Below are 72,089 nucleotides of genomic sequence, written 5' to 3' on the forward strand. Positions count from 1 at the left end.
AATAAAGAGCTTTGAGCCAGAGAGAGGGAAAAGAGTTTGCAGTCAAGGAAAATTATAAAGTATAGCATGAAGTCCCTGTACTGTGCTTCTATACCCTGGAATACATCCTGGGGGAAGAGCGACCAGATGCCCCATGAAACATGAAGAGATCCAAGGCAGAGAGAACTCATGTCGTGTTCTTCATCTGGATATTTGATGTCTGTTTGGAGAAGGCCAACAGGAAAATGGTATGGAAGATCTAACCACCAGAGGGCCAATAGCTGACCCCATGTTTCTAGTGGCTTCCAAGTGCCCCAGAAGATTTTGCAGGTAACTGAGAGAGAAAGAGAGGAGCAGTTCTGCTCCAGGATTGCTCGGGTCAAAGTGAAGGTCCAAGAAGTAGGAGACCTGGGTTACGAGACTTGTGTCAGTGATGGGAGAAATTTGCGGCTGCAGTCTTGGAGGCATCCTCAGCTCTGTGGTGCTAAGTGAGAGCAGAATGGACACTCATATGAAGATGGGCTCTCACCATCTGTAGGAGCAAGCACCATGGGCTGTGCGTACCAAGAACAAGGCTGGCCCAGGTGACGTGGGATGGGGTGGGGGCTGTGATAGGAGACCAGAGTGGACCCATTTTCCTCCTCTGGTGGCTTCAGTGGGATTTTCCATAAGCCTCCAGGAGTTTAGGATAGACACCACAAAGAGGGGGCGGAAGAAAACCCTGAGGAAGGGGGAATATAACTGAATTTCCAATTAGAAGATACTGGAAAGTTACTGGATGGGGCTGAGAAGACCCAGAAAGTAGCATTTGGAATATGATGATGAGAGCTGGCACAGCTCTGGGAACTAATACCACTCAGGGTCCCTAGGGAAAGTGGAGGAAGTACTTAAGTAAGAGAAAAGACAAATTAACTTGTCAGAGCCATCTGTTAGGTAGCTCTCATGCAATAGATTCTTGCATAATGAAGTATCATTTAGTAGTAGTGGTGAGTGCCCACTTTCTTGCTTCTTTTCAGATTCCATTTGGTGGATGCAAAAGTATTCACAGATTAGCACAGTATTTGCAACAGTGGCACATGAGGACAAAGGTCATGTTGCAGTATTAAACAATTTATATTGTTCTTAAATGTGTAGCATGTGGTTCTAGGTTGGTGGTTCTAGGGACTCCTCAAGTCCCCAGAGCCTTTTAGGGTCTGTGAGATCGAACTGTTTTTTCTTAGGACACTATTTGCCTTTTTTTTCTCATGCTTTCATAGGTGTACAGTGGAGTTTTCGAGAGGCTGTAAGACACATTATGCCATTATTGCTCTGATAGCTAATGGTGTCTATATTAATGTATTCTTGTGTTTTAAGAACTTCCCAGTATTAATTCTAAGATACAAATATCGATAAAGTATTCCATATAAACAAAGGCTATTTGGAGTTCTCAATAATTTTTGTAGTTTAAAGGAATCATGAAACCAAAAGTTTTTAGAACGTCTGCTCAAAGTACGATACCAATTCTCTGTATTGGCAGCTTGATAGACATTAAGCACTAGAACTGCAAATTATATCCTTTTTTTTTTTTGAGACGGAGTCTTGCTCTGTCACCCAGGGTGGAGTGCAGTGGCGTGATCTCAGCTCACTGCAACCTCCACCTCCCGGGTTCAAGCAATTCTCCTGCCTCAGCCTCCTGAGTAGCTGGGATTACAGGTGCCCACCACCACGCCTGGCTAATTTTTGTATTTTTAGTAGAGATAGGGTTTCACCATGTTGTCCAGGCTGGTCTCAAACTCCTGACCTCAGGTGATCTGCCCACCTCGGCCTCCCAAAGTGCTGGGATTACAGGCGTGAGCCACCATGCCTGGCAATGATGTCATTTTTAATAAAAGTATTTAATATGATTTGATTACATGTATTAAAAAATTGAAAATCTAGACATATTTAAATAAATTTGATTTTTAAAAATGTTAGTCATTTTATGAACAGATACTTCTCAAAAGAAGACATACAAGCAGCCAACAAACATAAAAAAGTGCTCAGCATCACTAATCATCAGAGAAATGCAAATCAAAACCACGGTGAGACACCATCTCACACCAGTCAGAATGGCTATTATTAAAAAGCCAAAAAACACCAGATGCTGGCGAGGCTTTGGAGAAAAACACTTAAACACTGTTAGTAGGAATGTGAATTACTTCAGCCACTGTGGAAAGCAGTTTGGAGATTTCTCAAAGAACCTGGAGCTACCATTCAACCCAGTAATCCCATTACCCTAAAGAAAGTAAATCGTTCTACCAAAAATACACATACAGTTGTATGTTCATCATCGTACTGCAAACAATGGCAAAGACGTGGAATCAACCCAGGTGCCTATCAATGGTGGATTGGATAAAGAAAATGTGGTATGTATATACTGTGAAATACTACTCAGCCATAAAGAAGAACAAAATCATGTCCTTTGCAGCAATACTGATGCAGCTGGAGGCTATTATCCTAAGCAAATTCACTCAGGAACAGAAAACCAAATATTACATGTTCTCACTTATAAATGAGAGATAAACACTGGGTACTCAAGGACATAAAGATGGCAACAATAGACAGTGGTAACTACTAGAAGTGGGAGGGAAGGGAGGAGAGCAAGGGTTGAAAAACTACTGGGTACCATGCTCACTTCCTGGGTGATGGAACTACCTCAAACCTTCACGTTACACAATATACCCACATAACAAACCTGCACATGTACCCCAAATCTAAAATAAAAGTTGAAATTATTTTTTAAAAATTGTTAGTCATTTGTTATAATTTGTATTTGCCTTTTAATTTAATATATACTTTAAAATATCTTAGGAGAAAAATAAGTTTTTAAGATACAAATAAAAACAATTCAAAATTTTAATATTTCCACTTGTACTTTTAAAATGAAAAGTACATGCAAATTATGTATACTTTGAATAAAATTACATTTTAATCCTTCAGATATTTACTCTCAATAGAACATAAATCAGGTAAAATTCTTCATTATAGCAACAAGATGAGGTAGTAACCACCTGCAGAAATAAGCATGAAGACATGAAAACTAAATTTTAGACAATAAATGTCTAATTACTTACTAATTACATGTATTTTTCTTTTTCTGGTCATATGAACATGACCAACTCATCATCAGAACATCTACACATGTGCAGTAATAATTTAATTCAGTAGCTGTTGATATTTTGCCACCTTTCAAGTACATAAAAAACATAGCTTTACCCAAAATTTTCAATTTTGTCACTATGAAGATTACTTAATATATGAAGGTATACCTATGAAGAGTAATAGTATATTCCATTTAACATATGAGATGAGGACTATCATTTATATACTCCCCTGGGCCTCACAGAAGTTAGGGGCAGCCCATATGTTTTCAGCACCTTATTGCCTCCTCTAATAAACTTCTGAAATAGTTTTCATATCCCTAAACCACAGAGAAGTAAATTGAACATTAGAGAAATTCAGCCTTAACCAAAGTCATCCATCTCACGAGTTGGGGCTTGGATTCTGTCTGAATAGAACCTATAATGCTTCACAGTTAAATACATGTACAGCAAACAGGGTAGAATCTGGGATGCCCCAGAGGGTGTGATGTGCTTATGAGATGGTGGGGTTTTTTTTAGCACTATTTTTTTTTCTGAGTATAAACTAATGTATGCTTACTAAAAACTTTTTGATCAAATAAAGGAATTATAAAGAAAACCCACTCGAAGATCATCTGTATACCATCCAGAAAAGCTCCCTTAAAAATTGAGTGGGGCAGGAGAAAGACATTCCTTTCCAGAGTTTTTTCTCTGCTTTTGTATACACACACACATATACACACACATACACGCAGACACGTGCACACACATACTTTTAAAATGTGATTGTTATAAATTCTGTTTTATAACCAGTATTTCCCACTCTTCTGTGGACATATTTCCAGTTGCATAAATATAATTCTAAATAATTATTTAAGGGCTGTACAGTAGTCTATTTCTATAGTGGTGTCACTGTTTACTTAAACTCTCCCGTATTTTTTATTTTATTTTTATATTTCAGAGACAGGGTCTTGCTCTATCACCCAGGCTAGAGTGCAGTGGTGCAATCACAGTTTGCTACAGCCTCAAACTCCCAGGCTCAAGTGGTCCTCCTGCCTCAGCTTCCCTAGTAGCTGGGACTTCAGGCACACACCAGCATGCTTGGCTAATTTATTTATTTATTTTTGCATAGACAGGGTTTCACTTTCTTGCACAGGCTGGACTCGAACTCCTGACCTCAAGTGATCTTCCCACCTTGACCTCCCAAAGTGCTGAGATTACAGGTGTAAGCCACCTTACCCAGGCTAACCTCTCCCTTATTGATGAACATTTAGTCATTTTCCAGTTTTCACTATTACAAATAACACTTTGATAGTCTTTGTGTTCTTGTTTGATATTTTTTTTTAGGAAAAATTGTTAAAGACAAAATTTTGGAGTCAAAAGATAGCACATTTTAAGATGTAATATATTTGTCAAACTGCCTTATTGTAGCAATTTGTATTCCCACTAGCACTACTTAGCGGTTTCCGCAAACCTCTACCAGCTCTGAATATTATTTCTCTTTCTATTTAATCTTAGCCAGTTTCAGAGACCACTGTGATATCTCATGATTATTTTAATTTGTATTGCTTTGATTACTCGTGAAATATATTTTGTTATGCCCATAGGTCATTTTTACTTCTTTTATGAACTGCTTTCTCATAGTCATGTCCTTTGCTTATTTTTCATTTGGGATGATTGTCCTTTTAAAATTAATTTTTAAAAGTGTTTCTTTCTTACAGTTACATAAGCCTTTAGCTTACTGTAAGGCCTTAAAGGTACTTTTAAAAGCATGCAGTTTTTGCCTGATAAACAAAGTAGCACATGTTTATTATTCAAAAAATTAAAATCTGGAAAATACAGGAGGAAAAGGGTAAAAATTGCCAATAATCTTACCACATTTTCTTGTTTTTTAAAAAATGTGCAAAGTAAGAAGTGAATGTTTTTCCTTCCTCTCTCTACATGACTATTTTTTCAGCTGTTCAGTATGTGTCCTTTCAGGCATAAGACTTATCTGCATATTAAAGATAAAGATTGTAATTTTTCTTTTAACTGTATTTCTCATCACCACCATCATCATCATCATCATCATGACCAATAAGAACCTTTGTAATTATTTCTATTAACTTTTTTCTATTATATTCTCTGGTTTTTCTTAGGAAGGCCATATGCCCTCTTAAGGATATATAAATATCAAAATCCAAATTCTTTTGATAATTTTAGATTTCTTTTTTTTTTTTCTTGAGATGGAGTCTTGCTCTGTCACCCAGGCTGGAGTGCAGTGGTGCGATCTTGGCTCACTGCATGCTGCATCTCCTGGGTTCATGCCATTCTCCTGCCTCAGCCTCCCAAGTAGCTGGGACTACAGGCGCCCGCCAGCACGCCCAGCTAATTTTGTTTTTGTATTTTTAGTAGAGAGGGGGTTTCACCATGTTGGCCAGGATGATCTCAATCTCCCGACCCAGTCATCTGCCTGCCTTGGCCTCCCAAAGTGGTGGGATTACAGGCGTGAACCACCGTGCCCGGCCTTTAGATTTCATTTTTAAAATTAATCCCTTAATTTATATGGAATCTATTCTGGCATACTCTGTAAAGTAGTGATCTAACTTTACATTGGTTAGATAATTATTCACAACATATATTGTCCATCCCTTTGAAACTGATTTTTAAAGTCATATTCATCATTTAATAATTTCTTGTATGTGCTTTTGAACTTTGTGTTTTGGTCCGATTTTGCACATTAAAAAAATCTAGCAAAGCTGTTATAATTTATTACTCTTGGTTTTATTTTATTTATTTATTTACTTTTGTAGAGATGGGGTCTTTCTATGTTGCTTAGGCCAGTATTGAACTCCTGGGCTCAAGCAATCTTCCCACCTTGGCCCTCGAAAGGTTGAGATTATTGGTGGGAGCCATTGCGCCTGGCCTACTCATGTTTTTAGAAGTTTTCTGACTATTCAGTTTATTCTTTGGATAAATTTTGAATTATTTTGCCAAGATGCTTTAGAATTCTTATTGGCAATTATCTTAGGCATTTTATTAATTTTGGAAAATTGACATCTTTTCAATAATGACTGTTCTCATCCAGGACCACAGCATTTCTCTACCATAATTAAAATCTTTTATGTTCCTCAATAGAGCTCATCTGGACATTTCTTTCTAAATCTATTCCTGGGAGTTTTGTAATTTTTATTATTGGAATAATTTTTTTTCTATCAAAACATCTAACTGGTTGTTATTGGGAAAAGATGGAAAGGTTTTTAGAGTGGTAGATTCAGGGATATTAGTCAAGGGAAGTTAAACAGAGCAGGGGCACTGTCGGGAGAGGACATAACACACCATGGCCCTATGGTACATCCTGCCATTGAGAAAAAGGAAATACAAGTTCATGAAAAAAATGAAATTTATGCCCTCATTATCTAGTCCATATGCCTTCAAAGAAACAATTTTTTTTAATGTTCTCTAGAACATGAAATAATTTGAAGACAGTTTCAGGTTTTCTCCTATGCCTGAGTGTACATTTTTGGACAATTTCTTTTCCTGCCGGTAACAAAGAACTTGAGATCTCCTTTGCTTTAGCTGCAGGAGGTCCCTTCCCCAGGCTGCTGTGTGTGAGATATTCCTGAAGCCTGGCTCATTTCTTTTGCCACCCATCCTAATGAGTTCTCCCAAACTTTAGCCTATTCTAAAACAAATAATGAAATAACAAAAGTAGGATTGTGTTTATCTAACAAAAAGTGGAATATAGGCATCATTTTGGTGAGTTTAGTCTTATATCAGATTTCAGGTTGGTACATTTAAAACTTCTATAGGGCAAAGACACCACCAATATTTTTTCAAAGTCTCAGAGAGAAGTACATATTTAAAACTCATGTAATCCAAAACTAGATAATAAGAAGACCATATATGGCACTCAGACATATAAGGGAAAAATCAAATAACCAGATGTAAAAAATGGGTAAAGGATTTGTTCATGCATTTCCCAGAAGAGCATACCTGATGCTCAATAAATGTTTGAAAAGACAAAATTCTTCATCAATGGTCCTCGAAATCAAAACATTGAGCTACCAATTCACACATTATTTTTATTTAAAAAAAAAGTATGGCAACTTTTTTTTAACAAAAGAAGGCTTTTACTTTAAAACAGGAGCTAGAATAAAACAAGATCTCTAATATTCTGCTGGCGGTAGTATACATTAGTTCAACCAGTTCAGAGAGCAGTTAGATAATATCTAATAGAATTTTAAATATTCATACCTCAAGATTCTGCAATTTCATTTCTGAATATATTCCTAAGAGAATCTCTTGCACACGTGCTCAAGGAGATGCATATAAGGATGCTCCTTATACATAATAATAGTGCAGCATTATTTGTAGTAATGAACAATTGGAAGCAACTCATATATACATTAACAGGAGAACAGAAATATATATATATTTTTCATAATAGAATAGTGAATGAACTACATCTATATGTAGATATTGATGAATAAATCTCAAATACATAATAGTGGATGAAAATGTTGCAGAATAGTTCCTATAGTTTGACACCATTTATGTGAAGTTCTAATTCATACAAATTAATATCATATATTGTTTAGGTATACATACCTCTGCAGTAAAACAAGAAAGACATCTAGTGAAAAAGGAGACAGCTGGCATCAGATGAAGTGAAAAAGAGGCTTCCACTCTCTCTCAAGCTTTTCTTGAAAAAAAAAACACATTCAAATATGAAAATACGGGAATATGAATTATTGATAGTGGAAACATGGATGTTCATTATTACTTTCTGTGCTTTTCTATATGTTAAAATATGTCATATTTAAAAGTAGGTTGAAATCACCTACTTTTCTAATAAAAAGTTAGCTAGACTATTTCTGTGGTAAGAATACCTCCTGGACTTCATCCTCTGTGACAAACAAAACATAGCCTTCTCATTGCTACTATGCCTTTGATCTATGTGTTTAGGACAAAACACCCATGGTTATTCTATTTTTTTTTTTTTTTTTTTTTTTGGTGACAGACTCTTAACTCTGTCACCCAGGCTGGAGTGCAGTGGCCTGATCTCGGCTACTGCAACCTCCACCTCCTGGGTTCAAGCAACTCTCCTCCCTCAGCCTCTAAAGTAGCTGGGATTACATGCGTGTGCCACTACGCCCAGCTAATTGTTTTGTATTTTTAGTAGAGACAGGGTTACACCATGTTGGCCAGGCCGGTGTTGAACTACTGGCCTCAAATGATCTGCCTGCCTCAGCCTCCCATAGTGCTGGGATTACAGGCCTGAGCCACCACACCCAGCCATCCATGGTTATTCTTTACAAGACTTTGGTTTTGTAGATTCAGAAAATCTCCTCTACCAATTCAAAGAAATTTTTGGGCTCTGAGGGACTGCTCATGACAGCTAGTCGTTAGAAATGACTATATGGGCTTGGCATGGTGGCTCATGCCTATAATCCCAACACCTTGGGAGGCCGAGGCAGGAGGATTACTTGTGCCCAGGAGTTCAAGACCAGCCTGGGGAACATGGCAAAAACCTGTCTCTACCAAAAAAGAAAAAGGAAAATACAAAAATACAAAATTTAGCAGGGCATGGTGGCATGCGTCTGTAATCCCAGCTACTTGGGAGGCTGAGATGAGAGGATCAATTGAGCCCAGGAAATCAAGGCTGCAGTGAGCTGTGATCATGCTTCTGCAATCCAATCTGGGGAACAGAGTGAGACCCTATCTCAAAAAACTTTTAAAAAATAAAGAAAAAAGAAATGACTATATGAAGATTGATTTTTCATTGTCTAAAAAACTGAACATCACTAGAAAATATATGCTAATTTTCTATTTGACTCCAGAAAGAAAAAACTGATGTTGTCTTTAAAAATACATTTTCTTTTATTTGTCAATAAGAACCGCACAATTCAGATTTCCTTTATGCCTGGACTTTCAGGATGCTAGAGCTAATGATGATCAGTTGGATTTATCATTTTATTCTAGATCTTTATCCTAGATAATTACCTTTTCATTTCTTCCATATCATTTTTAATTTTCATTTATTATTTATTTAACTGCTATATTTGCATATGTTTAAAAGTCTTACATCCAGGTAGAAGGAGGTGCATTTTAAGGTAATAAGCAACTCAATCAATGGATGGATGGATGGATGGATGGATGGATGGATGGATGAGTGGATAGACTGATTTATAAACCATGAGATTATATTATTTATCCTGAGAAATATGACTGCAAAATAAACTAGAATATTTTATCAGCTGCTCAACACATTTCCTTGCCAGTATAAGAGCTTACTTAAGAAAAAATTTCCATCAAGAAGGTTACTCAGTGAGTATAGAGTCAGTCTTTCCCACTATAATTCACACTATATGGCTGCCAGTTGTAGTTCCCAAAATAAAACCCTAGTCTTATCATATACCTGCTCAAAACCTTCAAAAGTTCCATATTATCTTTGGAATTAAGAAGACATCCCTTAGCTGGGCATCCCACTACCTCGGCCAAACTGGAAAATCAGTTATTTTCTGAGCACCCCTCACTTTCCCATTCCTATCCTTTTTAAGATATTGCTTCCTCCACTCCTATACCTCCCCTGCCACAGAATCCTACCCATGCTTATATGCCCATCTCAAAAGTCATCTGGTAATAATCACAGCAGGTATACCTGTGCTAAATCACTTAATACTCATACAACCCTCATACAACAATTGCATACTTATATGATAAGTATTATTAGCCCATTTTACAGATAAGAAAAACTGAGGCTCAAAGAGGTAACTTTCCCAAACACACACAACTAATGAGCAATTAAACTGGGATTCAGACCTGGCCACCCTGGCTCTGGAGTCCTCGCTGTATCCAGTGCACTATGCTGCACTTTTTTTTCTTTTCAATAAACAACAGCAATTTATTTCTCAGAGTTCTGGAAGCTGAGAAGTCCAAGATTAAGGCAGATTCAGTGTCTGGTGAGGGCCTACTTCCCAGTTCATAGATGGTGGCTTCTGGTTGTTTCCTCAGATGGTGGTAGAGGTGAGGCAGCCCTCCCTTTCTGGGTCCTCTTTTAAAGGTCACTAATTCTACCCATTGGGGCACTGCATGCCTGATCTTGGTTCTCAGTCATTCTTTTTTTTTGAGATAGGGTCTTGCTCTATTGCCCGGGCTGAAGTGTGGCTCACTGCAGCCTCGGACTCCTGGGCTCAAGTAATCCTCCCACCTCAGCCTCCCGAGTAGCTGGGACTACAGGTACGCACCACCGTGCCCAGCTAATTTTTGTAATTTTTGTAGAGACAGGGTTTTACCATGTTGCCCAGACTGGTCTAAAACTCCTGAGCTCAGGCCATCCCCCTGCCTCGGCCTCCCAAAATGCTGGGATTAAAGGCATGCACCACCATGCCTGGCCAGTTCTCAGCCCTTCTGATTAATTGTAAGCACCCTGTACAATGCCATTTGTGTCTCTTATTCTGCTTAACAAAAGTTGATATGTTTGTATCTACTTACATTCGTAGTAGGTAAGAGCTCAGGTGCTGGAGTCAAAGACCTAGATTCAAATGCCAGCCCAGCTGCTTGCCAGCTGTATGTCTTTAGGCAAACTACAGCCTCTCTGAGCCACAGGTTCCTCCAATATAATAATACCCACCCGTGGTAGACACAGCTAATTGCTTACCAATATTTGCCTTCTCTTTTTTGGCACCCCAATAGGCTCCATTTCTGAACTGCCCTTGTTGGAGCTGGGCAGAGAGGGGGAGCAGAAAGTCACTGAATTCTGGCCAATAGTATATGGGCAGAAATGATCTAGGCTACTTCCAGGCTTGGTCCCTAAAACATCTCAAGACCCTCTGCATGATTTCTCCTCCATCATCTGGCTGGATCTAGGGGAGACGCTACAGCTCCAGAAGAGGGCAGAGCCCCTGGATGGAAAAAGCCTGGGCGGGCCCATGAATGGCTGTCAGGAGCAGAGCGTCCTTGCCCTACTCCACATCCACTCACATTAGACTGAGATTTGAGGAAGAAATAAAATGTATTGCATTAAGCCACTAGGACTTGGGGGCTGCTTTTTATAACAGCCTAACAGGCTTACTTAATATTGCTGGAGAAAATCACATAATACCACGGCTTGTTACACTAAGCAGTTATTTTTATCATCCTCCACTAGGCCTTCAATATTTTCAGAATCCATATTCTACTTTTCTAATTAACTTATGGTTCCACTCATTATGATGACGATTTCAAACCTTCTCCATGGTCCTTTAGCCATTGACCCTGCCACTCACTCTCAGCAAGTCACTCTGTCTCCTACACATCAAGAAAATAGGAGTTGTGAGAAAAGAATGTTCTCAACTTCCTGCTACCTGGGAGACATGACCTAAATCTGTACCCACACTCTGTCCTTTTCATCCTTTAAGATAGAAGAGCTTCCTTCTTCCCATACTCTGAAGTCTATTTTGTTTTCTCAGAGCCATAAGCAATGTGTTCTCCTTTTTCATATCTTCAATCCCCTATATAGTTTCTTTCTCTTTTTTTCTTTTTCTTTTTCTTTTTTTTTTTTTTTTTTTTTTTTGGAGACAGACTTTCGCTTCACTCTTGTTGCCCAGGCTGGAGTGCGATGGCACGATCTCCACACACTGCAACTTCCGCCTCCCGGGTTCAAGCGATTCTCCTGCCTCAGCCTCCTGAGTAACTGGGATTACAGGTGCCCGCCACCATGCCCAGTTAATTTTTTGTATTTTTAGTAGAGACAAGGTTTCACTATGTTGGCCAGACTGGTCTCGAACTTCTGACCTCAGGCGATCCACCCACCTCGGCCTCCCAAAGTGCTGGGATTACAGGCGTGAGCCACCGTACCCGGCCCTCTATATTGTTTCTATCAACATATAAACACGATCTAACCTCTCCCAACTTAGACACAAACCAAATACGACCACCCCATCCCCCAACCTGGACCTCCAGCCCGCACATTGTGCCTCTTCCCCCTCCATAGCCAGCCCTTTCAAGAGCAGTCCACAGGCTCTCAGCCACTTCCTTGTCTCCCACTCACTACCCCACCTACACTCACCTGGCTTCGACTTTATCCCCCCTACCCAACAGCTCCCCTAAAGTCATTCAGAAGCTGCTTTCAATCTTCATCTCACTGACCTTAGTTGCATATTACACAACTGACTGCTCCTTCCTTCTGGAAACAGCCCCCTTCTTGGCTTATGTCCCACTGCATTCTCCTGCTTCTTTGGCTTCTCCTTCTCAGTGTCCGTGGTGGGCTCATCCCTCTCATAAATGTCCAGGTCTCAGGCATCTCTTCTTACCCAATGCTCCCTTCTTAAATGACCTCACCTAGTTTGATGGCCTCAATGATCACCTGAACCCTCATTACTGTCAACTTTACACCCCTAGTGCTCCACATCTCTCCTCTAAATTCCAGATTAATAAATCAAACTGCCTCCTTAAATGTCTCAAAGAAATCTCAAGCTAAAGATGTTGGAAATAAACTCACCATCTGTTATGAGTTGAATTGTATCTTCCGAAGAAAGCTAGGTTGAAATTCTAACACCTAGTGTCTCACATCAGAATATGACCTTATTTGGAGATAGGGTCTTTACAGAGGCAGTTAAGTTAAAATAAGGTTATTAGCATGGGCCCTACAGTATGATAGGTGTCCTTACAAAAGGGGGAAATTTGGACACAGAGACACACACAGATAAGTTTAATATATCTAAATAGTATAAATAATAATGAAATGAATGCCTGTGTCACCCAACTTAAGAAACAGAACAAAACCAATGGCTTCAGCTCCTAGCGTATCCCTACATGATCAAATTGTCTTCCCTCCTCCAAAAAGTAATGATTATCCTGCTATCCTGAAATTTTCAGTTTCCTTGCCTATCTTTAGTTTTATCACATATATGCATATCTATTAATAATCAATAGCTTCAGTTTGAAAGTTTTTCACCTTTATGGCTAAGCAGTCATGTGACATTCTTCTCTGACATGCTTTTTTATGTTTGTAAAATAAATCCATTTGAGGGTTGAAAAACTACCTCTTGGGTACTACATTAGTCAGTGTTTTCTAGTGGGACAGAACTAATGGCATATATATATGTATGAGTTTATTAAGTATTAACTCACATGATCACAGGGTCCCACAATAGGCCGTCTGCAGGCTGAGGAGCAAGGAGAGCAGTCCGAGTTCCAAAACTGAAGAACTTGGATTCTGGTGTTCGAGGGCAGAAGCATCCAGCATGGGAGAAAGATGTAGGTTGGGAGGCTAGGCCAGTCTCTCTTTTCACATTTTTCTGTCTACTTTATATTCTAGCCATGCTGGCAGCTTATTAGATTGTGCCCACCCAGATTAAGGATAGGTCTTCCTTTCCCAGCCCCCTGACTCAAATGTTAATCTCCTTTGGCAACATCCTCACAGACACAACCAGGATCAATACTTTGTATCTTTCAATCTAATCAAGTTGACACTCAGTATTAACCATCACAGGTACTATGCTAACTAGCTGGGTGATGGGATCATTCATACACCAAACCTCAGCATCATGCAATATACTCATGTAGCAAACCTGCACATGTACCCTCTGAATCTAAAAGTTGAAATTTGAAAATAAATAAGTAAATAAGGATAAATCCATGTTGGAATTTGTACCTATTGTTCAATTGTCTTTACTACTGTATAATCTTCTATTGTGTGAATAGATAAAAAGTATTTCTTCTCTGCTCCATTCACTGGACATTTTGGTGGTTTGTAGTATTTTACTTTTACAAACAATGCTGTTATAAATATTTTTGTCTCCTGGTACATATAACCAAGATTTTCTTGTGCATATACACCATGGGTGGACATTCACTTGGGACATATACCAAGGGTGGAATCAGCATGTTATATGATATGTTTATCAAGTACTCTCACAGATTACCAAAAGTGTTAAGCTCTGACAATGCCAAGTCTTGGCAGGGATATGAAGCAACTGGAACTCTTTCACGTGCCTGGAGAGCATATAAGATGGTGTGAGTATCTGGCATGACAGATACTCTAATAAATAAATTTTATGTGAATAACATTGTATTGTCACCAATTAAAACGATACATTGTTAATAAGAAAATCCAGAGCACGTGAAGCAGGGCTATTGAGTGAGCATGCTATTAGAGTCCTACTCTCACAAGAGGCGCACTTGGGCTGGCGGAGTGGCCTTCTGCTGTTCCACAGTGAGGTCCCTGAGGCATGAGAGCCTCATGGTTGAGAAAATCTCTTACCAAGCCAAGTCACCTCGATCTAACATCTGGATTCCAGGTACTAAAACATTACCACCTTACCTGGATTACCGTGATTACACCTGTGTAATCACAATGCAATTCAGTGACAGTGACCAGACTGGACAAATACATATATATATATTAGGCCTGAGAAGGATGATGGGGCAATGCACCATCAGATTGAGTATAAATACCAATTACTTTTACTTTCAAAAGCAGTTACACTCATACTACCACAAAGACAGTATACAGAACACATAAAGAGCTCATATTGTACATATCTTCTCCAAGATTGTAGCTTGTCTTTTTACTTTTTTAATTTTTTTCTTTTATTATTATACTTCAAGTTTTAGGGTACATGTGCACATTGTGCAGGTTAATTACATATGTATACATGTGCCATGCTGGTGTGCTGCACCCACTAACTCATCATCTAGCATTAGGTATATCTCCCAATGCTATCCCTCCCCGCTCCCCCCACCCCACAACAGTCCCCAGAGTGTGATGTTCCCCTTCCTGTGTCCATGTGTTCTCATTGTTCAATTCCCACCTATGAGTGAGAATATGCAGTGTTTGGTTTTTTGTTCTTGTGATAGTTTACTGAGAATGATGATTTCCAATTTCATCTATGTCCCTACAAAGGACATGAACTCATCATTTTTTATGGCTGCATAGTATTCCATGGTGTATATGTGCCACATTTTCTTAATCCAGTCTATCATTGTTGGACATTTGGGTTGGTTCCAAGTCTTTGCTATTGTGAATAATGCCACAATAAACATACGTGTGCATGTGTCTTTATAGCAGCATGATTTATAATCTTTGGATATATACCCAGTAATGGGATGGCTGGGTTAAATGGTATTTCTAGTTCGAGATCCCTGAGGAATCGCCACACTGACTTCCACAATGGTTGAACTAGTTTACCCACCAACTAGTCCCACCAACAGTGTAAAAGTGTTCCTATTTCTCCACATCCTCTCCAGCACCTGTTGTTTCCTGACTTTTTAATGATTGCCATTCTAACTGGTGTGAGATGGTATTTCATTGTGGTTTTTATTTGCATTTCTCTGATGGCCAGTGATGATGAGCATTTTTTCATGTGTTTTTTGGCTGCATAAATTTCTTCTTTTGAGAAGTGTCTGTTCACAATAAAGAAAAAAAGAGATAAGAATCAAATAGATGCAATAAAAAATGATAAAGGGGATATCACCACCGATCCCACAGAAATACAAACTACCATCAGCGAATACTACAAACACCTCTACACAAATAAACTAGAAAATCTAGAAGAAATGGATAAATTCCTCGACACATACACTCTCCCAAGACTAAACCAGGAAGAAATTGAATCTCTGAATAGACCAATAACAGGATCTGAAATTGTGGCAATAATCAATAGATTACCAACCAAAAAGAGTCCAGGACCAGATGGATTCACAGCCGAATTCTACCAGAGGTACAAGGAGGAACTGGTACCATTCCTTCTGAAATTATTCCAATCAATAGAAAAAGAGGGAATCCTCCCTAACTCATTTTATGAGGCCAGCATCATTCTGATACCAAAGCCGGGCAGAGACACAACCAAAAAAGAGAATTTTAGACCAATATCCTTGATGAACATTGATGCAAAAATCCTCAATAAAATACTGGCAAACCGAATCTAGCAGCATATCAAAAAGCTTATCCACCATGATCAAGTGGGTTTCATCCCTGGGACGCAAGGCTGGTTCAATATACGCAAATCAATAAATGTAATCCAGCATATAAACAGAACCAAAGATAAAAACCACATGATTATCTCAATAGATGCAGAAAAGGCCTTTGACAAAATTCAACAACGCTTCATGCTAAAAACTCTCAATAAATTAGGTATTGATGGGATGTATTTCAAAATAATAAGAGCTATCTATGACAAACCCACAGCCAATATCATACTGAATGGGCAAAAACTGGAAGCATTCCCTTTGAAAACTGGCACAAGAGAGGGATGCCCTCTCTCACCACTCCTATTCAACATAGTGTTGGAAGTTCTGGCCAGGGCAATTAAGCAGGAGAAGGAAATAAAGGGTATTCAATTAGGAAAAGAGGAAGTCAAATTGTCCCTGTTTGCAGATGACATGATTGTATATCTAGAAAACCCCATCGTCTCAGCCCAAAATCTCCTTAAGCTGATAAGCAACTTCAGCAAAGTCTCAGGATACAAAATCAATGTACAAAAATCACAAGCATTCTTATACACCAACAACAGACAAACAGAGAGCCAAATCATGAGTGAACTCCCATTCACAATTGCTTCAAAGAGAATAAAATACCTAGGAATCCAACTTACAAGGGATGTGAAGGACCTCTTCAAGGAGAACTACAAACCACTGCTCAAGGAAATAAAAGAGGATACAAACAAATGGAAGAACATTCCATGCTCATGGGTAGGAAGAATCAATATCGTGAAAATGGCCATACTGCCCAGGGTAATTTACAGATTCAATGCCATCCCCATCAAGCTACCAATGCCTTTCTTCACAGAATTGGAAAAAACTACTTTCAAGTTCGTATGGAACCAAAAAAGAGCCCGCATCGCCAAGTCAATCCTAAGCCAAAAGAACAAAGCTGGAGGCATCCCACTACCTGACTTCAAACTATACTACAAGGCTACAGTAACCAAAACAGCATGGTACTGGTACCAAAACAGAGATATAGATCAATGGAACAGAACAGAGCCCTCAGAAATAACACCACATATCTACAACTATCTGATCTTTGACAAACGTGACAAAAACAAGAAATGGGGAAAGGATTCCCTATTTAATAAATGGTGCTGGGAAAACTGGCTAGCCATATGTAGAAAGCTGAAACTGGATCCCTTCCTTACACCTTATACAAAAATCAATTCAAGATGGATTAAAGACTTAAATGTTAGATCTAAAACCATAAAAACCCTAGAAGAAAACCTAGGCATTGCCATTCAGGACATAGGCATGGGCAAGGACTTCATGTCTGAAACACCAAAAGCAATGGCAACAAAAGACAAAATTGACAAATGGGATCTCATTAAACTAAAGAGCTTCTGCACAGCAAAAGAAACTACCATCAGAGTGAACAGGCAACCTACAAAATGGGAGAAAATTTTTGCAACCTACTCATCTGACAAAGGGCTAATATCCACAATCTACGATGAACTCAAACAAATTTACAAGAAAAAAACAACCCCATCAAAAAGTGGGCGAAGGACATGAACAGACATGGCTTTTTTACTTTCTTTAAGATGTCTTTCACTAAGCAGAAGATCTTAATTTAGGGCAGTTAGATTTATCAGTGTAGTTAATTTTATTAATCATTTCCTTTACTGTTTGCAATTTGGGGATTTTAATTAAGATATGGTTTCTTACATTGCGGGAGGAAAGTGATCATTTCCTTTTTTTTTTTTTTAATCTTGTCTGTCATATTTTAAAAACAGTTTTATTGAAATATATAAATTCCACCCACCCATCCATTCCATCCATCACAATTTGGTGATTTTAAAAAATATATTCACAGAGTTGTACAACTATCATCACAATCTAATTATAGAACATTTGTATTACCCCAAAAAGAAATCCTGTACTCATTGGCAGTCATTCTCCTTTCCTCCTTACTCCCCACCCCTAGTACAGCTCTAGGCAGCCACTAATCTACTTTCTAACTCTATAGCTTTGCCTATTCTGAATATTTTCTATAAATGGAACCATATAATATGTGATCTTTTGTGATTGTATTCTTTCACTTAGTATATTTTTGAGGTTTACCCATATTGTAGCATGTATCAGCACTTCATTCCTTTTCATGTCTGAATAATATTCCATTGTGTGGATACGTGACATCTTGTTTATCCATTTATCAGTGATGGATACTTAGGTTGTTTCTACCTTTTGCTATTATGTATAATGCCGCTATAAACTTTCATGCACGCTTTTTTTTGAGCACTTATATTTTCATTTTTCCTGGATATATACCTAGAAGTTTATATAAAGAGTTTATGGTAACTCTATGTTTAGCTTTTTGAGGAACTGTCAAACTCTTTTTCACTGTAGTACATCATTTTCATTCCTACCAGCAATGTATGAGGGTTCCAGATTCTTACATCTTCCTTAATGCTTATTGTTTCTACATTTTTTTTTTATTATAGCCATCCTAGTGTGTGGCTGTGGGAGAGTGAGTTGTATCTTATTATGAGTATAATGTATATTTCTCTAATGACTAAATGATGTTGAGCATGTTTTCATGTAGGTTTTTGGCCAGTTGTGTATCTCTTTTGGAAAAATGTCTGTTCAAATCCCACCTATTGGCCGTTTGTATGTCTCTTGGGAAAATATCTGTTTAAATCCCTTGCCCATTTTAAAATTGAGTTATTCTTCTTATTATTGAGTTGTAAGAGTCCTGAGTATATTCTGAATACACAACCTCTATATCTTTTAGTTTGTCTTTTATATTATCTGTTTCTTTTCTTTGCATATATGCTATATCCTATGTAATTTTTTTCAAATCTATCTTCTAGTTCAGTAATTCTCTCTTCAGCTATGTCTAATATGCTGTTTAAGAGATCAAAATATATGCCCAAGTAGGTGTAAATGATCCAAAAGGCATCTTTATGTTAAATTATTATAATTGCAATTTAAAACTTATTTTATAGAACTGTTCTGCTTCTTAATACACTTGTCAAAACCACTTGAACAGTACACTTAAAATCTGTACAAACACTGTAAGTTACACCTCAATTTAGAAAAAATCATTAAAAGCTGAGACTCAGAACCTGGTACAAAAATTTAATTAATGGGGTAAATAGGGTGGGGTGGGGAGGATAAAGGCAGAAGTTGTAGTAAGTTTCAGTAAATAATCATTCAATAAATGTTAATTGAAGGATCACTACATGAATGAATAAACAAACAGATTAATTTAACAAAATTGGTTTTCATGTATTGCTTTGTGAGGCCAGTGTCATTATTTTGTAGCCAAAATACTCCTAGAGTTCTAAGCTTTATAATGTTTCTGATTGCTACTAAAGACTAATATCATTGTTTGATAGAGCATTCTGCATTCTTGCAATGTGGAGAGAGCTTTCAGGCCATAAGGACTGTGAAGCACCACTACTGTAACCAAGGAAACTTGTACAAACATCTTTTCTAGAGCACATTTGAGAACATGATTTTCTCTGTGCTAAAGTGATATTTTGGCATTACACCCAGGAGAATGACTTTCAGTCCTGTAGTTTTAGGAGAAAACTATGCCCTTCTGTTGACCAGAGATCAATATGAAGGCAACAGGTGGACCTACCCTTTGAGGCACTTTTCTAAAAATGTGCTCTCAGAACACTGCTAGCCCCTGGCAGATTTACAAGAAAGAGCAATGAGCCTTTCTTTGGTTCAATGTGCCTCTCACATCTGAAGTGTAAAATCGTGACTTTCATAGAAAGGCTGTTACAGTCTTAACAACCAATTCATTCTTAAAGCTTCTACTGTGCTTTGCCAGAAAAGTCAGCTTATATCTAACATTATTAGTTCTATTATTTCTCCAACTAATAAAAATGGACTACAGACTCAAAATGGCTTTCTGAAGTGAAAAATATTGATACAAAGTATAATAAATACAATAACTCAGAAAAATGTCATAATTGTAAGTGGTGATTAGAAATTCTGTGCAACTATAGAATGTGAATCTATATGCTCTGGTTCAAGGTGATCTGCAGATGGGATAATTTCGTAAATGCAACATAAAAAAGAAAATGCAGAAAGAAAGTATGCCCAGTGATAAAACCATTAAATTGAATATTCCTGAACTAATAATCTATTTATCCCTATTCCTTGATACACTGTTCTGAAATTTTGTCAAACAGTTGTGTGAAGCCAGCCAAACTTCCCAAAATTTACAAATAAAGAAGAGTAACCTCTCTAGTAAACTAACGAAATTTTTCTAGCACAATCCCTGAATAATGTGTTTCAGGAGGGAACCAATGTATTTTGTCACTAAAGGCAGATACCAATATTACTAAGACATCATTCAGTTTTATTTCTTACTGCAAAGTTAGACACAGGCCACACTGTTGATAAGAAGTTTATAAAACTTCTATAGATACTAAAATACAGTGCTTGAGAGGAAACAGAATGAAATATTAGATAATCCCTTATCATATGGAACCACTGGAGTCACATAATGACAACAGCATATAATGTGGACTCACTGTCACACATTCACGTTGTGTGCATGCATGTGTGTATATGTGTGTTCTTTTCAGTTGGATGGAACCTCTGATAGGCTGAGAATATCCACCTTGGCACACGTCCTATTCATCCATGAACAAGAAGCACTTGATGGCATTAGTTCCACTAATCTCATGTTATTAAAGAGCAGGTGTTCATTATTTGAAAGCTCCTTTGTGAGAGGTGATATGAACTTGGGTCACTGTTGACAGATGTGGACATCTAGGAAGAAGGTTTTTATGAGAGTAAAAGAATTTTTTCCTGACTACCTAGCCTCACATTCTTTTATTTACAGAATTCATTGGCATTCAATACTGTCATCCCTGGTCTTGATTTGATGTTGAACCAAATAATGGAAATTATAAATATGATCAAATTATATCCACCAACAATAAAACTATCTAGCATGCTATGTGGGGGAAAAATGGGCAATGACTTAAAAAATTCTACTTCTCACACTGTCATAGGAAAAAATACCCACATGAGACCATATATAGAAATTCAATTTTATTCAAAATACTCATATGAAATCATATATAGAAACACTTCTACATTACATAATACTGTTAATGCCAGGAAGCATTGAGAAGACTGTCTGATTTATTTTCTGATCAAGGACACTTCAGCGAGTAAGAAGGGGCACTTTTAATAATTTTATTGGGATAATAGACATAAACTGGGACTGTCCCAGGGATGTATGCTTACCCTAGTAAAGGGTAGTTCTAACTTCAAGTGACTTGTTCAAGTATTATATGCATGATAGTATCAACATATTGAATAGCATAAAATTATCACTTCAGGGCTGAAGTATAATGATTTTTTAATGTTGAGGATGAGATATCAATATTTCTTTTAAAAGACTGAATTATGACACAGATGATTTGGTTGCTGTGCATTTCAATTTTTTTCAATCCTAGATGATTTTCTTCACTCACAGGAGAAATAAACTGATCCTACATAATGAACATATTTAAAAATTTAACAACATGCCTACAAAAAAACATGAAGTACTTTGTGAAGCTGAACTCACCCAGATTGGATTTAATAATTCATCCACTACTGTCTCTCAAATTGAAACATCCAAACTCAAGTGCCTAGTTTTGTAACGGAATGGAGAAAGACATCTTACTGCAGTCTCACCATAATTTGCTCAGAAGCATTGGAAAGATCCACCTTGTTAACTATCTCCCAAAATTTTCATTGTAAGTTAAAACAGTTGTAATTTAATAGAACAAAGAGAAACCTGGCCAATGGCTCAAAGTATCTGTGGATCCTTCCATGAAAGACAGTAAAAAAAGTATGATCCTTCTTACCAGTATGGAACTGTTAATAATAATAACAATGAAAAATTAACATATTATAATTTAGTTTTGTTTCTTAAATTGTGAGGAATCTTTTGAAAATGTTTGCATTTATTGGTGATTTGTGTGATTTGGACACAGAATAAATGGTCCACAAATGCTGAAAGTTTTAGAAACTTTTAAAAATGATAGTTCCATGAAAAAGTTAAGGCTTGTAGTTTTGAAACTGCCCTTGCAAAAAGTATGACAGTGAGAGAAATCTTACATAGCTGACTCTGTCTTCCTTCTAACCTCACAAGCTAACCATCTATGTTCATTCCTGGATATAAGCCAAGCTAACTATGGGAAAAGTTTAGTTCATAGTTTAAAACAACGATAAGCATCTCTTCCTAAAATGAACCCCCTTCTTGCTCAGGAACTAGAACTGCCTTTGTAAAATTAACAAATTTGCCACAAGGGTAGAGTTATGTTTCCAGAGTCATGTGGCTGGAGGTCATAAGATTTATAACCTCCCCAATTGCGCCTATAGATAGCATCATAATTGTAAAACCAAAGACTGGTGTTTGAGGTATTTTTCAGACCTTGCATTCTGATGGACCAGCTGGAACCTTCCAGACCCAGTAACCCATCCCAAGAAACTGACTTAACTGGTCTTGTGACCTCCACCCAAGAACTGACTCAGCTCAGGTGGACAGTTTTGACCCCCTTTGATGTCATCTCCAACCCAACAAATAAGAATTCTTCATTCCCTAGCCACCTGCCCACCAAACTGTCATTGAAAAACCCTAGCCTTGAATTCTCAGAGAGATGGATTTGAGAATTATCTCCTGTCCTTCTACTAGACTAGCCTGTGATTATTAAACTCTCTTTGCTGCAACACCTGCTGTTCTCAGTGCATTGGTTTTTCTGGACAGCAGGCAAGAAGAACTCATTGGGCTGTAACAGTTTTCACCACTGTGCCTGAGCCTTAATCAATATTGCACAGGGGTGAAAGAATCAGTATTTTTAAGGCCTATGTTGCTCCAACTTATCCTACAAGAATCAACTCAAATATCGTCTTTTACAAACATTTGAATCTTTTCTTTGTGCCAGAATTACAACTATATACAAAAAGCAGCCCTTGTCCTGAGGGAACCTCAGAAAATCTGTGAAACCTCAGCAGCTTAGATGTTATGTTAGAGCAAACCCATGGGGCTCTGAAAACATACAGGCGAGCACTAACCAAAACTTAGAAGAATAAAACCAGGCAGCTAAGACCTGAAGCCTGCAGGGGTGGTGAGGGAAAGCATTTCAGGCATAGGCAACACAATTTGCATCAATCTTGGAAGTGAGAAAGAACAAACTGTAATCATAAACTATAGATAGTTCATTGCGACAGAACATCCAGTATAAGGTGAAAGGGTACCCTAATCAACATGGCTTTGATGAACCATGTTACAGACCTGCATTCTGTGCACTGTAGGTAGCCAATAAAGGATACTAGCAAGAGAGTGACATGATTATATTATTGCTTTAGAAATATCATTCTGACGTGTGGCCTTAGAATTGGAGGGAGGCAAGAAAAGGCAGAGAGACTTGTCAGGAGGCTGTAATAGCAATGGAATGACTTAAAAGTCATGGTAACAATCGTTATGGAGATGCAAATGAAGGGGAAATTAGGGGATGCAGGTGACTTTTGACATTTTATTTGAGTCTTGAAGGATGAGTAGGATTTTATCAGGCAGGCAAGTAGGGAAGGGAATTCAAGATACAGCAAAGACAAAGGAAACTGAAAAGTAACACACATTCCCAGTCATTCACATATAAAATATATGGAATATGAAGAGAAATTGGCTTGGGCACAGGTTGGAATGCTACCTGATTTTTTTGAGCAGGAGAGTGATCTGCTCAGATCTATGTTTTAGAAAAATGAAAAAAGGGTGAAGGATGGATATGGGGGTTAGAGGAGATGCCTCCCTGACAAACTCTTTTAGAACAGCACAACATCTGGTTATCCCACAGCACTTCTGGTGTCTCCAGAGGAATTCCTTCGATCCCAGGAGATTTGACCACAACGAGGGCAGAAAGGCCAAGACTTGTATACCTACTTGCAATACGTCCTTTCAGGAACCAGGCCAGTGTCTGAATTTTGGGGTATTATTATGTTGGCTCTAGCTCTTTGTAGCAGACACTGGAAATTGATAACCAGACAGCTCCCCTTCTCATGCCTCTATGTTGTTCAGGTCTCCCTTTACTCTGTGTGATCTGATGAATCTTAGCTGACCTAAGCCAATTACAGTAGTCATGTCCTCCTGAAGTGATTGTTCGTTGATAAACATGTGACCCAATTCTGGTGAGTGAGGATACTCTGGAAGGATGAAATTCTGGAAAAAATCTTCTTAGCTCTGTAAAAGAGACTCAAGGAAAAGTTGGTCCCTTTTCTGCTTCTCTCAAGATATGACATCTGCTGATCCTGCAGTTTATTGGGATTAAGAGGGAAGCTCATCTTGTTTTTGAGAGTTTTCTACTGCATGATATTTGAAATGCTAAAGATGACTGAGGAGGAGAAAGATTAAATCAATCTGAGGGCCAGGCATGGTGGTTTACACCTGTAATCCCAGCACTTTGGGAGGCTGATGCAGGAGCATCACTTGAACCCAGGAGTCTGAGACCAGCCTAGGCAATATAATGAGACCTCATCTCTACTAAAAATAATAATTTAAAAAATTAGCTGAGCATGATGGTGTGTGCCTGTAGTCCCAGCTATGCCATTGGCTGAGGTGGGAGGAAGACTTGAGCCTGGAGATAGAGACAGCAATGAGCTATGATCACGCCACTGCACTCCAGCCTGGGCGATAGAAAGAGACCCTGTCTCAAACAACAACAAGAAATCTGTGTGCTTGATATCATCGGTGAACCTCCAAATTAGCCAGATACAGAATCCCCCTGTTTCTTGATGGCTTTAACCATTTTGAATTGCATCTTCTTTATTTATTCCAGACAAAATCCTCAAACTATTCAGGCCTGTTTTTGCAGTGGAGGTAATAAATGGAAGGTTTAGGAGTAGGGAGGGAAATATTCATCAACACTGGCTATGTCTCTTCAGTTCTTCCACCGTTTTCTTCTCTGATAGGAATCAATCACCTGTTACAGAGGCTGCTCTGTGGAGGTAAACACAGGGATAGGTAGAAAGTAAATATTAACTGACTGTGCCTCCCACCCTTGAGTATCAGATTGACTGATTGCAGGAGTGGAAATATCACTCCTGGCTGTTCAAAGGAGCCACTGTGAGCTCCTGTTCTTTGCACAAGAAAAGAGTCATGTGCTAAAAACAGTCATCATATTAATGCAGGTCAACTTCTTCACGTGGAGTGGGATGAAAATGTCACAAAGCACCATTGTGAGCAAAGTTTCCCTTAATCAAGTGGCACAGCTAATTTGCAGCATTCTACCAGCAAGCAACCCCACCCCAACACAAAGAACATTGTGAGAGGCTGTGAGCTGCTGGAACAGGCACAGATTTACGATTGGGTGCAGGGAAAAAATGACAAAGATAATGGTCCCTGGTCTCTCTTATAGCAAAGCAGGGACTTCAGCAAAGAAAGCTGTTTCTCAGCTTTTGAGTTCTATGACTCATCTTTCCTCACATTTTAATTTTCTGAAATTGGGATGCATCTCACAACTGACATGTAACGTTTAATGTGATAGTATTTCTCTTCTCATAAGATGTTCTTGAAGAGATGTGTGTCAACTGAAGTGCCAGAAAAGTGTAGCAGAGCCACAGCCCTCAGGGGTGACAAACTTGCTGTTCAGCCAGTAACTCCCATTAACACAAGGCCCTGTGCTTGTGGAAAGCCTCTTGCTGGGGAATGGTGGCCACTGGGGCATATGGGGGCTGGAGGTCTGACCTCTAGATGAGCAGGAGATGTGCAGGAGGCAGCAAGATTGCGGGTCCCTTAAGGGAGAGACCTCCCCTATACATCCCGCTTGGCCTGAAATTCCTGCATTATAAAGTCATTCAATTAGGTCTTAAAAGCTCTTCTTGTCTTTGAGTTGCCTACTGCATGGTTTTCAAATGGAATAGAAATAGCACACTTTTTTCAAGTAAAATCTCATTTCAAATAATAATATATAAATAGATATTCTTAATGGGTTCCTTACTTATTGGTGAATACTTTATTCTTTGCAGAACTTCTGAATCACCTCCTGGAGCCATGTGAAAATTACTACTAAAATCAGCCAGGCATGGTGGCTCATGCCTGTAGTCCCAGCACTTTGGGAGGCTGAGGCGGGCAGATTGCTTGAGCCCAGGAGTTCAAGACCAGCTTGGGCAATATAAGGAGGCCCTGTCTCTACTAAACAAACAAACAAACAAAAATTAGCCAAGCATGGTGGCATGCCTGTCGTCTCAGCAACTCAGGAGGCTGGGGTGGGAGGATCACTTGAGCCCAGGAGGGGGACACGTTGTAGTGAGCCGAGATCTCACAACTGCACTCCAGCCTGGGCAACAAAGCAAAAGCATGTCAAAAAAAGAAAAAAGAAGTAGAGGAAGAAGAAGAAGAAGAAGAAGAAGAAGAAGAAGAAGAAGAAGAAGAAGAAGAAGAAGAAGAAGAAGAAGAGGAAGAGGAAGAGGAAGAGGAAGAGGAAGGAGAAGGAGAAGGAGAAGGAGAAGGAGAAGGAGAAGGAGAAGGAGAAGAAGAAGAAGAAGAAGAAGAAGAAGAAGAAGAAGAAGAAGAAGAAGAAGAAGAAGAAGAAGAATTGCTACTAAAATCAACTGAAAGATATATGAAAATAAAGTCCTGAGGGAAGAATCAGATTACTAGAAACTTTTTAATTTGCCTAGTCTAATATCCTCATTTACTAAGGAGGAAACTGAAGCTCAGAGAAGTGAAATGGCTCACTCAAAGGTGATAATTATCCAGGTGGTGACAGAGCTGGGATCAGAACCTGGGCCAGCTGACTTCTGACCCACAGCTCCTGGTAGAACAGCACGGGCCAGCTGCAAGATGCAGCTAGTCAGAGGACTCACATCCCTGAGTCACAGGGTTGTCTGGCATTGGCCCTGTGCCCTAGGGGAAACACCTGCCCATCACAGCCATGGGAGCTCATGCAGCCATCTCCTGGCCCTCCTGCCTCTCCTCCTCCCTTGTGCTGTCATTAGGAGGATGACCACCTTTGCACAGAGGCAGACAACCTCATCTAAATGGACCAAGCAATCTCTCATGAAGGAAGGTTGAATGACCAAGTTCAGAGATGGCAGAACTTTTCCCTGCTTTTCCCTTACCCGGGGTCCTGGGAATGTCCACCCAGAAATGTCCTGTGGGCTTTTTGGATCATCCATCATTTCTTCTCAAGAATCAGCTGTAAGGAATAGTGGAATCTGCAAGCCTGGTTGGAATCCATGCCCCTTTCTAAGTAATGTGAGCACAATACTTAAAGTGGCATCAGTGGCCTCAGGTATAAAATGGGATAACAGCAGCACTGCGCTGGTGGTGGTGTGGTGAAGATTCACTGGGATGAGATGGGGGTACTTTGCATATAGTGAGAACTCAGTCATATGGTACCTATTATTAATAATAATGCCAATCGCTATCTGGTTTGGCCTGTTGGGTAATTGTTTTGTATGAAGAGTATCCCCCTTAATACCAAAAAGATTTTGAGGAGCTGCATCTTTTATGCTGAGTTGGAGGGTAGGCGGTAATCTGGTTGGACTCTGTTGAAAACCACACATCACCAAACTAAGGAAGATTCAGCTAAGATAATTTCCCTTTAGATGCTTTACTTTAATCCCTGCTGATAGAGTTGGCCCAATTCCTGGACTCTACGGTGCAGAAAGAACAATTCTACTCAGTAAATACATACCCAAACAAAGGACTTGATCAGCACAGGGATCTTTCGGATAATAGAACTACAGGGAAAACCTGCTTTCTGTGAAGTGCCTTAAGATATTAGTCTTCTCGGCCGGGCGCGGTGGCTCACCCTGTAATCCCAGCACTTTGGGAGGTCGAGGCGGGCGTATCACGAGGTCAGGAGATAGAGAGCATCCTGACTAACACGGTGAAACCCCGTCTGCACTAAAAATACAAAAATTAGCCGGGCGTTGTGGCGGGCACCTGTAGTCCCAGCTACTCGGGAGGCTGAGGCAGAAGAATGGCGTGAACCCGGGAGGCGGATCTTGCAGTGAATCGAGATTGCGCCACTGCATTCCAGCCTGGGTGACAGAGGAAGACTCCATCTGAAAAAAAAAAAAAAAAAGATAAAAAAAAAAGATATTAGTCTTCTCTTGTTCTTATTGCAGAGTCCCTCATTTCTCTTGTTTTTGTTTGTTCGTTATGAGATGGAGTTTCACTCTTGTTGCCCAGCTGGAGTGCAGTGGTGCCATCTCAGCTCACCACAACCTCCGCCTCCCAGGTTCAAGCGATTCTCCTGCCTCAGCCTCCCGAGTAGCTTGGATTACAGGCTTGTGCCACCGCACCCAGCTAATTTTTTGTATTTTATTCATAGAGACGGGGTTTCACCATGTTGGCCAGGCTGGTCTCAAACTCCTGACCTCAGGAGATCTGCCGCCTCGGCCTCCCAAAGTGCTGGGATTGCAGGCGTGAGTCACCGCGACTAGCCTCATTTCTCTTATTTTACTCTTCTGTTCTGTTTACCTTGCTTCCTGCCTTCCAAATGTGACAGGACTTCCTTGCCACATAGAGAAAAAGACCAAGGATACCACATACATCTCTGTCTTGATGTGGACAGGTAAGGCCATTCCTGAAACCCCTAGCTAATAAAAAAGCTGTTCAAACTATTTCTAATGGGAAAAGGTATGATGCACAAGTAACTGAGAAAACCTAAGCAAGTTTCACAGATAGAAAAATATTTAAATTAGACAATGAAAACAAGTGTATAAAAGTAATAAGCAACATTTTAAAACTAAGTAGATTGAACTTGTACGTACAATGTAATGTAATGGTAACAGAAGACTTGTTAGTCGCTACTGGGTGATGGAGAAGGGTATAAGAGAATTATTTTTCAGAGGGTGCTAGGGAGCCAGGTGTTCTAATAATTAGACTATAGTTTATTATTAGTTCTAATAATTAGACTATAGAGTTCCTAGGATTTTTCATGTAGACTATCATATAATTTGTGAACTATGGCAGTTCTGCTTCTTCCTTGGCAATCCATATACCTTTCACTTGTTTTCTATTTAATTTTTTAAACTTACTGTACTCAGCCTGGACAACATGGCGAAAACCTACAAAAAATACGAAAATTAGCTGGGCATGGTGGCGCGCATGCCCAGAAAAAAGCTAAACATGAGTGTGCTTTGAAAACATAATTTACAACTACTTCTGTCATCTATCTAATTAACATATGTTAATTAATTTGTTGCTGGGCTTTGTATTCTGTTCAATTGGTCTGTTTATCTATACTCGTATCAATACTACCCAATCTGCATTACTGTAGATTTTCAATAAGCTATATCATAAAGTGAGCTCCTAATCTTTTTTGTTTCTTTGCCAAAATTTTCTTGGCTCTTCTTGGTGCTTTCTGCTTCCATATAGATTTTATAATTAATCTTTCAATAAAGGGAGAAAAGACCTTGTTGAGATTTTGACTGGAATTGTACTGATTTATTCTACGAATTTTGGAACAATTGCTAACTTTAAGATATTGAGTGTCCTGATTCAAAAATATGACACAGTCATCCCTTGGTATCCATGGGGGAATTGGCTCCAGGATTCCCCTCGGATACCAAGATTTGAAGATGCTTAAGTCCCTAATATAAAATGGTGCAGTATTTGCATATAATCTACACACATCCTCTCATATACTTTAAATCATCTCTAGATTATTTCTAATACCTAATACAATGTAAATGCAATGTCAATTGTTGTTATACTGTAGTGTTTTTATTTGTATTATTTCTTGTTGTTATATGGTTATCTTTTTTATTTTTTGACTATTTTCAATCTGTAGTTGGTTGAATTCGCAGATATGGGAGCCAAGGATGCAGAAAGCCCACTGTAAATGTTTCTACTGAGATCCGCTTTAATTTTTACAGTAGCACATTATAATTATCTTCAAAGCAGTCTTGCACATCTTTTTAAAGACTTATTCTTAAGTTCTGTGGTATTTTTGCTCTTTAAAATAGTGTCTTAATTACACTTCTTACATGTTTCTTGCTGGTGTGTAAGGATGCAATTGAATTTTTTGCATTCACATCCAACAATCTTGTCAAACTAATTTGATTAGTTCTAATAATTAGAAAATAGAGTCCCTAAGATTTTCCATGTAGACTATAATGTAATTTGTGAACCATGGCAGTTCTGCTTCTTCCTTGGCAATCCATGTACCTTTCACTTGATTTTTATTTAATTTTTTTAAACTTACTGTACTCAGCCTGGACAACTTGGTGAAAAACCATCTCTACAAAAAATTAGCTGGGCGTGGTGGCACACACCTGAAGTTTCAGCTACTTAAGAGGCTGAGGTGGGAGGATCACTTGAGCCCAGGAGGTGGAGGTTGCAGCAAGGTGAGATCACATCGCTGCACTCCAGCCTGGGTGACAGAGTGAGATCCTGTCTCAAAAAAACAAAAACAAAAACTTATTATACTCATAGGATCTCTCGTATATTATTAAATAGGTACAGTGATATTGGGTATTTTGTCCTTCTGATTTTAATGAAATAATTTTTATTTTTCATGATTATGTATAATGTTTTGGTGAGTTTGGGTAGAAACATTTATCAGGTTAAGATGGTTTCTTCTATTACTACTTTTCTAAATGGTTTTTATTGGAAGGTATGCTCAATTTTATCTACTGCTCTTAAAATTAGATATCGAGATGATCATATGGTTTTTTCTTACAAAATATTAATGTGGAAAAATAAAGTAATAGATTTTATCAGACTTATATACATGAACATGGTTTCAAGTAAAATAGTTCTATTACTGTCTTAGTTCATTTTCTGTTCCTATGACAAAATGCCCAAAACTGGGTAATTTATAAAGGAAAGAGATGATGTATTTAGTTCACTATTCTGGAGGTTGGGACGTCCAAGATGGGCAGCCACATCTAGTGAGGGCCTCGTGCAGCATCAGAACATGGGGGAGAAAAGGAAGGAGACGCGGGGCATGCAAAGACCAAATATGAGGCAGCCTCGCTTCATCACGACCTGCTCTCACAATACCCAATCCAGTCCCACAAGAACGAGAGCTCACTCCCTGGAGAAAGGCTTTAATCTCTCTTAATGATCTAATCACCTCTTAAAGGCACCACTTCTTAACACTGGCTCCACTGGGGTCCAAACCCAAACATGAGTTTTGGTGGGGACAGACCCGACTCAGATGGACCCATACATCATTTTCCATTCTCACCAGGAAGGTATGAGAGTCTAGTTGCTCTACTTTCTCATCCACTCTTGGTGTTTTTATATTTCACTTTACCCATTCTATTAGGTATGAAGTGGCATCTCATTATATACAAAACTGTGAGCTCTACAGTTTCTGCTGGGAGAAAAACTAACAAAATCAACTAGTGTAGGGTGAGTCACACCACGATATTTGTAAACTGGTAGATGAATCAACTTGTGTAACAGCTCAGTCCAAAGTCAACACTAACACAGAGCTTCCAAAGCTGTTGTGACTGTTCCAAGGGCTTTGTGAATCCATTAGCTGGAAACTGTATCTGTAGTAATTTGTGAATCGATTGTCAACTAAATTAATAAAATTATAATTTTATGTGGGTCCTAAGTTTTTTTAAACATTATAAAGGGTTTCTTATGGTGGCTAAGAACACAGGCCAAGGCCTGGGTTTTTCCTGCGGTAATAACTGTTAACAAGGTTTTGTATTAAATCATATTATGTGAGAGGTTTAGGGCTTATTTATTCATTATTCAAAAAGCATTGCTTGCCACCTAAGTGCCACACATTGTGCTAGGGGCTTTCACACGAAAAAAGAGACGGTACTATTACAAACCTTACTGCTGGCAGGGTGGGGGTGCCTGACTTCTGTCTTTGGAGTCAGGGCCCACCCAACAGGAATGAAGAGGCTGATGCTAAGTCCAGATTGGAATGGATGCAGTTGTTACCTGGAGGAGCCAACCAATCACAAGCAACGTGCAAGTACCTGGCTCAGGAAACTAAATCTGTGCTTAGTCCTCAGAGAAAGATACTCAGTAACAGATCCAGGATGAGCGGGCTGGCCATGGACGGAGGGCAAGGTAGGAAGTCCAGCCCTGGGAAGGCCCACAGCAGGACATTGACAGCAAGAATTGCAGAAGAGAAGGGCTTTAGGACCTAGGCTGGGAGCACAGCTGGGGTGTGGAGTTTGTCTGAGTGGACCCAGGCAGAACAACAGGCTTAAAGTCTCAGGGCCTCACACAACAAATATGTGTGCACAAGGGAAATTGGACAGAGACTATAATAAATAATTACAGCTATGTGAGAACTGAGATCAGATTGCCAAGGGAATGTAGAGAAGGAATTAAGAAAGGGAAGTCAGGGAAGGTGTAGGGGAGGAGGGGTTTGAACTTGTTCTTGAAGAAGAGTATCTGCCAGAGAGGGGTTTAGAAGGACATTCTAGGAAAAGGGAGCATATTGCAAAGCCATGATGTCATGAGGGAATAGGATATGTTTCAGAAACAGAGAGCAGTCTGGCGTGGCAGACACATATTGTTTATGGGTACGAGAAGAGGCTGGAAGGTACCCAGTGTCAGGCTGGACAGCCGTGACGGGAAGCGAGTTTGGGCTGTATCCTTAAGAGTCTTGGTCTGGGGAGAGATGTGCTGAGAGCTGGGCTGCAGACATTGATCTAGCTAGTCCTACTCAGACCAGTGAGGCAGACAGGGCTGCATCTGGGAAGAACATGCCAGCATTCAGCAAAGGCATTTTATTGTCAGCTTCTCCCTCCCCTTAGCCATAGCTTGGGGGGGCCTTTCCTTGGTCCCTCCTCCCCTCCATTTGTGCAGCTCCTTTTTCCATGCAGGTCACTGCCTTGACAGAGGTGGGCATGCCTACAGTGCCCAGGCCTCTGAGGAATGCCCTAGTATAGGCCACCCACCAAGAGTAACACTGATGCCTCCAAGATATGGAACAGCTGCAGCCTGGGTTATGGCTGTGAGCCCTGCCAAAGTGCACACGGAGGGAAGCTTGTGCGTCCCTCTGTGCCAGTCCAACAACTCCACTCACAGGCCGTGCATCGAAGAATCTTCCTGGTGAGTATGTGTGTGTGTGTGTGTGTGTGTGTGTGTGTGTTTTCATGATGTCCTTTTTTGGGTTGGAAGAGAGAGGCCTTGCTCTCTCTCAGAAATTCTGTGAATGGTCATTTTACTCAGAATTTCCAGCATGTAAGATAGAAGCTCTCCAGGGTTATCTCTGGTCAGGGATCAAACAGCTGCTCTCCACTGTCTCAGCAGAATAAAATGCTTCTACCAAAGCAAAGCTGACGCAGACGCACAAAACAGATAAGCGTGAGATCTGGGCTGTGGGAGGCATGGTTATCTGGAACACTTTTCCTTACCCAGGAGAGAAGCGTTTGTCTGAGGAGTACTGTAACCATGTACTTTCAGATAACAAAATTTCCTAGGGAATCCCTCATATCAGCAGTGACTGTATCCCTTGGACTTACTCTTAAAATCCAGTACATATTTCTTTGCCTTATATGGCTAAGACGAAGTGTATGAGTGTCGGGGAAGGGGAGGATTTGAGAAGAGCTTCTTCAAATGTATGTCCTAGCCTCTGCCCTTAGCAAAGAAAAAGGAAGAGCTACAAAAATTGTGGAAGGGAATAAATTACCTTGCAGTGGGTAGGCATAGTCGAGGTATAACTTGATGGCCTAAAAGGCCACTTCCCTGCCTTCCTCCAAAAGGAACCCCTTCCTCAGTGGTATCGCCTTTGATTCCCTCATTAATGACTCCTTGAGGCCAACGCAGTAGTTTTCAATCTGGGACACATGGAATTCCAGGGGTCTGGGGCAAGCCAGGGTGGGCATGGAGGGTGTTCTACCCCTTCTCCCCATCCTTTAAATGGGGTGCTCTCACCTTCTCCATGGTACATATCACACTTCCCTTTGAGATTTCTTCTGCAAGTTTTCTTCTTCTTAGTAGGTGTGAAGGTTAATTGTATGTGTAAGGTTGGTGAGGCCACGGTACCCAGATATCTGGTCAAATACTAGTCTTGATGACGCAGCAAAGGTGTTTTTTAGATGAGATTAACATTTAAATCAGTATATTTTGAGTAATGCAGATTATCCTCCATAACATGGGTGGGCCTTATCCAATCAGTTGAAGACCTTGAGAGAAATTGGTCTCCCAGAAAGAAGGAATTCTGTCTCCAGGCTGTCTTCAGACTCGAGTTGTAATGTTAATTCTGCCCTGAGTCTCCAGCTTGATGGCCTGCCCTGCAGATTTTGTACTTGCCAGCCTCCATTATCATGTGAGCCAATACCCTAAAATAAATGACTGTCTCCCTCTCTTACTCTCACTCTCTCTCTCTCCATCCTATTTGTGCTGTTCCTCTAGAGAACCCTGACTAACACAGTAAGTTTATTAAATTTAGTGGTATGAGTGAAGCAATTTGGAAAATATTTTAGATGCAATACAGAATTAAGCAAAAGAAGAATAAATGTATCCAGGTTGCTTGGTTTTCACTATGGAAGAGGGGCCACACCAATACAGAATGAGGCACAGCAAGAAAGAGCTCTATGGGAATGGATGGGAATTGGAGATAGGATGCAAACTCAGGATTTCTAAAATGTGCACATGTATGTGCATGTACATGTTTATGTTCTTCTGTGTGTACGTGTGTGTATAAGTGGATATACATGCTGATGTTTCCTAGATCTCTCTGCTGAAAGCACAAAAAGCAAAGACATCCCAGTGGCAATGAGTCTACCTAATGCCCAGATGTAGTCTCTAATATTCCCCACAAAAAGGGACCAGGACTACTCAGAGTAATGGCAGATTCCAAGGCAGAGGCAGGATAGGTGCCAGATGAGCCTGGAAAATCTTGTTAGACCAGAAAGTAAAGTATGCACAAAAATAACAGAATGTATTACAAGGACTTGGGAGATACCTTGAAGGGGTTCCACTGTCCAAATTGGGTAAATTGAAACACTAGTACAAAACTAAATTTTAAACCATGGAATAATAGAAACACATGGATCCATATTGATAATTTTTAAAAAACATAAATAGGGGAGACAGGAGGGCTGTCGCTTACAGTGGAATGCTGAGGGCTAAACGTTCAGTGTGGAGAGAGTGCTGGAGAGGCAAATCATCATTTTGCAGCCACAGAATAAAGATGAAGTCAGCAAAACACACCAACAGATGCTAAATCCAGGGGGAGATTTTGATGAGGAGCAGCATACTTGCATGGTCTTAAAGCATCTCCCCACAGACTGCTTATTAGTTCAAAGGAGAAAAAACAAACAGTAATTATTCAGTGGATATCAAAATTACCTTTACCAGTGAAGGATGGATGGATGACATGTACCTCCTGGTGTGATGCCCCATGAAGGACACAGCCTTGCCTCTGTAGCATGATGACCAAAAATGCACAGCCTGAGACACCAGGAAACACCAGAGAGACACAAATGAAGACTGTTGTTTTTTTAAAAAGAAGAGTGCATGTGTGGGAGGGGGACACTATGCTGTTCCAAAATGTCAATGTCACTCTGGCGGGGGATGTTAATAATGGGGGCGCTTTGCATGTGTGGGGGAAGGTGGTATATGGGCGATCTCTATACCTTCCTCTCAATTTTGCTGTGAACCTAAAGCTAATCTAAAAAAAAAGTATTTTAAAAAAATAGTCAATGTCATAAAAGACAAGGAAAGGCTGTGAAAATGTTTTGGAATAAAAAAAACTAAAAGAGTATGACAACTAAACGCAATCACTGACCATAGACTGAATCCTATACCAGAAGAGAAAGGAATGCTGTAGAGAACATTATTAGATCAACTGACAGACTGGAATATAGATGCCAGATTAGATGAAAGTATTATATCAATGTAAATTTATGGAGTTGATAACTGCACTGTAGTTATGTAAGAAAATATCCCTATTCTTAGAAATACACATTGAAGTATTTAAAGGTAAAGTGCCATAATGTAACTTATCCAGTTGGTTCAGAAAAAAAGAATTCTGTATTCACACATATATGTGGCTGTACACACATACACAGAGAGATTGAGAGAGAGAAAGAGGCAGAGATGAGGAGAAAGAGAGAGCAATGTTCTTTGGGGAAAGAGTGCTGTAGGGAAAGGAGACATTTGTTCCCTATGCCTGTAGCAACATCCAATCCAGGGCCATCTTCATATCAAGGCTGGAGTAACTAGTCCTCTGTCTTGAAGAAACAATGAAAAATACATGAGGTGTAGTTGGGGCACTGGTTAGAATCAGGTCATTCAGATCAGGTGAATGCACCTAATGTGCAACCTCCCTTCCAGGGTCCATGTGCTGTGGTGCATTCCAGACAATTCTAGCTTAATCACTGTGCCAGTCAGTTTTCCAGCAGGAACTGGAAATGGTACCCTGAAACTAGATAATTGAAGACAATTTAATAAAGAGGCTACTTACAAAGGTGGGTGGGGGCAGGAAGCATTACAGAAACCAAGAGGAAAAGGTGCAGCTCCTCATAGCTAGCAGCACTGGGGAGCCAGCATTGTCAGAAAAAGTGGGAGTGTGGAGGATCAGGGACCTGAACCCAAGCCCAGAGAAGAGCTGTATGGAGACCTGGTATGGCCATCTGAGAGGAGCTGTCATCTTTGGTAGAGTGAGGCATCTGACTCTGCAGCCAACCCACAGCAACCCAGTGGGAGGGAGCCACGAGGGACAAACCTCCTGACCTTACTTTCCTTGCACCCTCTGATCTCCTGACAGGGTCTCCCATTGCCAAAATCCCCCTGAAGCCAGAGGACAGGAAGCCTATTAAGTAGGCAGGTCAGCCTCCCAGGACACACAGCAGCAGAGAGGAGGGTAGAAAGGGAATCTGGAAAGGAAGCTGGATCTAGAAATCAGTGATGTGTGGCTGTGGTGAACATTTAGCTTTATTTGTAGAAGCACAGATTGCTGACACCCAACATCACCAAATAATAAAAGATCTAATTGTATGTTGAAGATTCTTGAAACTGGGGTGGTTAAAAAGTTTAATAGGAAAGTTAAAGGGAAAAAATGCCTCTTTCTTGATTATTAGAAATAGGATTTTTAAAGCCCCTATTTTCTTTAAGTAAGTTGTTTTCCAAATTGTCAACTACAGCCAATACAGTAGAAAGTTAAGCATACGGAAGTTCCTTAACAACATGGCAGTAAAGTTCAGTATAGAAAAAGAAATTCTCTCATTAATTTTGTCCTGGAAATAGAATACCTGTCACATTTGACCAAAAAGTTTTACATTTCTGGAGTGCTCCACCAAATTGTGGCCCAGGGTCTATGGTGACCCAGGGGGAGTGCTCCCTAACTCTGGACCAAAGCAGAGTCTGCAGAGGGCCGGGTGGGCAAGGCTGGATGTTGACTGAGGACAGCTGGGTCAGACAGGAAGTACAAGTGGCCAGCTGAGGTATCAACTGGAAGATGCATCACAAAATGAGAAGCTGAGATTCTTTGAGGCATAGTGCATGGCCAATGATTCAGGACCAAGGCTGTTAGATGCCAGCAATAAAGTGCTGCTCAGCTGTTTGTTTCTGAGGCAGAAATGACTAGAAGAGGACAGACCTCATTCCATGCCTATTAAGACCAAAGATGTCTGTACTCAGCCCATTTGTGGCTCTGTTATGAGAAATCAAACCCAGCCATGAGTTTCCTGTACACGAAGCCACACTGATTCTTGCCTTTCCAACATTTCTGGCCCGACCTCCCACTGCTTCTTAACTCATTCATCGATGCTCCACTCACAAGGATTTCCCTGAGCATAACGCGATGTTTCACATTCCTGTGCCTTTGAACATTGTATAAGACTTCAGATTTAGTGGCTGTAACAAAGAGACAATGAAAAGAGAATGCCTTCAATTAGAGTTTGTATTTCCCTCCTGAAGTTGTCCTGAGGTGAGTGTACAGAACTGGAAGGGCAGTGCTGCTCCACACAGTCATTCAGGGACTCAAGGTCCTACCATCTTATTTCTTCACCATCTCCTGAGGTGTTGCCATTGTCCACAGGATTGAAGAAAGCTTACCTTCATGTCTGGCAAAGAGAAAGCCTGGGGTAAGTCACTTTGCCTCTAAGGAGTTGACTCAAGTTGCACGATTGCTGCTACTCACACGCTATAGGCCTGAACCTGGTCACATGGCCATGGCTACCTCCAAGGAGGCTGAAAAGTATAGTCTCTAGCTAGTGGCCATGTGCTCTACCCAAATGCATGGTCTTCATGAAAGGGGAGACAATTAGAAGTTTCTGCCACCATCTGCTATTTTCTTAACCAGGAATGGCCTGTTGTCACTTTGATTGTTTGCCTGATCTCTCCTCCCTGCCCTTTGTGACTTAGTAAAAATAAATTTTCTCTGTTCCCCAACTCCAGTATTTTGTTAACTCCTCTCTTATAATTATCTGTATACAACTTGGTCTGGGAGCTGAAGAAGCCAGCAATAAATTACTGAAATCACCCCTGCAGTTTTACAATTTTATGGTGTCTATAAAACCTCCCAGTAATTGCAGTGTTCACTTGGTCATCCTACAGAACAGTATTGCTATTGGAAAAAAAAAAAACTGTGTTTACAGCCCTGGTCACTTTCTTTTATATGCTCCAAAGTTAAAGATCTTCTGTGACCAGCAAATGGTCTATCGTAGGCAAGACTTTACTATTCTTCTTCATTGTTGCTCCTTGTAGTAAGTTGTGCCCACTTCTATACTGTCCTGTGGGACCTACTAAGCTTTAGGGACCAGACCATCACCATAATCATAAGTTGCTCTCATATGTATCAAAATAAAATTTATACATGAGGACAGGCACAGTGGCTCATGCCCATAATCCCAGTGCTTTGGGAGGGCAAGGCAGGAGGATCACTTGAGGCCAGGAGTTGGGGACTAGAGTGAGCAACATAATGAGACCCTGTTAAAAAAAAGTTTGTTTTTGTTTTTTTTTTTTAATTAACCAGGCACAGTGGCAGGCACCCTGTAGTCTGAGCTACATGGAGGCTGAAACAGGAGGATCACTTGAGCCCAAGAGTTCAAGACTGCAATGAGACATGATCGTACCATTGCACTGGGTGACAGATCAAGACCCAGGAAGGCCCAGATACTCTTGTTATGAGACTACTAAACTGATAAAATAATACTTACGATTACAGAGCACTTTAGCTGGTGTCTGACTTTGGGCCCAAGTAAAATTCAGACATATCTGAATTAATCTGTTAAAGGGTAGCCACATCTTGGAGTTGGCCATTTGCATAATAATACTAATTTGTGGCTGAAGGAATGAAGGGGTGCACAGGGGATACATGTGCCTGAAGGTGCAGACTAGGGATGCAGAGCCTGCATACCACCAGTGCCCTGAACAGCTGGAAGACACGAGGAGCTCAGACACTTGTTGTTTGGTGCAACGGATGTGCTACAGGGAGACAGCAAAGTTGTTATAAAATATTCTGGGCTGGAAGCTACAAACTTGAGTGCTAACCTATCTTTACCTGGACTTCACTTCTCTAGGCTTCTGTTTTCTCATTTGTTATGGAATTGGTTTGGGCGAGATGATTTCTGTGGGCCTTGTAGTTAAAATGTTTTCTGACTCAGCCGGGCATGGTGGCTCACACCTGTAACCCTAGCAATTTAGGAGACCAAGGTGGGCTGATCTCTTGAGACTGAGGATTCGAGACCAGCCTGGCCAACATGGTGAAACTCTGTTTCTACTAAAAATACAAAAATTAGCTGGGTGTGGTGCTGTGTGCCTGTAATCCCAGCTACTCGGGAGGCTGAGGCAGGAGAATCGCTTGAATCCAGGAGGCGGAGATTTCAGTGAGCCGAGATTGCACCATGACACCCCAGCCTGGGTGACAGAGCGAGACTTTGTCTCAAAAAAGAAAAAAAAAACTTAAAAAAAGTTTTCCGATTCTAAGGAGAACTGTGACCATAAAAGAAACTAACATGGTGAGATACACTATCAAGACCAGTAAGTTAATGAGAAAAAGAAAGGCATGAATATGAGTAGCTGAGTATGTCTCCTTTATCAAATGGCAGCAGGACCTGAAATCCATTTCTTTGGACACAGACAGAGGGCAGCAGTACCAGGAGTGGTGGTTTTCTGTGGTGTCCGTAGATTCCAATAAACCCTTACTTCTGTGGAAATGAGGAAACAAGGCTGTTTCCTAACAGATCGGTGGTTTTTAAAATCCCATGTCTTCTGAAACTTTCTGTCCATCTGTTTCTGTTGTGCTGAACTCCGCTTTGGTAGCATGAAAAGGAAGAGGCAAGCAGCAGCTGGAATAAAAAAAGACATTGCTCCTTCCTATTCAGCCAGTACATTCTATTCACAAAGTCGGGGCAAGGTGTGGTGGCTCCTGCCTATAATCCCAGCACTTTGGGAGGCTAAGGTGGGAGAATCACTTGAGGCCAGGAGTTCGAGAACAGCTTGGGCAACATCATGAGACCTTATCTCATTTTTTTAAAAGTGGGCAATGATAAATAAAATGATACTGAAATTTTTGAACACTTCATATTTCATATACATTTACAAACCTGTTATAATTGGCTACCAAAATCTTCACATTTTTATCCCCTTCCAGTCTCTACTTACTCCTTGTATTTTAGAGCATCTGGGTTTTTTTGTTTTGGTTTTGGGATTTTTTTTTTTTTTTTTGGTCATTAACCTATCATGCTCTTGTCCTTGAATTTTTTCTCAATTTCCTTATTATCTCCAAAAATATCTGCAGCACACTGATAAAGGGAATGGTATAGATAGACAATAGGGGAAAACATCCCACAAATTATTCTAGCAATACTAAATTCTTATCTGCAGTTTTCTCTGGCTGAGAGTTAGGTGGAGAAGGAAGGTGGTGAAGAGAAAGCAAAAATACACTTTCTTCATGCTTTGATAAGCTCTGTGTGTGTCCCTTATTAGGAGACCCAGTTCAAGAAAAAATAGAATAAACAGCATCCTCTGTCATTCCTAGATTGTTTTGCTCTGACTGACCTCACCTGAAAGTAAGTAAATGTGGAAGAGGGTCATAATGCAACTTACTGGTGATTTATTTGCAGAAGTAAATGAAAATAATAGTGATAAATAAGGGTAATGTATATTGATTGCATTAATGGGCCATTCTTTTATGCCTTCCTACATCCGTGCTCTTGGGCAGTGCCCTTCCACACTGACTTTCTGCTTGGTTATGTGTCTTGTTCTGACCAATGGGGCTGTAGCAATGTTGATGTAAGCAGGGGCTTCAAAAAACCTTTACATGATTCGTACAGCCATTATAGAAAACAGTATGGGGGTCCTCAAAAAAAAATAAAACTAGAACTTCCATATGATCTGGCAATCCTGCTTCTGGGTATAAATCCAAAGGAAATGAAGTCAGCATGTCAAAGAGATGGCTGCACTCCCATATTTATTGCAGCATTATTCACAATAGCCAAGTTAAGGACTCAATCTGTGTCCATCAACGGATGAATGGACAAAGAAAATGTGGTATATTTACACAATAGAATAATATTCAGACTTTAAAAATTTAAAAAATCCTGTCATTTGTGACAACATGGATAAACCTGAAGAACGTTATGTTAAGGGAAATAAGCCAGGCACAGAAAGACAAATACTGTAGGACCTCACTTACACAAGGGGACTTCAAAAAGTTCATGGGAAAATGCATATTATGAAAAAACTATGCATAGATCTCAAACCATTTTTTAACCAAAATAAACTTGTACTACCCTATTATAACATGTCTGGTGCCAGGCACCTGTAATCCCAGCACTTTGGGAGGCTGAGGCAGGCGGATCACAAGGTCAGGAGTTTAAGACCAGCCTGGCCAATATGGTGAAACCCCATCTCTACTAAAAATACAAAAAATGATCAAAGAGTGGTGGCAGATGCCTGTTATCCCAGCTACTCAGGAGGCTGAGGCAGGAGAATCACTTGAACCCAGGATGGGGAGGTTACAGTGAGCCAAGATCACCACTGCACTCCGGCCTGGGTGACAGTGCAAGACTATCTAAAAAAAAACCATGTCTGGACAGGATCTAGTTTAAGGCATTAAAAAGTATTGGACATCAGTTTGAAAAGAGCACCTATCAGAGCCACATAAATCTTCAAAAACTGAAGCAAGAACAAATACCAAACTTATGCTGAAGCTTAGGTAGAAAAATGATAAAATCATTCATGCTTTACAAAAAGTTTATGGGAACAATGCTCCAAAGAAATCAGCAGTTTACAAATGGACAATGACGCAAAGTTAAAGATGAAGCTCACAGAGGCAGACCATCCACATCAATATTCAAGGAAGAAAATAATCTTGTGTATACCCTAATTGAAGAGGACTGACGATTAATGACAGAAACAAAAGCCAACACCACAGACATCTCAACTGGGTCAGCTTACACATTTCTGACTGACAAATAAAATTGAGCAAACTTTCCACTCAATGGATGCCACAATTGTTGCTCTCAGATTAGCTGCAGACAAGAGCAGAGCTTTCAATGGAAATCTTAAACAAGTAGGAGCAAGATCCTGAAGCATTTCTTCAAAGAAGTGTAACAGGAGATGCAACACGGCCTTACCAGTACAATCCTGAAGACAAAGCACAATCACAGCGATGGCTACCAAGAGGTGGAAGTAGTCCAGTCAGAGCAAAAGTGAACTGGTCAGAAGCAAAGGTCATGGCAACAGTTGTTTGGGATGTTCAAGGCATTTTGCTTGTTGGCTTTCTGGACAGCCAGAAAAAATAATAACATCTACTTATTATGAGAGTGTTTTGAGAAAGTTAACCGATGCTATTAGCAGAAAAATGCCTGAGAAAGCTTCACCAGATACTCTTTCTCTACATGATAATGCTCCTGCTCATTCTTCTCATCAACCAAGGGCAATTTTAGGCATCCACCTTACAGTTCTGATTTGGTTCCTCCTGACTTCTTTTTGTTTCCTAATATTAAAAAATGTGTAAACGGCACCCATTTTTTTTCTCAGTTAATGATGTAAAAAAAGAGACTGCATTGACATGATTAAATTCCCAAGGCCCTGAGTTCTTTAGGGATAGGCTAGTATCATTGTTTACAAAAGTATCTTGAACTTGATGGAGTTTATACTGAGAAATAATATGTATATGTATATTATATTTTTATCTTTTAACTACATTTTTCCAGGGACATTTTTATTCCCCCTGTTATGTGTAATAAAAAAGTTGAACTCAGGGAGGCAGAGAATAGAATGGTGGTTACCAGGGTCTAGAGGCTGAAGTGGAAGAGACTGGAGAAATGCTGGTCAAAGGACACAATATTAGACAGTTAGACAAGAGGAATAAGTTCAACAGATCCATTGTACAGCATGATTACTATAGTTAATAACAATGTATTGTATACTTACAATTGCTGAGAGTAGATTTAATTGTTCCCACTACAAAAAAATGATAAGTGTATAAGGTAATGTATATATTAATTAGCTTGAGTTAGCCATTCTGAAATGTGTACATATATCAAAATATCATATGTGTATACCATAAATATATATATATAATTTTGTCAATTAAAAAAAAGAAAGAATTTTTTAAAAATCTCCAAATGTCTCCACTTCCTCTCTTGTGCTCTGTCATCATCATGAGAACTAGGCAGCTGGGGGATGAAACGCATGTGGCAGACCCAACCATCCTAGTGGAGGCCATCATAGATTAGATAATAGCCAGATGATCCCCACACATGTGAATGAGAACAGATGAACCCATCTCTGATCAGAAGAGCTGCCAGATAACCTGTAGACTTGTAAGAAACAATTGCTTTCCACCACAATTATTATGTGAGGTGATTTATTATGCAGCAATAGCTAACTGATACAGATAATAATAATAATTTATTGAGTATTTAGTATATGTCAGGCACTCCTTAATGCTTCTTTCATAAATCATTTCATCCTTGTAGTAACTCTGATAGTACTACTACAGACTCCTTTTTAAAATTCATATTATTGAGGCTAAAGTATAATCCTTCAAAATGATTTTTCACATTCTATTAACATCACAAATATCCTGTGCCATAGACAGGAAAGGTATGAGACAAGATCAAGTTGTCTAATGTACGTGCAGTTGGAGTCTTAGATGATGAGGAGAAAGAGAGTAAAGTAGAAAAAACTTATAAGAAATAATGGCCAAACATGTTCCACATTTTGTGAAAAACATCCACCCACAGACTCAAGAAACTCAACAAATCACTAGCAGGATAAATACAAAGAAAACCACATGTGGGCACACTATAGTCAAACTGCCTGAAAATTGAAGATACAATCTTTAAATCAGTTAAGAAAAAAAATGATGTTACAGAGGAGCAACTATAAGAATGATACATGGGCCAGGCACAGTGGCTCACGCCTGTAATCCCAGCACTTTGGGAGGCCAAGACTGGCGGATCACTTGAGGTCAGGAGTTCAAGACCAGCCTGGCCAACATGGTGAAACCCCATCTCTACCAAAAATACAAAAAAAATTGGTGGGCATGGTGGCTCACACCTGTAATCCTAGCTACTCAGGAGGCTGAGGTGGGAGAATCGCTGGAACTGGGAGGCAGAGGTTGCAGTGAGCTGAGACCATGCCACTGCACTGCACTCCAGCCTGGGTGACAAAATGAGACTCCTTCTAAAAAAAAAAAAAAAGAAAATTATATGTAACCTCTAATCAGAAATAATGGAAGCCAGAAGACAATTAAAAGATTTGTTTAAAGTGCTAAAGGGGGAAAAAGTCAATCTTGAACTATATATACAGCCAAAATATACTCCAAAAATGAGGGTGAAATAGATATTGTCAATATATGAAAACTAAGAGAAGTTATTACCCCCAAACATCAACTATAAGAAATGTAGTTAGAGAAAATTCCTCAGGCTGAAAGAAAATGTCACATGGCAACTCAAATTTATAGAAGTAATGAAAAGTACCAAAAATGTAAATACATTGGTAGATATAAAAAGTTACCATTTTTTCGGTAGATATAAAAGGTTATCATTTTTTCCTTTTCTTAATTATATTAAAGATAGTTGGCCCTTTAAGGTAAAAAAATTATATTTGGAATTTGCAATTTGTGTAGATGGAAAATATACAACAAAAATAGCACAAAGTACGGGGATATAAATACATTAGAGACTTAAGTTTCAGGTGTCTAACAATTAATTAAATGCCTTTTGATCATGGCTAGAGTTTGCCATTTGCTATGTTGGTAGCCACCCATAGGAAATGAGAAAGGTAAGGCATGGTCCTTGACCTTGAGGAACTTACAAGGAGCTGAGAAAGCAATGTATACAACACAGAAATACCTTAGCAATAATTAAAAGATGATAATGAGTGGAAAATCAAAACAGCAGACAAAATGCCTAGGATTTCCTAGGGTTCAAAATGCAAAGGAGTGATAAAATTCATTCCTAGCCCATCTGAAGACAATTTATGAATTAGGAGGGGGGGAAAAACAGGTTTCTTCTCATAGTTAATGTCTGGAAAAGTATGTAAAACTGGACTTCAGCCCCAGTAACACTCAGCTGGGCTCCTTTGAGCAGTGAAACACAGTGGCTCTGATCTGAGTGGATGGAGATGTAATTGCAAAGATTTCTAGGATCCTGAGTTGTGCATTAAATAACTTCATAAACATAGACAGTTTTCACATCCAAAGGAAAGAATAACTTCTGCATTAATTTTCAGAAAGAGCTTCAAAGAATCTCAACCTTGGTACATTTTTGGAAGTTTCAGATCCAGCTCAACTAAACTTTGCTTTGTCTTTCTGTTTCAAACAATCTCATGGGAATGTTTTATATTTCTTCTTTAAATTTCACCTTTTTGGAAAAATTATGAAGGCAAGGGTTTGAGTAAAGGAGGAAATTTGAAAGTTTGCGATTCTTAGTTAGTATTGAATATTAAATAGCCCAAAAGCTATTACTAAGCAATAATTCTCTGGAAGAATCTTTAAAGGAGTCTTTTTCTCCCTCTCTCATTGAACACACTCATTTATGCATGCACACATATTCCATCTGTGCTACTACAAATATTAATTTAAAACTTGGCAGATGATTATCTTAAAAGATGAAATAAGTCATCAACTGCCAAATTAAGAGTTAACAGCTCCTAGCATTTAAAATTATGATTAGATTTTTACTGGGTATGGAAAGTTTACTTTAACTTTCAAACTAAAGGGAAATAATATAAATTGTGTCTTCAAGAAAATAAGCAAAATTTTAAAATAATTTTTCTAATTGTGCCCTCAAAATTCATGTTTATTAATTATAAAGCTATTCATTTATACTCTAGAAAACTTTGAAAATAGACACACACACACACACACACACACACACACACACACATTGAGAAAACTGGGAAAACCTAAACTTTCATCATCCTCTCAGAGAAAAGTCATGCTAACATTTTTGTTTCCCTTTTGGTCTATCTTTTCTGCATGCACACATACTTTCAGACAACATTAAAAAGTTATTTTTAATAACTTTTAAATTATACTGCTTTAACAGTTTTGAATCTTTTCTTTCATTTAACCAATCATTAAAGATCTTTCAAACACATTATTTTAGGTATCTGCCATAATTATGTATCTCTAGGATGGCCTCCAATGATTATTGCCTCCTGGTAATCATGACCTTGTGTTGTAGCCTCTTACAATGAATACAGCTAACCTAAATAACCAATAAGATGCAAGAAATGGTAGCATGAAAGACACTGCAGCTTCCACCTTGCTCTTTTTTGGACTATTCTCTATGGGAAAAGCCAGCTGCCATGTTCACGATCACATCCCTATGGAGAGGTCCACATAATGAGGAGTTGAGGCCTCCTGCCAAGAACCAGCACGAATTTGCCAAGTATTTGAGTTTTTCATCATGTAAGAGGATCCTCCCACCTCAGACAAGTTTACACATGACTGCAACCCTGACCAACACCTTGACTGTAACCTCATACAGACATGGAGACAGAATCTCCAAAGTGATCTGCTCCTGGGTTCCTGACTCATAGAAATTGAGTGCATTCGTAAATATTGATTGTTTTAAACATTTAAATTTTAGGATAACTTGTTGTATATGGACAACTAATAATTATTTTGGCACCAAAAGTGGGGTGCTACCATAACAAAACCCTAAAATGTGGGGTGGCTTTACAACAGAGAAAAGAAAACAGTTTGAGAAGTAAAAGAATAAAGTACATTGCACCAGAAGAAACTAGGGACAGAGTGCACAGACAACCTACAGATGGGAGAAAACTTTTGCAAACTATTTTCATTTGATCTGACGAATACATGGAAAATATGAGACACTATTGAAAAACTATTATAAATAATGAAAGAATTTAGTAAGGTGATAAAAGACCAAAGAACTATGTTTCTACCCTAGGTGCATTCAAGGGGCTTTGAATAGAGGTCCGACCAAGTGTGTTTATAGGCAGTGGTAGGAGAAACAGAGCTGTTTCTTGATTGTATCCTAGTTAATTCACTTATTCAGCGAACAAGTTACACAAATACACACAGTAATTTTAGCTGTATAACACTTGAACACTACATGCGTAATCCTCAAATGTGGGCACATGCACTTATAAACCCTAATTATTGTGGGGGAGTTGTTGCTAATTTTGAAACTACAATTAGCAGGATGGAAATAATGGAGCATCTGGTGATTAAAGCAGTGTGTCAACCTGAACCACCTCATTCCTAACCTCAGTCCCTGTAGCTTCTCATATTCTTTCAGATCAGCTTCTCTGAGACTAATCAGCAAGTCTTTGCTGTTTAGCTTCCTGGGCCACTGCTGAGTCACCCTCCCACTCTTAGCAGGCTCTTACTTGTGTGAGTTTCTGCTAAGTTATCCAGTTCCTATCCCTAAGGGTATGTTCAAGCCCTGAAGCCTAACTAGTTTCTTCTTGAAGTGAAAATTTGCATGTTGTTAACTCTCAACTACTTATGGTTACAGGTCTCAGGAACAGGTGGATCTTGTTGCTGAACCACAAACTAGATTCTGCCTATGAAATTTACCTGCTTTACCAAATCTATTAGCAAGTGATAGAGCTAATCAGGATGTGTTGCCTTTGCTTGCTCTATCGCACGTTCCCTGACAAAGACATCAATGACAATGGAAAGGAATAACATGGAGGAGGGAATAAGAAGACAGTAGGGTCCAACAAGTGAACAGCAATTCTTTGGACCCACAGGGACTGTCAGTAATCTCACCAGGCACTTTTAGGGTATATCTCCAGGCTCAGAGCCCTTGCAGTGATGTTTTATACACATTTGGCCTTCCTGCCATGTTTGACAAAAATCCCTAAGGCTAAAGTGCATTGAAACATAGGAATATATTGGTGTGTCCCTTTCTGCAGTCTTCCCAGACTTTGGAAAGATGAATATGACTGCCACTAAGCGGAGACTCTGCAATCCCCACGCAGAGTTGGCATGGGGGCACTGGTGATGAGCAAAAGGATAGGGATCTTCAAGTGACTTTTTAAGCACACAAAGAGAGTAGGTGGTTCTTCATAGGCAAAGGAGACAAATTGCCGGAAGCCAAAAGGTAGACAGTTGCAGTAATCTGTGTGCTTTCTCAGAAATGAAATACAGATCCTACCCTTCCATTTCATCAAGTAAAGAAAGGTGAGGCTTGTGAGAATCTCTCATCCTTTGCTTGGAAACTCTATGCTGAAGCATGTGCCATGTTTACTCTCAGTAAACTGCATCCTAGGCCTATAGAGAAGAGAGCAACCAAGTTTTCAACGGTTAGAAAGAGAAAAAACATGAGAAAGTTATCTTCAGCATTCCCCCATTTATGAAGCTATTGAAATAGCACATCCTGGAATATGCAGACTAAATTTTCCATCCTGGTTTCATAACACTTTACAGTCTCTCCATTTATCTCATGAGATATTAAGGAACTCACAAAACTGATTTACGATTAATTTTATTTCAAATGAATATATAGCATATCACATTTGATGAATCAGAAAGAGGAAATTTGAAAGACAGTAAAAATAGTACATTGTGAACTTAAAAAGAAGTTGAAAATCCTGTCTCTATAGATAGTTCTGGCAAAATAAATGCATATAGAGCAAAAGAGTGAGTACATCAGTGTCCTTTTGGAAAGTCGGTGACACTCAGAACGCTTTGGGGGCTTAACCTTGATTCATATGGAATTTGAAAAGCCCATGTCTCACCTCAGGATTCAGTTTGATTCAGCCTTTACTATGTCCCTCACACTGAGCTAGGCACTAGTGATTCAAAGAGAAATGGCACCCACCTGCCCAAGGAAGAGTCTAGAAGATGGCATTTTTGCTATCCTACCAGCAAAAAGAAACAAGGGACCAAGTCAGTTTAGCAAACATTATTGTGAGCTGACTGTAAGGCTCTATGCAAAGCCCTGATAAACCCCCAAATAATGCCAAGCAGCAAACGACTTTTTAAAGCCATATTACATATTGACTTTGTAATGCATAATGGGCATCTGGGCACAGAAGATTTACTTCCCTAATTATGTGTTACTTATGCTAATATTAAAATTAGCCTGTATTCCCTAATCACCTTCAGAGGAAGAAGTGGCTTTAGAAGCATGCTGGGCAACAGATTAAAAAGGATTGAAAATACCTAAGTGTGAAAAATTTTATAATAAAAGTTAACACCCATGAGCTTTTAAAGATAAAACATGGCTTCTCTTTCCACTCACTATTCTTTCTTCTTCATATCTTTTTTCTTCTTTTTTTGTGAAATTATATGTGACTCCTTAAAAGTATGAAAAACGTTTGCTGCAATCTTTATAAAACCCTGGATTATGGAAGGAGCCCCCACTAAGGGTTTAGATATTGTACTAAGTATGTTACACAAGTTATCTCTTTTAATCTTCCCTAGAGCTGTGTGAAAAAGAGATTGTTATCATAAGTTTAGAGATGAGGAAACTGAAGCTCAAAAAGTATTTACATAACCTATAAAAGATCAAACCAGAATTTAAATATTAGTCCATCAACTTTAAGACTTATGCCTTTCTACTATCCAATGCACTCTAACCTTTAATATCCCACTGTACCAGTAGCCAATAGAGAAATGGGCAAAGGAGAGAAATCCACAGTTCACAGAAAAGGAAATACAAATGGCCCTTAAACATATTTTGTAGATGTTCAAATGGGCTCATAGGAAATGCAAAATAAAACTTCATCTGTCAAAATAGCCGAGAGAAAAAACATTTGGTATCACACTGTGTTGGCAAGGATGTGGGGAAAAAGCCTTGCTCATTCGTTGCTGGTGAGAGTCAAAGATTGATGCAACTGCGTTAGAGGGAAATTTGTCAATTCCTATCAAAATTACCCTTCTATAATTTTATCCTTCAAGTATATATTTGCACTTATGAGATATGACGTGTGCACAAGATTATTCATTGCAATGTGGTTTATAATAGGAAAGGATTGAAACAACCTGATGTTCATTAAGAGGCTTACAAATTATGTTCATCTATACAAAGAATTGTATGCAACCATGACAAAATGAGAATTATTGTTAATGTAATTCGTTAAGTGAAAAAATGAAGGTGCAGAACAGCAAGTGCTATGTGTTCCCATTTGTGTAAAGGGAAAAGTATGCACAAGTCTTTGTATATAACTAGACTATATCTGGGTAGGCTGGGGTGGAAGGGAGACATTGCTTCACACCCCGTGGATCTTTTGAATTTTGAACCATGTAATGTATAACCCCTATTATCTTATTTTGTTAGAGATGAAGGTCTCACTATGTTGCCCAAGCTAGACTTGAACTCCTGGGTTCAAGTGATCCTCCCACCTCAGCCTCCCAAGTATCTAGGACTACAGGCATATGCCACCATGCCCAACTTGTATAGCCAATTTTTAAAAAGTAAAACTTAAAAAATTAAAATGAATGCCAATTACTTCCCTTTGATTTGAGAACACCATATTTAGCTACTGAATAATGGAAGGAGGACAATGATACTCTATTGAGTTGAACCTGAAAGTTGTGCAAATTTTTATGAAATCACCACCAGTTAGCTTTTTCTTTGGCCTTTCATGTCTTTGGAACTACTTCTTCCCTAAATTGTTGTTAAGGCTATAAATTGAGCTCTTTACTTCCTTCTTATAACAATGTAACAACAAGGAGGATAATATATAGGAGGTCGGCTACTTGCAAAGCTCTGAGCTTAGAGCTGTGGCTGTACTGTCTCATTTAATCCTCACTATATCCTTAAACGGTGGAAAAACCGGCCCCACTTTAAAGGTGAGAAAACAGAGACTTAGACAAGATAGCATTTTCCATTATAATTGGTTTCCAGGCAGTATGAAGCAACTTTTTCTAATGCATATGTCTTTGAGAGGAAAGAGAAGTTTTTTTAAAATGGTCTTTAAAAGCCCACCATGCCATGCAGAAAAAAAAAAAAAGATGCTGACACAAAATTTATTCCACAGAGATTACTCTAAAGGACTCTTCTCACATTCAAGTGGTACTCAAAAAAATAGTCCGTGAGTTATATAAGAGATTCTAATATTTTAAAGGAAAAAAAATCCCATAAAAGTTGAGCTGCCAGGCTCCTCTGCCCGTTCAATTTCTCAAGTCTGATGTGTTCAAAGCAAATTCTCTTCTTTTACAACAAAGAGTACTCAATTCTTTTCTTATTGCATTATGATAAAGATCATATAGTACATCCCCTTAGCACTCTTTGCACCAGCCTCAAGCATTTTCTCACAAGTTCTCAAGTCGAGGGTAAAAGCCTGCCATACTAATAGGTATACCAAAAGCTTTCCACTAAAAAATATACTTGATGTGTAGTACTGAAGTAAGGACAACAAAATCAATCATTCAGCCTTGGGCTTTATTCCCCTGTCACTGCTTAGGAGGCTTGAATTTAAGTTATAGTGCTTGCAAGAAGTGCGTACAAAACTGACCTTCAATTCCCCATTGTCCCAGCTGATATCTTCATCGCCAGAGTTCTCCAATTTCCTCTCTCTTAGCCATGAAGAAGTGCATCAGACCTCACCGTGGAGCTCCCAAGAGACGGGCTAGTATGTTCTAGTTCAAAAACTAAGGAGATTGAAAATAGTTTTCCCATCAAATTGCCATTTTGGTCTTAAAAGGTTTTCATTGTGTTATGAGGTTTGCGCTGGAATTCAGACATCTTGATAATGAAAACTCTGTGTTGATATTGGTGAACCGAAGTGACTAAACTGCTACTCCCAGGGCAGAATTTGGTGTGCAAAGCACACGACAAAGACAATATAAAAATTATTTTATTTCTTTTTTGGGTTTTGGTTGACGTTGATTTTGTTTATTGCTTCCACATAATTCAATCCAATGGGACATATTATAATCATCACCTATTTATGGCAAGGCATTGTTCTAGGCACGGAGGATACAAGCAAATGCAAAACCAAGTCCCTGCACTCAGGACTTTGATATTCTATGAATATTCTACAAGATTCTGCAGAGGTTATACCAGTTATTACATATAACATCTCAGGTAGGTGCTATGTGACATGAGAACAATGAAACCAAATAAGGGGGTAGAAACTAGCAAAGGGTGAATTTCAGTTAGGGTGGCCAGGAGAAGGAGGTGCCACTTTCACAGAGATCTGAGAGAAGCCTGTGGTTATCCAGAGGAAGAGACTCCAGCGCACAGGGAACACCAAGCTCAAGGCCCTGAGACAGGAGTGGGTTTGGCAGAAATAGCAGAGGCCTGTGTAGAAGGATAAAGGGAGCAAAGGGGTTAATGGAAGGAGGTGGGGTCAGAAAAAATAGCCGAGATCCCTAATGAGCTCTGCAGGTCAAAATAAAAACTTTGGACATTGGGAAGCCATGAAAAGGTTTTGAGCAGATGAGTAACATAATCTGAGTTAGATTTTTGAATTTTTAAAATTTATTTTTTTTAATTATTATTTTTAGGCTGGGCATGGTGGCTCACACCTGTAATCCCAGCACTTTGGGAGGCTGAAGCAGGTGAATCGCTTGAGCTCAGGAGTTTGAGACCAGCCTGGGCAACAAAGTGAGATCCCATCTTTACAAAATTGCAAAAATTAGCCGGATATGGTGGCATGTGCCTGTGGCCCCAGCTACCTGGGAGGCAGAGGTGGGAGGATGGCTTGAGCCTGGGAGGCAGATGTTGTAGTGAGCCAAGATCATGCCACTGCACTCTAGCCTGGGTGACAGAGCCAGACCCTGACTCAAAATATGTATAATAATTATTATTTTTTTAAAATAGAGACAAGGACTCATTCTGTTGCCCAGGCTAGAGTGCAGTGGCGTGATCATAGCTAACTGTGACCTTGAACTCCTGGCTTCAAGCAATCCTTCCACCTAGCCTCACAAGTAGCTAGGGCTACAGGTGCATACTGCCACACCAGCTAAGTTTTAAATTTTTGGTAGAGATGAGGTCTCTCTATGTTGCCAAGGCTGGTCTCAAACTCCTGGCCTCAAGTGAACCTCCCACCTTGGCATCCCAAAGTGCTGGGATTATAGACATGAACTGCTGCACCTCACCTGATTTACATTTTTAAATGACATCTTGGAATCTATAATTATCTCAAAATAAAAAGTTTTTTAAAAGATATCTCTGGCTACTGAGTGGAGAGATGACTGTAGGGGGTATGGTAGATAGACTCTCAGATGGCCACAGTGATCCCCACCTTCCGGTGCTCCTACCCTTTAGCATGAGTACACACTCGATTTATTAACTCACTAATGAGGAATTGAATATGACAGAAGTAATAGGATGTCACTTCTGAGATTAGACTAAAAAAAGACTGTGGCTTCCATCTTGAACATTGTCTCCCATATTCTCTCCATCCCCCACCCCCTTCCCTGCCATCTTGCTCATTCTGGGTGAAGGCACTTGCCACATTGTGAGCTGCCCTGAGGTCTACACGATAAGAAGCTGAAGCCTGTGACAGCACATGAGTGGTCCTGGAAGTAGACACCTCAACCCTAGTCAGAAGTCTGAGGAAAAGACCTAGCCTGAGCCTAGTCCAGGACTATGTGACAGAGATTAAGCTGATTCCAGAAGGCCAGGAAAGTGGAGGTGCCAATGGTAAGGACCATGGGTTTTCACGTCAGGAAGGTCAGGGTAGGAATTCCAGCTCTCTGTTGTAAACTGTGTGACCTCAGTGAACTTATTTAAACTCTTCAAGCTTCAGTGTTCTCGACTGCAAAATAAGGATAATAAAAGTACTTACCTTTAGCGCAACACTGGGTGGTTGAAAGAGTTTGCTAATATGTATTTTCCCTAACACAGTGCCCAGCACATAGTAAGCTCTCAACTGATGAGCCTGGAGCGGCCACGATGTGAACTGTCGCTGGCCACTGCTGCTCCGACTCCCTGGAAGCACACAGGGTGATTAAAGGAGGCGGCAGTGCCCTTTATCTCAAAGCAAAGTTGCACTGCTGTGTCAGAGATTACAAACAGTGAGGTGCACATAATCCCTGTGCAGCTATTCTTCTAGGAAAAGCTGTGATCAAAAGCCTGCTTTAGCCCATCAGTGAACACAGCTGTAGGTTCCCTCAGCTCTCTTCCCACCCTTGATAAGGAATCTTTAAAATGCCTTAAAGATAAGCCCTGCTGCTGAGCTGAAAGAGGTCCAAGTGGGGACAGGGCTGATTCATTGGAGAAACAATGCTCCACAGAGTGTCAGTCCTTCCAGCCACTCTGTGCACACTGTGTCACCACATCTGCTTCTTGGCAGCTACTGTCTGCTTTGTGACCCACAGATATACAAAGAGACAATGCACAGAAAGGCAGGTCAAGATGCTGGTGGATCAGTGGAGGACCAAGTGCACACCAAGGCACCCACAAAGTGCTAGTTAAGCCCAGGGGCTGACAGGCCACGGCTGTGAGACACACGCCTGCTTGGATGGCACACCCCTGTCTGGCATTTGGGGCCTTGTCATTAAGAGCTAATGCATAGCATCAAAAGGGAAGACTGGCTCAGCAGCACGTAAGTTCAGGGACAATCATCACAAAGTAAAGCCACCAGCACAACCCTGCTAGAAAGAATGGTCATCTTCATGGATTATGACACCACAAGCCAACAGCACATGAAAACAAGGAACAATGATATCGAAGGGCCAAACAAATATATGCAAGCATATGTATGTATTATATATAAAATATATATGTATAGAATTAGCATATGTTATCATAAAAACTAAATGCTAATGTTTACCAGGTTCAAGAGGCCAAAGAGATTTTTTTTTTGAGATCGAGTCTCACTCCATCACCCAGGCTAGAGTGCAGTGGTGCAATCTTGGCTTACTGCAACTTCCGCCCCCTGGGTTCAAGCAATTCACCTGCCTCAGCCTCCCAAGTAGCTGGGATTACAGGTGCCAGCCACCACACCGGGCTAATTTTTGTGTTTTTAGTGGAGATGGGGTTTCACCATGTTGGCAGAGCTGGTCTCGAACTCCTGACCTCAAGTAATCCACCCACCTCGCCCTCCCAAAGTGCTGGGATTACGGGCGTGAGCCAACATGCCCAGCTGAGAATTTTTTTTAAATGCTAGTGTTTATAGCAGAAAATAACACCTGGAAAGAACAAAATGTTTGTCTTATGTATACATCTAATCTTCAGGTTCACCATTTAGTTAAAGATATCCACCTGAATCCAAGAAGATGTCATCAGGCTTGTATTTCTGTTCTAAAATGGAAGATTTCAGAAATTCAAATGTACTTGTAAATCTCAATATGCTTCATTTTGGCCTATAACTGAGCCATAACCTCTGCTAACACCCATAAACAATTATATTTGGAAATAGAAGTATTGAAAGTTACACAATTTGCAAATTTTCTTAATATTCCTCCTGTCTGTGGATCTTTGCCAGCATTCTGTCATTTCTAATCTATGGTGTCAGCTTGACAGTTAAACCAAACAAGAGCTAATGTTTTTGGCAGGAGAAAATAATCAGCACATTCATTCATTAGCATCCTCCTCACACATTCTTTGTCAATTATAAATATTTGCTTGAGCTAAACTCTGTCACCATCATTGAAGCCATTACTGCCTGTAACTTAGTGATATATTTGAAGAGTCAAGCTTCTGGCATTTTGCAGCTGGGGCTCAAGCATAATCAAAATGTTCATAAACTAACACTTGGGTCCCAGCAGAGTATCTTACTCGAGATAACAAATGATGATCCTAGACAATGGAACTACAAGTCAAACTCTGAGTCATGAGTTTCATAATGGTGTTTCTGGGCTATATCCATTAGCTTCTGATAAAAGCCTTTTCAATTGCTATTTGGGGACATTTTTAGGGGACATTCAAGTACACAGTTGGACTTGTACATTGGCAGATGCTGCAGCATTCTTGGGGGAGCTCCAGATCCTACTAAATGTAATGAAAGTTGTTGGTGCCCCATCTAGATTCCCTTTAAAAGCAGGTGCTCCTGTCCTCAGCTGCTGTGAGCAGTGGCTGCTAACAATTCACAGCTGCCCCCTTCTCCAGACACCTGCCCTTGGCCAAGTGGGAACAGTCTTGATCTGGGAGCTGTGCCCTCTACACTCATCCCCTGACCTCAGCCAATGACTTAGTGACATGGGGCGTGAAGGGAAGGCTCCCTTCTCTCAAGGGAGCGACCAGCTCTGTGGTGCAATTCATGCCTCAGAACCTCCCCATTGGAACAGGCTGAAGCTGGTCTTCCAGGGAGACCACATTCTTGCTTTGCCTTTTTCCTATGACCTATCCTGATTCTCTCATTCATTTCTCCTGGGAATAATCAGAAAAAAAAAAAAAACACTTCTAAGAGAATCCCCATCTCAAGATCTGCTTTTAGGGAGACCTACTTGAGGCACTAAGAACTTCTCTTTGCCCAGGACGGGACTTTGCCCCTGCCTGGGCCCACCAGGAACCCTGGGCCCCAACAGGTGAACTGGTGGCTACTTCAAGACTCGACACAGATGCGTCTTTTCTGGTGTGATCTGGAGGTTTTCCCTACAGACCGCGAGATACCCAGCCTAATGACAGTGTCTCATTCGCTCCCAGCACCTAGCACAGTTCTGGCAGAATTTCTTAACTCTGTCCTGACTGACAAAATCTTTCTCAATCTTTCCGGACATCAATTAGAAAAAAGACGGAAACCCCAACAGATAAATAGGCATAAATATGAACAAAGACAGCTCACTTAAATGGAAACATAAGACCAGCTCATTCTCACTCATAACAAGTGAAATGTGTATTAAAACTACACAGAAATACCATTTTTCAATTCTCAGGCTGGGAAACATCCAAAATATGATTTTTATTCTATCCCTAGATCCAGCCCAGTGATAGTGGGTTCTTTTTTTCCCTGTTACAAATGAATTGTTATTCCAAGAAATGCCCCTGTGGGAGTTCACTGTGGGGAAATAAATCTGATAAAATTCTATAAAGCCCTTCTAAGCTGTGGGTGAAGTGAGAGTGCAAACCCTAATCATTAGCCTGAACATCCACCTCCTCAGGAATATTATATATTATGCTTCTTCTCTAGGTCATGGAAACATACTGCTTTCCTTATTTCCTCTGTCCTACCCAAGTAAGAGTTCTTATTGTCACTTTTATCTGTTTCTCACTTTTGCCTGAGATCTCTCTCTTCAAGACCACAAAATGTCTTGCGAGCCTAAGAGTCATACCTTCAATTTATCGTATTTTCCCCCATTCATCTTACTGCAAGGTGGGATTAGTGGAGTATGTATTTTCCTCTATCATACAGTGTCTGCTAGTTAAGTGAATATATGTCTGTTTCCTCCACAGATCTATGTCATTTATGGCATTATTGTTACCAAAATTTTGCTTCCTCTCTCTGTAGAAGGAGAAGACTTCTTTGCTTCAATGGTGTCCAAGTTCGGTCTTGAAATTTTCTCTGCTCAGTAAAATTGAGCAGAAGCGATACAAGCAGCCTCCAATCAGAAGCTTTGAGACCCATCATGTGGTTCCATCATCACATTCTTTCCTCTACTGCAAGACCATCCCCAAGACTAGCATATCCCAGAAAAAGTGTATTCCCTTAGCCTGGCTCCTGGAACAAAAACAACATAGAGCAGAGACATGAAGGACACAAACGTGAGTGAGAAATAAACCTCAGTGGTCTTCAGCCTCTGAGATTTGGGAGTCATTTGTTACTGCAGTAGAACCTGGTCGGATGTCTTCTATACTCTGTAATCTCCAATGCATCTTATTTTCCTTTCTACTCAAAACAGCATCTCATATAATTCTTTGCCTATGGTACACATTCAATAAAAACTGGCTAAGTAGAATTTTTATTTTGCGGCCAGGCTTGGTGGCTCATGCCTGTAATCCCAGCACTTTGGGAGGCCAAGGCAGGTGGATCACCTGAGGTCAGGAGTTTGAGACTAGCCTGGCCAACATGGTGAAACCCCGTCTCTACTAAAAATACAAAAATTAGCCAGGCATGGTGGCACATGCCTGTAATCCCAGCTATCCGGGAGGCTGAGGCAGGAGAATTGCTTGAACCCAGGAGGTGGAGGATGCAGTGAGCCAAGATTGTGCCATTGCACTCCCGACTGGGCGACAACAGTGAAATGCCATCTGGAAAAATAAAAATAAAAAAGAATTTTTCTTTTCCACTTTTGCTTCCTCTTCCCTTTTCTTTCTGAACAATTTAGTTCAAAGCCATTAGAGAGGCCAAGGAAGGTAGGTGTTTGGGAAAGGGGTAGAAGAGGATCTGCGGTGGCTCAGAGCAGGTGGCCAGAGCCTGAGCAGGGTGAGGAGACTTGATCACATAAATACAGACTATGTGTCATGGGAGCCAAGTTTCTCACTATCAGAGAAAGGTGCTGATCTTTGACAAACCTGACAAAAATACAAGAAATTGGGAAAGGATTCCCTATTTAACAAATGGTGCTGGGAAAACTGGCTAGCCATATGTAGAAAGCTGAAACTGGATCCCTTCTTTACACCTTACACAAAAATTAATTCAAGATGGATTAAAGACTTATATGTTAGACCTAAAACCATAAAAACCCTAGAAGAAAACCTAGGCAATACCATTCAGGACATAGGCATGGGCAAGGACTTCGTGTCTAAAACACCAAAAGCAATGGCAGCAAAAGCCAAATTTGACAAATGGGATCTAATTAAACTAAAGAACTTCAGCACAGCAAAAGAAACTACCATCAGAATGAACAGGCAACCTACAGAATGGGAGAAAATTTTTGCAATCTACTCATCTGACAAAGGGCTAATATCCAGAATCTACAATGAACTCAAACAAATTTACAAGAAAAAAACAAGCAAACCCATCAACAAGTGGGTGAAAGATATGAACAGACACTTCTCAAAAGAAGACATTTATGCAGCCAACAGACACATGAAAAAATGTTCATCATCACTGGCCATAAGAGAAATGCAAATCAAAACCACGATGAGATACCACCTCACACCAGTTAGAATGGCGATCATTAAAAAGTCAGGAAACACCAGGTGCTGGAGAGGATGTGGAGAAATAGAAAAACTTCTGCACTGTTGGTGGGACTGTAAACTAGTTCAACCATTGTGGAAGACAGTGTGGTGATTCCTCAGGGATCTAGAACCAGAAATACCATTTGACCCAGCCATCCCACTACTGGGTATATACCCAAAGGATTATAAATCATGCTGCTATAAAGACACATGCACACGTGTGTTTATTGCAGCACTATTCACAATAGCAAAGACTTGGAACCAACCCAAATGGCCAACAATGACAGAGTGGATTAAGAAAATGTGGCACATATACACCATGGAATACTATGCAGCCATAAAAAAGGATGAGTTCATGTCCTTTGTAGGGACATGGATGAAGCTGGAAACCATCATTCTCAGCAAACTATTGCAAGAACAAAAAACCAAACACTGCATGTTCTCACTCATAGGTGGGAATTGAACAATGAGAACACTTGGACACAGGAAGGGTAACATCACACACCAGGGCCTGTTGAGGGGTGGGGGGAGGGGGGAGGGATAGCATTAGGAGATATACCTAATGTAAATGACGAGTTAATGGGTGCAGCACACCAACATGGCACACGTATACATATGTAACAAACCTGCATGTTGTGCACATGTACCCTAGAACTTAAAGTATAATAAAAAAATAAAAAGAAAAGAAAAATAAACAAAAAACAAATACAGGAAGCAAGAAAATTATAATGAACCCTGTTTTGTTGGATTGGAAGTGATGACAATGTGATGGTGGCTTACCAAAAATAGATGTTGCCTTATCTGGCTTACTCTCCATTACCAATTAATCAAATCAACATTGATGATATTTAACATTTCCCATACCACTATGCACTATGTTCTGAATATTTGCATCCCCCCCAATTCACATGTTGAAATTCTAACCCCAAGTGAACCCCATTCATACGTTGAAATTCTAACCATAATAATAGGAGGTAGGGACTTTTGGGAGATGATTAGGTCATGAGGCCAGAGTCCTCATGAAGGAATAAATAGGCCCAAAAGTGCTCCTTCACCCCTTCCACCATGTAAGGATTCAGCAAGAAGATACTGTCTATAAGGAACAGGGCCCTTACCAGACACCAAGTCTGCCAGCACCATGGTCTTGGACTTGTCAGCCTCCAGAACTGTGATTAATAAATGTCTGTTGTTTATAAGCTGCCCAGTTTATGGTATTTTATTATAGCACCCTGAATGGACTAAATCACCATGCTTGAAGGTTCAAGGAAAACCACATATCTAATACTGTTACAGTGATGTGCACCTGACTTAAAAAATGTTATTTTTGCTGAGTGCGGTGGCTCACGCCTGTAATCCCAGCACTTTGGGAGGCCGAGGCTGGTGGATTACCTAGGGTTAGGAGTTCAGGACCAGCCTGGCCAACACAGTGAAACCCCGTCTCTACTAAAAATACAAAAAAAAAAAAAAAAAAAAAATTAGCTGGGCGTGGTGGCGGGCGCCTGTAGTCCCAGCTACTCTGGAGGCTGAGGCAGGAGAATGGCATGAACCCAAGAGGTGGAGCTTTCAGTGAGCCAAGATCATGCCACTGCACTCTAGCCTGGGTGACAGAGCGAGTCTCAAAAAAAAAAAAAAAAAAAATTAGCTGGGCACGGTGGCAGTCGCCTGTAATCCCAGCTACTCAGGAGGCTGAGGCAAGAGAATTGCTTGAACCTGGGAAGCGGAGATTGCAGTGAGCTGAGATTGCACCATCGCACTCCAGCCTGAGCAGCAAGAGGGAAACTCCATCTCAAAACAAAGAAAAAAAAATTATTTTTAATCTGGGACAAATAGGTGACAGCAATAAAAAATAATAATGAAATAAAAATTTTAAAAGTGCATCTTCAAAAAGAAGGTTAACAACATAATTCTTGTTTTTGTTTTTTGTTTTTTTTTGAGACAGGGTCTCACTCTATCATGGTTACTTTTGATTCAGTTCACTGTCCCACTGGGTGGAGTGCAGTGGCACAATCATAGCTCACTGCAACGTGGAATTCTTGGGTTCAAGTCATCCTCCTGCCTCAGCCTCCTGAGTAGCTGGAACTACAGGCATGCACCACCATACGTAGCTAATTTTTTTTTATTTTTGTATAGATGGAGTCTTGCTCTGATGCCCAAGCTTGTCTCGAATTCCCAGCCTCAAGCAACCCTGCCTCGACCTCCCAAAGCGGTGAGATTATAGGCATAAGCCGTGGGACCCAGCCACATAATACTTAATATTGCTGAGGAGGTAGATGTCCTTGTTAATAATTGTTAATTAATTAACAATTAAGGATTATACTCTCCTTTCATTCACAGCTCAAAAGAGCTTTATATAGCTTTATAAAATTGATTTCCCAATAGTAGGATGCCACAGGGGCATCTCTTGATCTAGCAATTCAGCTGCAGCAGAGAGAAAAAGAAACCACTGTCACTGGGCTGGATAGATGGGTAGAATAAGAGCCCATCTATTTATTTGAATTCAAGCTCATTCATTCTGATGTGTCATTTAGTGACGTTTATATTTTTATCTCATGGTTTTTTAACCTGATTTTTTTTTTCCAGAAGGAAAAGCAGCTTTAAGCATCATCAAAGTTCGGGGCCCATTATGCTACAATGACTAATGCATTTTGTAACTACCTCATTAGGATAAAGACCCGTGGGCAAGTTTCGTTCTAGTTGTTTATAGAGCAAGAAATCCAGGCCCATCTGCTCTTACAGACCTGTATCAAGAAATGCTTCTCTCAGGACCAGATTTTGAGGAAGGTATGAGGATCTTTTCGCCTAAGTTTTCACCTGAGTTGACGTAGAACCATCTAATCCACTCACTATAGAAGAGAAAGATGAGAGTTCAGAGGTGGCAGAAACACAAACAACTCATTCTGTTTCAGGAGATGACACTATTTCTTCTCCCAGGGACATAATGCTCATTGTTGGACCTGGCTTCTCGATGGGGCTGAGAAATATCTGCTCTCATGGCTTCCTAGTTCTCTGGTTTCCCAGGAATATCAGCTGTGAAAAGGTATGTATCTCAAGCAGGGAATCAGGGGGACAGTGAACTGAACCAAAATAACCATGATAATCAGGCATTATACACAGTTTTGTATCAGATGCTGTCCTGGGTACCAGGGATACAAAGATGACAAAACATGGCCCCTGCTCCTTACTCTAGTGGGACAGAAAAATAAACAAGTCATTGGGATACATGAAGTGGGAGAGCCACATGCCAAGAGTTGACAAAACACAAAGGAGGGAGCAACTAACACTGTCTGAGGGCCTGGGGACCTGCACAGAGGAGGTGGCCTTTGAGTTGTACTTTAGAAGACGGTTAAGAAACTAACAGGAGGGGAACAGGAAACACAGGGCTCTGGAAACTTGGAGCTTGTTTTTGCTTATTTACTTATAGGTTTTCTTCTTATTATTATTATTATCATTATTATTATTTATTTATTTATTTATTTTTGAGACAGAGTTTCCCTTTTGTTGCCCAGGCTGGAGTGCAATGGTATGATCTCAGCTCACCGCAACCTCCACCTCCTGGGTTCAAGCAATTCTCCTGCCTCAGCCTCCTGAGTAGCTGGGATTACAGGCACGTGTCACCATGACTGGCTAATTTTGTGTTTTTAGTAAAGACAGTGTTTCTCCATGTTAGTCAGGCTGGTCTCGAACTCCTGACCTCAGGTGATCCACCTGCCTCGGCCTCCCAAAGTGCTGGGATTACAGACATGAGCCACTGCACTCAGCGGTTTTCTAATTATTAAAGTAAGAAATATTCACTTTAAAAATATGGAAAGTAAGGCCAGGTGTGGTGGTTCACGCCTGTAATCCCAGCACTTTGGGAGGCCAAGGTGGGCTGATCACCTGAGGTCACGAGTTCAAGACCAGCCTGGCCAACATGGCAAAACCCTGTCTCTACTAAAAATACAAAAGTTAGCTGGGTGTGGTGGTGCACACCTGTAGTCCCAGTTACTCAGGAGGCTGAGGTGGGAGGATCCCTTGAACCCAGGAGGAGGAGGTTGCAGTGAATGGAGATCATATCACTGCACTCCAGCCTGGGTGACAGAGTGAGACTTTTTCTCAAACAACAACAACAACTACAACAAGGAAAGGAACCCCCCCAAAAGAAAAAGCAATGACCCCCAGAAAATGGTCCATGTCTCCAATGTCTAGGGGATAATATTATAGCAATAATTAACTTTTTGCCATAATTCGTTGTTTTCTTTTTCTATGAATTTTAATATAGAATTGCATTTATACTATATTTATAACTGTATATTATTTATAGTCAAAACATATTCTATCATTGAAGAACTTGGTAGATCAATATTTTATAGTTTCTTAATTTATCATCAAAACAGATTTAACACATGTAAGCATTAATTTATTGTGGATTTTTTTTGGCTCTAAGTTTTCAGTTATATAAAGGATGTCTGTGTGTAAAATTTTGTCATATTTTAGAAGTTGAAATCCTGAGTTAAAGTATATGAATATGATTAATGCGCTTGAAAACTGTCCATATTGCTTTCTACAGAGGTTGCACCAATGTAAATTATCTCTAGCAGTATCTTTCTTACCAAACCTTTACCAACATTGCACAGAATTTTTAAAAATGGGTTTTATTAAAATGTACTAATCTTAAATGTACAGCTCACTGGAATAGTACCATTTAAAAAAAAACAGTTAATATTTTAATAGGTAAAATTTTGCACCTCTATTATTACTGGTAAAGACAAATGTCTTCTTATGCTTATTAAATTTTTGAGCTTCCTCTTTTGTGAATTGTCAGTTTATGCCATTTATCTATTGAGGTCTAAGTGGTTTTAAAAAGTCTGTATGTTTTATTTATACTTGTCATATTTACTGTAAATATTTTTCCCAGCTTGTTGTTTCTTTTCAGTTTCTTTGTGATGTGTTTTGACAATCAAACCTTTCACTGTTTTTGTGATCAGTGTTTTCAGTCTTGTCCTCTGTGACTTTTTAAAAGTGGGATTCAAAATATTTTCAGAGTTCTTTGAGATGTCTTTGACTATTTGGAAGTATTTTTTTAATTTCCAATTTTCTGAGGATTTTCCAGATATCTTTCTGTTATTGACTTCTAGTTTAATTCCATTGTGGTTGGAGAACATCATATGTATGATTTCTATACTGTTACATTTGTTAAGGTGTGTTTAATGACCTAGAATGTGGTCTATCTTGGTAAATAGTCCACGTAAGTTTGAGAGAAATGTGTATTCTGCTGTTATTGACTAGAGATCCAAGATCTGGTTGGTTGATGGTGCTAGTTACATTATCTATATCCTTACTGATTACTGCCTGCTTGATCTGTCAATTACTGACAGAGGGATGTTGAACTCTCCAACATAATAATGGATTTGCCCATTGCTCCCTTCAGTTCCATCAGTTTTTGACGTATGTATTTTGTTAGGTGCATATGTGTTTAGGGTTCTTATCTTTTCTTGGAGAATGAGCCCCTTTATCATTATGTAATGCTCCAATTTATTCCTGATAATCTTTCTCTTCAGAAGTGGCTTTGTCTGAAATTAATATACTCTTTTGATTAATGTTAGCATAGAATATCTTTCTCTATCCTTTACTTATAATCTATCTGAGTCTTTATATAAAAAATGGGTCTTTGCAGGCAACATATAGTTAAGTATTATTTTTAATCTGTGCTGACAATCTCTGTCTTTTATTGGTGTATTTGGACCATTTACATTCAGATCTTTACCGTGAAAACTGGGTAGGGCTCCTGGAGTTAAAGACCACAAAAATGCAACGACTCCCTCAAGACTGCGGCCCTCGGGAATTTCTCACTCTCACACTAGTCCACACTCAGCCTCCAAAATTTAGTTCAAAATTACCATTTAATGTACAATTCTTAATTGACTAATGTCAGTGGAAATCTATGCCAAGGAGGTAATGATCAACACATCTAAAAGACTATTTTTTTTCAGATATACAACCATGGCATAAGCATTTGTCTAGAAAGTTTCTGTGAAGCATCCCTTTAAAATGAATTTGTTTCTATGGACACCAAAAGCATGTGGCCACTTTACACCTACAGAAGATCTCAGAGCCAAGTCTTGGTAGCAGAGAGCCAAGGAGGAGTGACATGGGAGTCAGAGTGGCTGAAAGAGTGACCTTTCCTGGGGGCCCCTTGGGCTATGCTTCTGGAGGATGCAGCTCTAAGAGCTTCTCAGAAACAACATACCAAGCAGGGATTTTATGTCTTACCCAAAGCACCTCCCTTTATCCTGCTGGTTGACTTTGTATCTATCCAGAGCTACTCAGTTTACACATCTGGCCAATGTCACACCATGTTGCCACGCCCTAAAATAATTTCACAGCCCCTATATACCTCCTACCTTCCTATTGTGGTGAGAGAATAAAGGTTCCAGTGTACATTTAGAGCAAAATAAAAATCTGGAGAGAGTCGGGTGAAGTCACCTGGACAACTCTTGCAGATCACCAAAAAGACTTAATAAAAATAGCATGTTAAGGCTGCTCTGCCTGTGGAGTGAGTAGCCATACTTTTATTCCTTTACTTTCTTAATAAACTTGCCTTCACTTTATTCTATGGATTCGTTTTGAATTCTTTCTTGCACGAGATCCAGTAACCCTCCCTTGGGGTCTGGATCGGGACCCCTTTTCAGTAACATCTTTTTGGCTAACCACAAAGGAACTATACTGAGGAGACCCCTGATCCAAAGGAAATAAATTGCAGCATCGACTGGCCAACTTTGGGTAAGTGAGGTGTATTTACCCAGGTAAAGGATGGGATTGGGCTAGAGGCCCAACTTAGGAGAATGAGTCTCTCCTAAGACAGAGAGGGTAAAGGCCCCTCTTAATAAAAGGCAAGGATGCTTGACCTAACCCAGATTTGAGTCCCAACTTAGGAAGGTTAGAGTCCTTCCTAAGATTTAGGGGGTTGGAGACCCCTCTCAGTAAAGACCCTGTCAGCTAAGAATGGGTTTGGCACTACAGGGTGTTAACTGCTATTCTCTTTGGATTAATCTGCTGCTCACTCTTTGCTGATGGCTGTGGGTGACAGGATTAGGCATGTACAGGATCATGGGAGATGGGGAGATTTTTCCTCCCTAAAGAGGAATACTTAAGAGCTGATGGGACTGCTGGAACAGGTCCCTTCGAGACTGACAAGCAGCCGCCTGAACTTTTGATTCAGCAACGCTGCAACGGGTGGGTCTTTCTCTGGCCTCCCTGAGCATTTCACCTTCCCCACCCTGCTGCAGGCCATCCTTTTCTCTCTGTTCCTCTCCTTTCTCTTTTCTAACTTTTCTGTTACTCAGGGGAACTGTCCACTCTTTCATCCTGCCCAGAAACCACATGTTGAAAAATGTTCTTGGGAGCTTGACCTTATAACCGTGTGGCAGTACTTTCTCTTGGTCTCTGCCTTGGAGGAGGCTCATGTCATAGTTTGCCCTAAAAATTATACTGAGCAGCTAAAAGCCTTTGCAAGTTCAAAATAAGCTGCTCTAGACTCCTTCTTGGAAGAGTAATAGAAACTGTCCAGTGTTGTAGCACAGTAGCTAAGGTTTTGCCATTTTACAATTGCGGTTCAGATTTAATTCCTGGCTTAGGGAATAAGTCTTTTTCTGGTTTGATATCTGTGTAACTTTGGCCACTTGTTAATTCTTGGTGCTTCCATGAATAACTCCTGGCTTCCCTTCTTAAGTTTTCCTTTCTCTGAGCACAGAAATATTGACCTTTTGGCCTGGTTAAAGTTGGGTAATAAAAAAATTAAAAGGACTTTTTTTTTTAAAGAGCACTGTGGTTAAAAGTCAGCTTAATTAAAAGTGGATATTCAAGCTTTATTAGCCTAGAACTCCTTGGGAAAAACAGAGGAGGTGCCACAGACTCTGCTTTGGGAAAAATCTGTTTTCCTCATGAAACCCCAGGAACTGAAAGTGGATAGATGGCTCTCAAAATCTAAGGCTCTTTTCTGTTTTGTATTGCATTATTGATGTTTTTAACTTTTAGGGGTTTCAGAAAGTACTTCGCATTATGAGAGAGCATTGGTGTGTCATAACAAGGTAGGAAATATAGTTTTATGGATGGCTAATGGCAGTTATGGGGGGATACTCGGCTTTTTGCGCATTTAGATCAGAGAAGCATGCTCTTGGCTACCTAGAAAGTATGGCGAAGTCCCCACCCCCCACTGAAAGTTAAGACTCCTATGGGGATGGGCTGATCCCTTCTTTTGGGGATCCAGGATCTGGTATAAAAATAGGACCCTTAATTTTGGGGACCTGTTTTTACCTTCCAGCTGATCCTACTTATTCAGGGGTAAAAAGTGCATACCTTCCTGGACCTGTTCCTCCAAGGGCTCCACCCTGAAGCCAGTAATTCAATTAAGAAACTGGGAAATGAAAAATTTTACAAGTACTAGATCTTCTTCTGTCTGTGTATTTATATGTGTTGTGTGTGATGTTTATATATGAAAAAGCTTTAATTGGTTTAAAAATAGTAAGTGCTGGCCGGGCGCGGTGGCTCACACCTGTAATCCCAGCACTTTGGGAGGCTGAGACGGGCGGATCACAAGGTCAGGAGATCGAGACCATCCTGGCTAACATGATGAAACCCCGTCTCTACTAAAAATACAAAAAATGAGCCAGGCGTGGTTGCGGGCGCCTGTAGTCCCAGCTACTCAGGAGGCTGAGACAGGAGAATGGCGTGAACCCGGGAGGTGGAGCTTGCAGTGAGCCAAGATCCCACCACTGCACTCCAGCCTGGGCAACAGAGCGAGACTGTCCCAAAAAAATAAAAGAATAAAAATAAGTGCTTAAATCAAATATTTTCTCAGAAAAGTAAAAACTGCAATGCCTTTAATTCATATGACTTAAGTAATCTTTGGGAAATAGAAACAGTTCTATATGCAAGGCATGTAAGAAAAGTAAAATGTGTTTTTGGTAAAAGATGGTAGGAAGTCATGGGAATGTGTTTCTGTGTTTGTTTGTTTGTTTGTTTGTTTGTTTGCCTAAACAGTTAAAGGATTATTTTAACTTAAATAGGATAAAGCCGGCCCAGGCACAGTGGCTCATGCCGGTAATCCTAGCACTTTGGGAGGCTGAGGCAGGCAGATCACGAGGTCAGGAGTTCAGGACCAGCCTGACCAACATGGTGAAACCTCGTCTCTACTAAAAATATAAAAATTAGCTGAGGGTGGTGGTGCATGCCTGTAATCCCAGCTACTCAGGAGGCTGAGGCAGGAGAATCACTTGAACCCAGGAGGTAGAGGTTGCAGTGAGCCGAGATCACACCACTGCACTCCAGCCTGGGCGACAGAGCAAAACTCTGTCTCAAATAAATAAATAAATAATAACATAAATAGGATAAAGCTCAAAGTTTAACTGTTTGTGAAAAATTAATCTTGTAAAAGAGATTCTGTGTGTGAACATATTGGCTAAAGTTAAATAGGTATTGTTCAATTTTTCCATAAATTGAACACTAAAATAAAAGCACAACAGGTTTTTCTTAGACTACTGATCTGCTCTTTTACAAAAATTGTAAAGGGTTACAAAAGGTTTATGAGAATCTTACCTTATGGTCAAACTGATTAAGATACAATACATTTGTCTATAAGGTTTTATTAAGAATTGGGTTTAACATCAATAATGCACTAATGTAATGATGAAATTTGGCTTATTTGGTATAAAAATCATACAGGAAGCATTCTCAAATATGAAATGGTGCTTGGCTTTCTTTGGGCTGTATTCGTATAAATGTGTTATTGGTACATGTTCCAAAATTATGGGAAACTCTTATAATTCTGATATGACTTAGTGTATGCTATTAATAGTTATAATTGTTACATTACATTGATGTATGCCACAGAAGTAACAAAATTCCTAGTCAATGGTGGCTTTAATAGAGGCTGCCATAAGGCATTTTTTTCATCCACAATCATCTTGTTTTGATCCTCTTTAGAAGGTGGTTTTATAATCAACTATAGAACTCTAACAGGCATTCTTAAATGCAGGTTTCTGATAACTTTGGAGATTATTACATTAGAATAGAGGAAAAAACTTTCAGGACACTCATGGAGAACTGAAATGTTCATGAATATCAAGCAGAACAGGAGTTAACTGCATGGACTAAACTAATAGAAGTCTGAAGTAATCTTTTTGACTTTTTGCTTAAAACATTGCTAATCCTTTGTTTTTGTTTTTCAGAGTCAAGGAAACTTTTCTTTTGAGATATTGACAGCTTTTGTCAATTGAGTAATGTATATGCCTATGAACAAACTTTGGAGCATACCTGTTTTTCTCTACTTGATTTCTCCAGAATATGGAAACTATTTGTTTTCTTAACTTATGGCAATATAGTTATTTGTATAAGTACAATAAGAATCTGTTTTCATTTGTAACAGGACACAATTGGAGAAACGGGTTATTTTACCAAGGATTTGACTGGAATGGTGTGCTTTCCTTTAAGGAATCAAACTCAACTTATAGAGCCAAGAAAAGCCCCTTGGGAAAACTGGCCTCATACCTTGTCTACACAGTCCCTGTGTAGGTTCCTGACCTGTGGTGAGTGAAGAATGTCACTTTGTGACAAACCCAGGAGGCTTAAGTTATCTTGGGACATCAAGAGGAGAGGAATTTACCCAACTCATAGGTATTTGAGTATACAAAGCCATGGCTGGGCTCAGATTTTTTTTAAAAATCTTATCTGAGATTCCTTATGGAACAGAGTTCCATCAAAGCCAATTTAAAAACAGCTTATGTGGCCAGGCACAGTGGCTCACGCCTGTAATCCCAGCACTTTGGGAGGCCGAGGCGGGTGGATCACTTGCAGTCAGGAGTTTGAGACCAGCCTGGCCAATATGGCAAAACCCTCTCTCTGCTAAAAATACAAAAATTAGCTGAGTGTGGTGGCTTATGCCTGTAGTCTCAGCCACTCAGGAGGCTGAGGCAGGAGAATTGCTTAAACCTGGGAGGTGGAGGTTGCAGTGAGCCAAGATTGTGCCAGTGCACTCCAGCCTGGCTGACAGAGTGAGACTCTGCCTCAAATTAATTAATTAATTAATTAAATAAAAAGAGCTTATGTGAAAAATAATCATTCTTGCTGAACTTTATACAAATAATCAGGCCAAGTATAGTAATGCAAATCAGTCTTACCATGATTTCTCATTAGTAAAAATGGGAAACTGGAGATAGAAAAATTATATTTCAAAAACTATGGTACACTTGTTATTAAATTCTGGTCTCATCGGTTGTTTTTATGTTTTACGTTTTTGTCTATAATTTAGACTAACTAACTCTGCTTATTCCTGCAAACCAACCAGTGATCTCTAACTGCAGCTCAGAAAAAACAAGAGGAATGGGTAATATAAAAATCCAGATCAGTATTCTAATTCTGGGCAGATACTGGAATCAGCTAGCAACCTCATATTAGCTTGGTTCTAGCAGTTGCCCAGTTCATGAAAAGCCTACCTATTTAGTTTATTTGGGATAATTTTCCTTTACTGTTGTGGAATATATTGTTGTTGTACTCTTTGTGTAGGAATGCAGGATAAGCTTACTGAATGTTTTCTTAAATTGAACACTTATTAATCTTCCAGATATCACCTTTTATGAGAACTCAGACTTATGAATTGCCCTCACCACACTGATGCTTTCTGACTGAGTTCCACTCTACCCTGAATACAAGAGGCAGGAATATCATTGCCCCTGTTCAGCCTGAAGAAGTTACAGAATATGGATCTTTATCCCTTTACAACCCTTAAGATTAAGGATTCTCTTATAAAAGGGAAGGGGGAAATGTCAGAGGTGTTTGAACCAGAACAACCCCATTTTGAATAGGGGCTGGGTAAAATAAGGCTGTGACCTGCTGGGCTGCATTCCCAGATGGTTAGGTATTTTAGGTCACCAGATGAGATAGGAGGTCAGCACAAGATGCAGCTTATCAGGTCATAAAGACCTTGCTGATAAAACAGGTTGCAGTAAAGAAGCTGGCTAAAACCCACCAAAACCAAGAGAGTGACCTCTGGTCATCCTCCCTGCTACACTCCCACCAGCACCATGACAGTTTACAAATGCCATGGCAACATCAGGAAGTCACCCTATATGGTCTAAGAAGGGGAGGCAATGAATAACCCACCCCATTTTTTTTTAGCATATCATCGAGAAATAACCATAAAAATGGGCAACCAGCACCCTCCAGGGCTGCTCTGCCTATGGAATAGCCATCCTTGTATTCCTTTACTTTCTTAATAAATTTGCTTTCACTTTCAAGAAAAAAAACCCAGCCTGTTAATTTTATTATTGCAAGACTCAAGCCACAACAAAACCATGGTAATCAAGACAGTGAGGTGCTGACTTAAAGATAGACATATAGATCAATGGAATAGAATTGAAAATCCAGAAATAAACCCTTACATTTTTGACAAGCTTATAAAGACAATTCAATGGGGGAAATAATAGTCGTTTCAATAGATGGTGCTGGGACAACTAGACATCCATATGCAAAAGAATGAAGTTGGACCATTACCTCACATCATGCGAAAACTAACACAAAATGGATCAGAGACCTAAATGTAAAAGCTAAAGCTATAAAACACTTAGAAGAAATCATAGACATAAATCTTTGTCACCTTTAATTAGGCAATGATCTCTTAGCTATGATACCAAAAGCACAAGTGACAAAAGAAAAAAATAGATAGTTGGACTTCATCAAAATATGAAACTTTTGTGCTTAAGGCCACACAAAGAATGGAAGAAAATACTTGTAAATCAT

This window comes from Gorilla gorilla, chromosome 3 (assembly GCF_029281585.2).
Source record: "Gorilla gorilla gorilla isolate KB3781 chromosome 3, NHGRI_mGorGor1-v2.1_pri, whole genome shotgun sequence".
Taxonomy (NCBI): domain Eukaryota; kingdom Metazoa; phylum Chordata; class Mammalia; order Primates; family Hominidae; genus Gorilla; species Gorilla gorilla.